At 41.4% G+C, this 72,089-nt stretch overlaps 1 protein-coding gene across 7 annotated transcripts; it reads right to left on the bottom strand.

Moving 5' to 3' along the window:
• Window positions 1-25,993: 25,993 nt before the first annotated feature.
• On the bottom strand, window positions 25,994-64,060 carry LOC131369866 (uncharacterized). Of its 7 annotated transcripts, none has more exons than XR_009207346.1 (5): window positions 63,914-64,028; window positions 48,002-48,069; window positions 41,189-45,624; window positions 40,925-40,992; window positions 25,994-26,485 (listed from the first exon to the last, which is right to left on the bottom strand). XR_009207346.1 is itself a non-coding variant. In XM_058416755.1 (2 exons), the coding sequence occupies exon 2, from the start codon at window positions 55,853-55,855 to the stop codon at window positions 51,602-51,604; it is 4,254 nt and encodes a 1,417-aa protein (XP_058272738.1). In that variant the 5' UTR covers window positions 55,856-55,906; window positions 63,914-64,060; the 3' UTR covers window positions 50,935-51,601. The 7 variants fall into 7 exon arrangements, 2 of the variants coding, with proteins under 2 accessions (XP_058272738.1, XP_058272739.1); XR_009207347.1 differs by having other exon boundaries at window positions 40,925-41,356; window positions 41,921-45,624; XR_009207348.1 differs by having other exon boundaries at window positions 40,925-45,008; window positions 63,914-64,029.
• Window positions 64,061-72,089: the final 8,029 nt, after the last annotated feature.

The following is a 72,089-nucleotide window of genomic DNA, read 5'->3' as shown; positions in this document are numbered from 1 at the left end:
AGGGGAGACCGGTGAGATGTCCACTGTAATAACTGATAACAGGCACTACCCAGTCTTGAAGACGTTCCACCACAGTAAATGTATCTGTATGAAAGTAATATTCATGTAAATATAAATGTAAAAACAAAACCCAAACTGCAATTCACTGATTTGGTAAATCATGATTGTTTTGCAGTTGTGGGTGAATTAAGATAGTGTTATGTTAGGTTATGGATCGTGCTGAGGAATATGCACAAGACGTCAATACAACCTCCCAGTATGCACGGCATGTTCACCCTTGAAGCAGTACAGCAGAAGACAACACTGACTTGATAAACAGTTAAACAGTCATGTGGCTGAAATGGCTAATGATCAGATATGAGCTTGAACTTTAATGTGATTAATCAGAATAAACAGCAGTGTATTGGTTCTGCTTCGTGAGGATTTGGGTATATCAAAGCAACGCTGCCAACCCTATGTGGACTTCGAGGACGACAACAACCTGCTAATTAATACACACACTAACATTCTACAGATGCTGTATCTGCATCACACAACTGACTGTACATAACTGCAGAAAGGACATTGTTCATATCACACTCTCCGGTGTCACCCAAATGAGGATGAGGTTCCCTTTTGAGTTTGGTTCTTCTCAAGGTTTCTTCCTCTTACCATCTAAGGGAGTTTTTCCTTGCCACAGTCGCCTCAGGCTTGCTCACTAGGGATGATTTTGTCTAACATCCAGGACTTTTTGCACTATTTTTTTTGTTTCTTATGTTCTGTAAAGTTCCTTTGAGACAATGTTCATTGTTAAAAGCGCTATACAAATAAATTCAAATCAAATTGAACTGAATATTAATGCAAACCTGTCATATTGTTATAGGAAAATAATCACTGATGGGATGGTGTGTGTGTGTGTGTGTTGCTGCCCAACGTGGACCTAATTTATTGTTTCTATTACAAAAATATTGGATTATTTTCTAATAACATGCTAACATCGTTGATTATTTTCCTACAACATGCCGCGTGCTATATTCCTTAGATAACAGATATACATTCATTCACTGCTGTTTAATCTGATTAATCAAGTCTATAAGTTTAGAGCCTTCTTTCCCTATTCTGGTGAATGTTGCCACTTTCCCATGTATTTCTGTACATATTTATTGGTGCCGTGACCCGGCACTAATCAACGCTTTCGTGGCTGGCCTCGAGGTGAGAATCTAAAAAGGGTGGAGAAGGAGAAGGATTGCATGAGAATAAGCAATAGTTTAAGTCCCACCTGCAGTTTAGGGGAGCTTGTGTGTGAGTGTGATTGTGTGAAAGGAAGTCTGGTGGATCTTTGCAGGACGTTGGACTTGACCGGATGCTTGGAAAAAGTGATAGGAGTGCCATTTTGGTATTGTTGTTAAGAACCATTTTACTACAATAAAGCCAAGTTCTCATCAAAGCCTGAAGAAGTTCCTTTATGTTCCTTTTATCGATCTGGTTAGCTTTTGCAAATGTACAGTAATAATAGGTAACTGGAGAAAACCCTGGACCACCCTGTAGTGTGTTTACTCAGAGAGGGACTCTGAGTGTTGTCTTCTGCCGTACTGCTTCAAGGGTGAACATGCAGTGCATTCTGGGATGTCGTATTGACGTCTTGTGCATACTGCTCAACACGATCCATAACCAGGAGAGGTTTTCTGACTTACTGTAGACTTCCTGTCAGCATGAAGCAATCTGGCCAATCAGAACTGCTGCTCACTGGATGATTTACCACACAGTCTGATGTATAGTACCATGATTTTTCTGACTGTCCAGTGCCACAAAAAACATAATTTACACTGAACAGAATTTACATGAAAAGAAGCAGAAAAAAAAAATCAATTTTAGAACTCCCTTAACCAATTACACATAGAATATAAAGGATATATAATTTTCCACTGGACTGCATACAACGTTTATGTTGCTCCCACTATTTTTTTTGTTAATAATTCAGAGTACTGAATGTGCGATATCTCTCACTGTCACTTTATTCAAATGGGAGTTTTAACTTTTTAACAGCTTTATAGGAAAATAAGTTTCAAATGTATATTTACCCCTTTATAATGGTACACATGTGAGGATCTGTAGCACAAGAATTTTACAGTATATACAGAAGATGGTTAAAGCACTGTACTATATAATGTACACTGAACAGGCATAACATTATGACCACCTGCCTAATATTGTGTTGGTCCAAAACAGCCCTGACCCGTCCTGCACTGTGTATTCTGACCCCTTTCTATCAGAACCAGCATTAACTTCTTCAGCAATTTGAGTAACAGTAGCTCGTCTGTTGGATCGGATCACACGGGTCAGCCTTCACTCCCCACGTGCATCAATGAGCCTTGACCGTCCATGACCCTGTCACTGTTCACCACTGTTCCTTCCTTGGTCCACTTTTGATAGATACTGACCACTGCAGACTGGGAACACCCCACAAGAGCTGCAGTTTTGGAGATGCTCTGATCCAGTGGTCTAGCCATCACAATTTGGCCCTTCGTCAAACTTGCTCAAATCCTTACACTTGTCCATTTTTCCTGCTTCTAACACATCAACTTTGAGGACAACATGTTGACTTGCTGCCTCTAATATATCCCACCCACTAACAGGTGCCATGATGAGGAGATCATCAGTCTTATTCACTTCACCTCTTGTTTTCGTTCCAAGATCCTTTTTCTACCTGTAAAGTCATCTGCCTCTATCCTGCTTGTCAGTTTGCCCTAATATCCCTGCATGCATGTTGTCTTATAGTTTTGTTGTAATAGTTTCAGACAGATTTATATATTTAATATACTGTGCATGCTTCTGCTTCGCATGTCTCAGTGCATTGAAGAATGTTTTGAATGAACCCCCCCATCTCTTTCTTCTGCATATTTATATCACTTTAATAATTTGTTTTTAGAGTGACATTCTGTTCTGATAAAAAATAAGCCTTTTGTGTGTTTACAGAAATGTTTTATTCATGTGCGTGGTCCCTGTTAAATAAACAATAAGCAAATAAATGAATAAATAAAACACTATTTGTCACAGTACCAAGAAAACGACGGGAAAAAAGTCATCCATTCTGAACACTTTCACCAGTGGTTTCCTTACAGCTGGAATGACTGGTAGCTCCTAATTAATCAACATCTTCTGACTGATCAGAGTCAATAATTCAGCAGCACTCTGGTATATTATTGTTGATAACAATAAATAATGTAATATTTATTGTCAGTCATTTAAGATATTTGACCATAAAAGTTTTTTTTCCATTTTTTGGGTGGGACAGTCTTGACTGATTACTGCTTATACACAAACAGGAAGTGTAAAATCTTAATTTTTCATTTATTTCTAATTTAATTGTGTACAATGCATCAGCACTAGTAACCTTCCTAGATCAGCATTTGCCTCTGATGTTGCTTGATATTTTACGTAAACTCAGTGTGATCTAGAGAGTATGCACAAGAACACAGAAGAAACTTAATAAAAAGAGATGTGACTCAATAAATGCAAGGACACTATCTGAAAATAAATAAATAAATAAACATTAAAATGACCTTCATGAAACTGTTGTAACCTAACACATAGAATGTGTATTTGGCTCCATCTAGTGGACGGATGTGTGAAACAAGTCTTGCCACCTAAAATCACATCACTATAAGCTCTACTGCCTTTTAACAAAATCAGGAACAATAAAGAAAATACGAAAGAAATACGGTTCCTGCCTCTATATGCCAAATAGCATATAGCAGCAAATAGCAAATAGCAACCAAATAGCGTCTCCTATTTAACATAAGGTCAAAGAAACGACTAAAAGTCTCCAAACTTTTAATTATATTATTGGTTGTGTGTGTGTGTGTGTGTGTGTGTGTCTGTGTGTTTCAAACCCTCATGCTGATGTTTTGAATGATCACTGGGTCATCTTCACCTCGCGGGCTCTAATCTGAGACCTTATCTACGTCCCCAGGTGGTTCACATGGCCCTGAACCTAACAGCTCTACTGGAACACCTGTGCCCTTCTCCTACTCCCCCAGACTTTTCCCCTCCTCCGTTCTACTCCATCCTACCATTCCACACTTCTACTCAGACTGAGATAGACTATGTCGGAACTCCGAGCCCCCTCCGAGGGGACATACACTATATTGCCAAAAGTATTCGCTCACCTGACTTGACTCGCATATGAACTTAAGTGACATCCCATTCCTAATCCATAGGGTTCAATATGAAGTCGGTCCACCCTTTGCAGCTATAACAGCTTCAACTTTTCTTGGAAGTCTGTCCACAAGGTTTAGGAGTGTGTTTATGGGAATTTTTGACCATTCTTCCAGAAGCGCATTTGTGAGGTCACACACTGATGTTGGACGAGAAGGCCTGGCTCTCAGTCTCCGCTCTAATTCATCCCAAAGGTGTTCTATCGGGTTGAGGTCAGAACTCTGTGCAGGCCAGTCAAGTTCATCCACACCAGACTCTGTGTGCACTGGTGCACAGTCATGTTGGAAGTGGAAGGGGCCAGCTCCAAACTGTTCCCACAAAGTTGGGAGCATGGAATTGTCCAAAATGTCTTGGTATGCTGAAGCATTCAGAGTTCCTTTCACTGGAACTAAGGGGCCAAGCCCAGCTCCTGAAAAACAACCCCACACCATAATCCCCCCTCCACCAAACTTTACACTTGGCACAATGCAGTCAGACAAGTACCGTTCTCCTGGCAACCACCAAACCCAGACTCGTCCATCAGATTGCCAGATGGAGAAGCGTGATTCGTCACTCCAGAGAACGCGTCTCCACTGCTCTAGAGTCCAGTGGCGGCGTGCTTTACACCACTGCATCCGACACTTTGCATTGCACTTGGTGATGTATGGCTTGGATGCAGCTGCTCGGCCATGGAAACCCATTCCATGAAGCTCTCTGCGCACTGTTCTTGAGCTAATCTGAAGGCCACATGAAGTTTGGAGGTCTGTAGCGATTGACTCTGCAGAAAGTTGGCGACCTCTTCGCACTATGCGCCTCAGCATCCGCTGACCCCGCTCCGTCAGTTTACATGGCCTACCACTTCGTGGCTGAGTTGCTGTCGTTCCCAAACACTTCCACGTTCTAATAATACAGCTGACAGTTGACTGTGGAATATTTAGCAGCGAGGAAATTTCACGACTGGATTTGTTGCACAGGTGGCATCCTATCACAGTTCCACACTGGAATTCACTGAGCTCCTGAGAGCGACCCATTCTTTCACAAATGTTTGTAAAAACAGTCTGCATGCCTAGGTGCTTGATTTTATACACCTGTGGCCATGGAAGTGATTGGAACACCTGATTCTGATTATTTGAATGGGTGAGCGAATACTTTTGGCAATATAGTGTATCACCTTGTGGAATTTGAGTCTATATCTATTCCTTATAGTTTTCCATAGCCATATCCAATAAACTTAACCAACTATCAAACTTAGCCAAAATAAAGGAGATCTCAGTCAGCAGATGAGAAGAAGCAGGTTTCTTTATTCAGCCATGCAGTCAATCATATACATTTCTGAAGAGAGCAGCTGGTCTGAAAATCCCCAGAAATTCCCCTCTATACCCCATGCGCCCTATGGCGCCTCCTTCTTCATATTTGAATATGTTGAGCAGTTTTCCCATTAATTTCATGTTTGAGCTAATCTGGCCCCTCCTTACTTAATTTACATACTTTTACCATTTCCCATTATTTTCTTGTTTGTCCCGATAACGCCCCTAAATTGAGATCACCCTCCCCTTGATGATGTCACTTTTCCCCTCTCAAATTCCCCTTATTTTTGGCCTAGTTTGGAAAATTTTAAGAAAAACAGCACTTACATATAAGCGCCCACTTCCTTTCTGACTTCATTCAACTGTGAACTCTCAAGCTGTCCACGCAGATTATTTTTACCTGCGTACGCTGTCTCCCACATTGATGTGTGAGTACCCTAACCTTTTCTCTATGTTATCTGATATTTTATTAATGACTAATCTAAATTAGATGCACTTTTACTCCTTTAATGTGAGTAAGCCTTGCCATTCTACTGTTAGACATCCACTGTGCTTTATTGCCACTGATTACTGATGCTTTAATGCTGCTGATTACCACAGACCAGGTTACCACTTCTCATCAGCCTACTGTTTTGATTATAACACACTAGGCCATCTAGCTTACTGCCCACACTGTCTTTTCCGACCTTGGTGCATATCCTAGGCTCTGAGCTTTTCGTTGCTATTCTTATTACCTGCTAAGCCTTATTATGATTACATAGTCACACGATATGCACCCACTCATCTTATTCTATTATTTTCCTCTAGCTCAGTCAGCCCGCCGTGCTATCTTCCAGAGGAGTCCCCGGGGTGCTCTGCGACGCTACTGCCAGTATCAACTGTCTTGCCTGGCCATTCAGCTTACTGGTTTCCTGGAACACCTATCTGAAACCTCTATTCCCGAGTTCTCCTGGCTTTGTGCCTTCCCCCAACTCCATACCTTCTTCTCATCCTGAGTATTCGTTTCCAGTTTCTCCCACTGATTATTCTCACACTTCCCCTCAGCAGCCCGAGGTTCCTTCTTCTACCACTGACCCTCCGGTCCCACTGATACGTACCTTCTGATGTTTCAATAAATTTCTCTTTTCCTTTTCCCAGTCTCAGCGTGATTATTACATGAATATTGATGGTTATGCATGGTTATTATTAATTTGCATTAATTAAAGCCAGCTATTGAACAATATCTAAGTAATTCGATAGATAAACATTGCTATTTGCTAATTTGAAGCAGTGCATACATTTTTATCCGATGCCTACACCCTTCTCACTCCTTCTGGCTCACTCGTCAACCCTATTGTTCTTAAGTTCAAATTTATATTTGTATTTGTATTTGTATGACTGTACACATTGCATAAAGTCTTTCTGTTATTTCATGTGTTAGACCTCAGCTCCTTTTTTGTACCACGTAAGAGGCACTTATCCCTTTTTGGACTGTATCTCTGAGGATCTGTAGCACAAGAATTTTACTGTATATACAGAAGATGCCTGAAGCACTGTTTACGCACATGACAATAAAAGTGAAACTTGATCTAAAAAATTTGATATAGATAGAAGAGATTTCAGAGAAATTGTGGACTAAAAATTCAGAGATTTCAGAGAAAGTCTGGACTACATGTGGAATAAAGTGTAAATACTTTCTGTGCAATACTATGTTGGGCAACCTCGGGGCTGAAGTATTGTTCCTCTCTTTCTTGAAGTTAATAAGATAGAAGATATAAGGCTGTTTTTGTGCCTTTTTCTACCTGTAAAGTCATCTGTCTCTACCTTGCTATTGTCAGTTTGCCCTCATGTCCCTGCATGCATGTTTTGTAGTTTTGCTGTTATTGTGTCAGTTCTGAAAGTTCAGTCTTGTCAACTGCACCAGATAACCAGACTTGTCAGAACTCAGAGCCCTCTCCGAGCGGGCATACTGTATCACCGGGTGGAATCCGAGGTGGTATCTATTCTAATAGTTTTCCATCACCATGCCCAAATATACTTAATCAATTATCAAAACTCAATCAAAATGAAGAAGATCACAGTCAGTAGATGAGAAGATAGTTCTTCAATGCTATCGCCAGTATCAGCTATCCTGTATAGCCACTGAACTTAGTGGTTTCCTGGAACACTTGTCTGAAGATTTTATTCCCGAATCTCCACTCCTGGCCCATCGTATCGTGAGAGATAGTATCTGTCATGACCAAGGTACCCAAACTGTTCCTGAAATTTGTGACCAAGCCACCCAAACTTTCTATTGCCATTGGACTCGCTCTGCTTCTCAAGGCATCCAAACTGATGATGATGATTCCTCTGACACCCCTTCACCTCCTAGCTCTCCTGACATTCCCCCTCTTTCTCCTTCTACCCCTCGCCTGGTTCTGCATCTTCTCCTCCCCCACAGTATTCACCTCCAGTTTCCCCTAGTGATTACTCTCCCACTTCTCCTCAGCTACCTGAAGTCCCTTCTTCAACCACTGTTTCGCCGGATCCCATGGAATCTGATTGTGCTGTAACTATGTTTTTGATGTTCATCAATGAACTTCTCTTCTCCTTTCCCTGTCTTAGCGTGGTTATTATATTAGCGCCATTAATCAATATATCGATCAAACATAAGCTATTAATCAGTATCTTAGTAATTCCATAAATGAGCATTAATCAATACATAATTTTAGCTATACTATTACTGATCTAAGGCAGAGCATAGATTTTCTCCAACATTACTCCCCCCCTTTGAGACTCTTGAGTCTCACACTCATTATGTATGTGTCTATATTTCTCTGAGGTCTTAGCCCTTGTAAGCATTAACATCATCTCTTGCACTGACAAAATACATACATCTTCATGTACAATGTCTTTTCGGATAAGGAACAGTTGTCTTCTGACCCAGGCACTTTATGTACCGTAGAGGGTCCATTGGAGCTCCTGGGAGAGGTTGCTAGCACGGTCTATAGTGTCACGTAGACACTACAAATGTCAAGACATTTTAAAATATGCACGACCGTGAAAAGTCTAAGTTCCCACATAATTAGATTCTTTTATGTTACTAACGTATCAAGTATGCTGTTATGGCATGGTCTGTTTTGGCATACAAAACTGTTATAACATCTCCCACCTATATAACACATCTTGCACCATACTACTTTCCTTATTGCTGTCATATTACTTCCCTTTAAAAAAAAAAAATCACAGTTCACATTTGACATTAAAGTTCACATTACAAGATTCACAGCACGTTACTGGAAAAATGCACATTACATTACTCTTAGATTCTTTCACATTACTCTTACATTACTCCCCCATTACATTATTCTTCTACCACATTTTTACTACATACTTCTTCTCAAGGTGAACCAGGAGTGGGAGAAAAAACCTCTAATGCCAATTAAGAGGGAAAATTCTCACTCTGCCTGCTATTACTGCGCGACAGCCTGTATGGCCAGGGCCACGATATATGTGAACAAAGCATCTATTTACAATGCCCAGATACCTGTGTGTAATATAATGCCCTTGCGCATACCTCGAGATGCTCCCGGCTCGGAATTCTTGCTTTTCCAGGTGTCGAAGAACATTGGCGGTGGTTTAAGTTTGTCTAGTTGCTCACGTTGTTTCTTGGAGTGAGAGGTCCACAGGTGATACCCACAGAACAGTTACCACCTGGACCGTAGCAGACTGGGCGACCTTGCGCGACACGAGAAAACCATGTGCGCCACATGAGGCAGAGTTTCCATAGACCTGGGCCACCGAAACCGACTGTCGAAGCAAATAGCTATCCACTGACAGAGATAGCCCATGAGAGAACTCACATTGTGTGGTGTACTTGTCAATCAGCCATGTTGCTTCCACATAATAGAAGTTCGCAGACATCAGGAGCTGAGCAACTGGGCGCGACGTTTCTATGTGAAACAACCAGTCGGGGTCGGTGCAGCAAGGATGGAACACCCTCCACCGGGCATATGGGTCTTCAGTTTCGTGGAGAGCCTCTAGAGGTGCCATCATACTACAACATGCAGCACACTGGAACCGCCACCAATGGAGGTAAGTGTACCCGTCAGAACCGAGTTGCAGCGTTCCACACAGTATGACTCTGCGATCATGATGGCACCGTGAAATGTCCTCATTTTGGCAGGCGGCATCCGAGTTGGGGGTGGCTGCCATAAGTCCTGCACACAACATGTAGAATAACACAGATGACAAAGGGACATACAGACAACAGAGACACACACAGCCAGACACACGACAGTAATTTCTGTAGGCCAGTCAATAGTCAGTTGTAGAACACTGCGTCCTCCAATAGGGGGTACACAGTATCCTGTTCTGCCTCCGCGGTTGCCACCTCCTCAATCGCCGCATAGACAGTTTTGTCCGGATCTGCCATGTCAGTCATCTGAATCTGCATATATTGCCCAAACAAAGAGGGTACAATTTTATCCAGCAAGGCACGTAGTCAAGGCAAAAGAGAACTGCACCAATAATGAGTAGCACAAGCAAAACAGTAGTTCCATAGTAGTTCCTATGTGCATAAGGCCAGCCGCCCAATCGGAAGAAAACAGCCATGCAACCCAGTCTGGGTCTGGAGTAGCATTATTGGACACCATTTCATCACGTTCAGCTTGCATACGAGAAGGCAGTGTGCTAAGTGGCCCTAATGGACCGGTGTGCAATGGGACAACGGTGCAGCAATCCGAACCTATAATTTCACAAACACCCTGATCTGGGCCACGCATCATGTCGATGATGAACCGGTTCTGTACAGTCATAAGGGTGGTGGCATGGAGTTGCTCAGACACAAGCTTCAAGGCCTCAATGGTGTGGTTGATGAAATGCTGCTGATGCACTTGTGCATGGGGGAGCAGAATAGACAATGCTGTGGAAGTTCCATAACGGTGGGCCAGGTGTTCATCAGGGATACCTACAGGTTCGCCTTTCCAATCAATATATATTTTCGTGTCTGGTCCCCAAATGGGAAGAACTGATGAGTTAGTGATGCATAAATGTTTCTTTTTATATGAGCCTCCTGTACCAGTTATGGAAAACATACTTTTGATAGAAGTACCTGAGAGGGTGCGCTTGGAGCGGTGTGGACTTTTAGGATCATACATGGCAGCCAAATGTGAGTCATTAAGAGCAACAACACTAAGGCACCCTTCTAACAGGACCGGAGTATAAAGTCCGTGCCATAGCCTGGGCAGAGTTTGCAACACTTCAGGTCCTCCACAATACCAAAAGATGTCTGCTACTGGCAGTGTACCTAAACGTAAGCTGGGAATGGTCAATTGAACAGACGAACCATTTTCGCACCCAAATTCTGTCGTGTTACAGGCAGGCATGACGTTGACTAGCGGATGTGCTGCTTCCATTATGCTGCCACAATACTACATACTGCGAGCCTCTGGAATGAATGCATAGTGGGAATAGTTGGGATGGGTAGGAACGCACTTGTATGATGTCTGTGGACTGTGTTGAGACTGGGTGGAATGTACAGGAAGAACCATTGGCGATATAAATTCTTGGGGGTGCCATAATCATCTGAACTATTGTATTGCATGAGTCTAGTTATATTAACATAGCCAGGTGCTCCAGAGCAATTATTTGGCAGGCTATGTTGGTTGTCGATAAGGTATGGATCGCGGACGGGTGTGTCGTATTAGGTTTTGAGGCGGGTATGTTACCGAAGATTGAGATCAACCAGATAGATCCCAAGTACAAACTCACAGCGATAACAGCTATAATGTAATGCTGGGGCCCTAGCATCTCTCCACGCTTGATTACCGTGAATCTCATTCTGACTCGTCCGAATTCATGGCATTTGGTAAAATGTTTTCGGATGTTATGTACTGCGCAAAGTTCACATGATCGCAAAAATTTGTCTACCATACTCGCTAAGTATGGAGACCACCAATTTTCTCGAATTGTCTCAATGATTTTCCTTCGATTGCAATGATCTATTCCATGTGCCTCTTTGATTAACACTGGGAGAAAGCCTAATGAGCCTTTACTGAGCCTCGAATTGAATATACAAGGGGTGACAGTGCAAGCCCCATTACTGTTCTCCCCAGAAACCCCAGCAAATCTACTTGGAAGAGATGTACTCTGCAAGCTAGGAGCTAAAATACATTGTGGAGAAAGAGGAGTATGGGTAGAACTCCCAGAGCATCTGATCCAACAATATGTCATGATGGAGACAAGACTGGAGCAATGTATAATGGACAAAGTGTATTTGTAAAAGTGTATCTGACTACAGCCCTGTGCCACTGATTACAGTCCTACCAGTCTTGTCACATCCTCTCACTCCAACCATCTGCCTCAGATTCTTTCAAATCAGCCCCATCCAGGTCAAGTCAAGAAGCTATTATTGTCACTTCAACCATATATAGCTGACTCAGTACACAGTGAGATGAAACAATGTTTCTCCAGAACCCTATGGTGCTAGGTGAAACAACACAAAGCTAAAGACATAGAGTAAGTAATGTCCTAGCCATATAAAGTGCATCGTGTGCAGCCCAGTGCAAGGCAAAAGGCAGTGCAAACAGACAATACAAAACACTACAGGACAGATACACAAAATAGCCCCGGCCAGTGTACATTCTGTACATTAAATAGTACATTGTGCAAAAATAAGAGGATTATAAACAAAGAGGGTTTTTGTAAACCTATATACACTTATCTAATAGCAGCAGGTGGTGGTAGTGCTGAAATGTGAACAGTGTTAATATGGGTGGTGCTGTAGACATCAATGTATGTTAAATGAGTGAGAGAGAGAGAGAGAGAGTTAGGTACAGTTCAGTTCTGTTCACACAGTTGAGTGTGTGTGTGTGTGTGTGTGAGTTCGGTACAGTTCAGTTCATTTCACACAGTTGAGTGTGTGTGTGTGTGTGTGAGTTCGGTACAGTTCAGTTCATTTCACACAGTTGAGTGTGTGTGTGTGTGTGTGAGTTCGGTACAGTTCAGTTCTGTTCACACAGTTGAGTGTGTGTGTGTGTGTGTGTGTGAGTTCGGTACAGTTCAGTTCTGTTCTGTTCACACAGTTGAGTGTGTGTGTGTGTGTGTGTGAGTTCGGTACAGTTCAGTTCTGTTCACACAGTTGAGTGTGTGTGTGTGTGTGTGTGTGAGTTCGGTACAGTTCAGTTCTGTTCACACAGTTGAGTGTGTGTGTGTGTGTGTGAGTTCGGTACAGTTCAGTTCATTTCACACAGTTGAGTGTGTGTGTGTGTGTGTGTGTGTGTGAGTTCGGTACAGTTCAGTTCATTTCACACAGTTGAGTGTGTGTGTGTGTGTGTGAGTTCGGTACAGTTCAGTTCATTTCACACAGTTGAGTGTGTGTGTGTGTGTGTGAGTTCGGTACAGTTCAGTTCTGTTCACACAGTTGAGTGTGTGTGTGTGTGTGTGAGTTCGGTACAGTTCAGTTCTGTTCTGTTCACACAGTTGAGTGTGTGTGTGTGTGTGTGTGAGTTCGGTACAGTTCAGTTCTGTTCACACAGTTGAGTGTGTGTGTGTGTGTGAGTTCGGTACAGTTCAGTTCTGTTCACACAGTTGAGTGTGTGTGTGTGTGTGTGTGAGTTCGGTACAGTTCAGTTCATTTCACACAGTTGAGTGTGTGTGTGTGTGTGTGTGAGTTCGGTACAGTTCAGTTCTGTTCACACAGTTGAGTGTGTGTGTGTGTGTGTGAGTTCGGTACAGTTCAGTTCTGTTCACACAGTTGAGTGTGTGTGTGTGTGTGTGAGTTCGGTACAGTTCAGTTCATTTCACACAGTTGAGTGTGTGTGTGTGTGTGTGTGTGAGTTCGGTACAGTTCAGTTCTGTTCACACAGTTGAGTGTGTGTGTGTGTGTGTGTGTGAGTTCGGTACAGTTCAGTTCTGTTCACACAGTTGAGTGTGTGTGTGTGTGAGTTCGGTACAGTTCAGTTCATTTCACACAGTTGAGTGTGTGTGTGTGTCTTTATTTTTCAAATTTTGTGTTTGTGTGTGTGTGTGTCTGTGTGTTTGGCTGTAAATCCAAATAAAGTAATGACTTTAGACCTCCATGACGTTTTAACCGGAAATCCGAATTATTATTTGATTATATGACCAATGTTCGGAAGTCATTACACACTCATTAGCCATTAACCTTTGACCTTTTTAATACTTACTTTTAATTACATATCATTAATCATATGGTGTCTCTGTATTGGGGGCTATTCAAGTTATAAATGTTGACCACTCTGTTGACCGCCATGTGGAAATCATTACACACTCATTAGTCATTTGATCTTTGACATTTTTGTAGCACTTTGTTGAACGCCATATGGAAGTCATTAAACACTCATTAAACATTTGACAGTTGACCTGACAGTTACCTTTGTTCACTACTCTGTTGACCGCCATGCGGAAGTCATTAAACACTCATTAAACATTTGACAGTTGACCTGACAGTTACCTTTGTTGACTACTCTGATGACCGCCATATGGAAGTCATTAAACACTCATTAAACATTTGACATTTGACAGTTGACCTGACAGTTACCTGACCTTTGACCTGAGCTGTCAAAACCAAAAGTTACAATATATGGAAGATAATTCTCTCTCTTGTTTGTGTGAAAGAGTTCAGTACAGTTAAGTTCAGTTCAGTTCACACAGTTGAGTGTGTGTGTGTGTGTGTGTGTGTGAGTTCGGTACAGTTCAGTTCATTTTACACAGTTGAGTGTGTGTGTGTGTGTGTGTGTGTGAGTTCGGTACAGTTCAGTTCATTTTACACAGTTTAGTGTATGTGTGTGTGTGTGTGTGTGTGAGTTCGATACAGTTGAGTTCAGTTCACACAGTTGAGTGTGTGTGTGTGTGTGTGTGAGTTCGGTACAGTTCAGTTCATTTTACACAGTTTAGTGTATGTGTGTGTGTGTGTGTGTGTGTGTGTGAGTTCGGTACAGTTCAGTTCATTTTACACAGTTTAGTGTATGTGTGTGTGTGTGTGTGTGTGAGTTCGGTACAGTTCAGTTCATTTTACACAGTTGAGTGTGTGTGTGTGTGTGTGTGTGAGTTCGGTACAGTTCAGTTCATTTTACACAGTTTAGTGTATGTGTGTGTGTGTGTGTGTGTGTGTGTGAGTTCGGTACAGTTCAGTTCATTTTACACAGTTTAGTGTATGTGTGTGTGTGTGTGTGTGTGAGTTCGGTACAGTTCAGTTCATTTTACACAGTTGAGTGTGTGTGTGTGTGTGTGTGTGTGTGTGTGAGTTCGGTACAGTTCAGTTCATTTTACACAGTTTAGTGTGTGTGTGTGTGTGTGTGAGTTCGGTACAGTTCAGTTCATTTTACACAGTTGAGTGTGTGTGTGTGTGTGTGTGTGTGAGTTCGGTACAGTTCAGTTCATTTTACACAGTTTAGTGTATGTGTGTGTGTGTGTGTGTGTGAGTTCGGTACAGTTCAGTTCATTTTACACAGTTTAGTGTATGTGTGTGTGTGTGTGTGTGAGTTCGGTACAGTTCAGTTCACACAGTTTAGTGTATGTGTGTGTGTGTGTGTGAGTTCGATACAGTTGAGTTCAGTTCACACAGTTGAGTGTGTGTGTGTGTGTGTGTGTGAGTTCGGTACAGTTCAGTTCATTTTACACAGTTTAGTGTGTGTGTGTGTGTGTGTGTGTGTGAGTTCGATACAGTTGAGTTCAGTTCACACAGTTGAGTGTGTGTGTGTGTGTGTGTGAGTTCGATACAGTTGAGTTCAGTTCACACAGTTTAGTGTATGTGTGTGTGTGTGTGTGTGAGTTCGATACAGTTGAGTTCAGTTCACACAGTTTAGTGTATGTGTGTGTGTGTGTGTGAGTTCGATACAGTTGAGTTCAGTTCACACAGTTTAGTGTATGTGTGTGTGTGTGTGTGTGAGTTCGATACAGTTGAGTTCAGTTCACACAGTTTAGTGTATGTGTGTGTGTGTGTGTGTGAGTTCGATACAGTTGAGTTCAGTTCACACAGTTTAGTGTATGTGTGTGTGTGTGTGTGAGTTCGATACAGTTGAGTTCAGTTCACACAGTTTAGTGTATGTGTGTGTGTGTGTGAGTTCGATACAGTTGAGTTCAGTTCACACAGTTTAGTGTATGTGTGTGTGTGTGTGAGTTCGATACAGTTGAGTTCAGTTCACACAGTTTAGTGTGTGTGTGTGTGTGTATGTGTGTGTGTGTTTTCAGAACCCAGAGCCCCTCTCTGGGTGTATACTTCAGGGTGGTCCTAGAGCCTTTTTCAGTTTTACTTTCAATTTTAATATTCAACCAATATTATCAAAAGTCTTATAGTTCAGATCAAAAATGCAGGAAAAAACCAAAGAAATAAAGAACTCCTCCAGGCTTGGATGAGAAAAAGCAACTGGCTTTATTGGAAAAACATCACCGGAAATGGCACTCAGATACATAGATTGTAGATGAATCGATGAATCGATACGGTCAAGTACACCCCCCTTCACCAATCCCCCAGTATATATACCTTCAAGCCCAGCTACCCAACCTTACTGGGCTCAATTTTTCTATGGATTGTTTTGATGTTAACTAATTTTTCCCCCTCAAAACAGCCCCACCTTCTGTGGCCTTCATACGGTCTGTGTGTCACAAGTTTTAATTTAACACGTGTCAGTTGTTGATCTGTCCGACCTTATTAGTTATAACTTCAGAACTTATTTAAACCAAAAAACACATTTATTTCATTACACATTTAGCTTATCACCTATATTCTAACCTACATAACCCACATCTACATGTTCCATATGTTTGTGTATTTGTTCGTTGTTCCTGTGTGGTTCATGGTGATTGCCTGGCAATTACTTAGAGTGAGTGTGTGTGTGTGTGTGTTAGGTACAGTTCAGTTCACACAGTTGAGTGTGTGTGAGTTAGGTACAGTTCAGTTCAGTTCAGACAGTTGAGTGTGTGTGTGTGTGTGTGTGTGTGTGTGTGTGTTTGTGAGTTAGGTACAGTTCAGTTCAGTTCACACAGTTGAGTGTGTGTGTGTGAGTTCGGTTCAGTTCAGTTCAGACAGTTGAGTGTGTCTGTGTGTGTGTGTTTGTGTGTGTGAGTTAGGTACAGTTCAGTTCACACAGTTGAGTGTGTGTGTGTGTGTGTGTTTGTGTGTGTGAGTTAGGTACAGTTCAGTTCACACAGTTGAGTGTGTGTGTGTGTGTTTGTGTGTGTGAGTTAGGTACAGTTCAGTTCAGTTCACACAGTTTACTGTGTGTGTGTGTGTGAGTTCGGTTCAGTTCAGTTCACACAGTTGAGTGTGTGTGTGTGAGTTCGGTTCAGTTCAGTTCAGACAGTTGAGTGTGTGTGTGTGTGTGTTTGTGTGTGTGAGTTAGGTACAGTTCAGTTCAGTTCACACAGTTGAGTGTGTGTGTGTGAGTTCAGTTCAGTTCAGACAGTTGAGTGTGTGTGTGTGTGTGTTTGTGTGTGTGAGTTAGGTACAGTTCAGTTCAGTTCACACAGTTGAGTGTGTGTGTGTGAGTTCGGTTCAGTTCAGTTCAGACAGTTGAGTGTGTGTGTGTGTGTGTGTGTGTGTTTGTGTGTGTGAGTTCGGTTCAGTTCAGTTCACACAGTTGAGTGTGTGTGTGTGAGTTCGGTTCAGTTCAGTTCACACAGCTGAGTGTGTGTGTGTGAGTTCGGTTCAGTTCAGTTCAGTTCACACAGTTGAGTGTGTGTGTGTGAGTTCGGTTCAGTTCAGTTCACACAGTTGAGTGTGTGTGTGTGAGTTCAGTTCAGTTCAGTTCAGTTCACACAGTTGAGTGTGTGTGTGTGAGTTCAGTTCAGTTCAGTTCACACAGTTGAGTGTGTGTGTGTGAGTTCGGTTCAGTCAGTTCAGTTCACACAGTTGAGTGTGTGTGTGTGTGAGTTCGGTTCAGTTCAGTTCACACAGTTGAGTGTGTGTGTGTGAGTTCAGTTCAGTTCACACAGTTGAGTGTGTGTGTGTGAGTTCGGTTCAGTCAGTTCAGTTCACACAGTTGAGTGTGTGTGTGTGAGTTCGGTTCAGTTCAGTTCACACAGTTGAGTGTGTGTGTGTGAGTTCAGTTCAGTTCAGTTCACACAGTTGAGTGTGTGTGTGTGAGTTCAGTTCAGTTCAGTTCACACAGTTGAGTGTGTGTGTGTGAGTTCGGTTCAGTTCAGTTCACACAGTTGAGTGTGTGTGTGTGAGTTCGGTTCAGTTCAGTTCACACAGTTGAGTGTGTGTGTGTGAGTTCGGTTCAGTTCAGTTCACACAGTTGAGTGTGTGTGTGTGAGTTCGGTTCAGTTCAGTTCACACAGTTGAGTGTGTGTGTGTGTGAGTTCAGTTCAGTTCAGTTCACACAGTTGAGTGTGTGTGTGTGAGTTCGGTTCAGTCAGTTCAGTTCACACAGTTGAGTGTGTGTGTGTGAGTTCGGTTCAGTTCAGTTCACACAGTTGAGTGTGTGTGTGTGAGTTCGGTTCAGTTCAGTTCACACAGTTGAGTGTGTGTGTGTGAGTTCGGTTCAGTCAGTTCAGTTCACACAGTTGAGTGTGTGTGTGTGAGTTCGGTTCAGTTCAGTTCACACAGTTGAGTGTGTGTGTGTGAGTTCAGTTCAGTTCAGTTCACACAGTTGAGTGTGTGTGTGTGTGAGTTCAGTTCAGTTCAGTTCACACAGTTGAGTGTGTGTGTGTGAGTTCAGTTCAGTTCAGTTCACACAGTTGAGTGTGTGTGTGTGAGTTCGGTTCAGTTCAGTTCACACAGTTGAGTGTGTGTGTGTGAGTTCGGTTCAGTTCAGTTCACACAGTTGAGTGTGTGTGTGTGAGTTCGGTTCAGTTCAGTTCACACAGTTGAGTGTGTGTGTGTGAGTTCGGTTCAGTTCAGTTCACACAGTTGAGTGTGTGTGTGTGTGAGTTCGGTTCAGTTCAGTTCACACAGTTGAGTGTGTGTGTGTGAGTTCGGTTCAGTTCAGTTCACACAGTTGAGTGTGTGTGTGTGAGTTCGGTTCAGTTCAGTTCACACAGTTGAGTGTGTGTGTGTGTGAGTTCAGTTCAGTTCAGTTCACACAGTTGAGTGTGTGTGTGTGAGTTCAGTTCAGTTCAGTTCACACAGTTGAGTGTGTGTGTGTGAGTTCAGTTCAGTTCAGTTCACACAGTTGAGTGTGTGTGTGTGTGAGTTCGGTTCAGTTCAGTTCACACAGTTGAGTGTGTGTGTGTGAGTTCAGTTCAGTCAGTTCAGTTCACACAGTTGAGTGTGTGTGTGTGAGTTCGGTTCAGTTCAGTTCAGACAGTTGAGTGTGTGTGTGTGTGTTTGTGTGTGTGAGTTCAGTTCAGTTCAGTTCACACAGTTGAGTGTGTGTGTGTGAGTTCGGTTCAGTTCAGTTCACACAGTTGAGTGTGTGTGTGTGTGAGTTCGGTTCAGTTCAGTTCACACAGTTGAGTGTGTGTGTGTGAGTTCGGTTCAGTTCAGTTCACACAGTTGAGTGTGTGTGTGTGTGAGTTCAGTTCAGTTCAGTTCACACAGTTGAGTGTGTGTGTGTGAGTTCAGTTCAGTTCAGTTCACACAGTTGAGTGTGTGTGTGTGAGTTCGGTTCAGTTCAGTTCACACAGTTGAGTGTGTGTGTGTGTGAGTTCAGTTCAGTTCAGTTCACACAGTTGAGTGTGTGTGTGTGAGTTCAGTTCAGTTCACACAGTTGAGTGTGTGTGTGTGAGTTCAGTTCAGTTCAGTTCACACAGTTGAGTGTGTGTGTGTGAGTTCGGTTCAGTTCAGTTCACACAGTTGAGTGTGTGTGTGTGAGTTCAGTTCAGTTCACACAGTTGAGTGTGTGTGTGTGAGTTCAGTTCAGTTCAGTTCACACAGTTGAGTGTGTGTGTGTGAGTTCGGTTCAGTTCAGTTCACACAGTTGAGTGTGTGTGTGTGAGTTCGGTTCAGTTCAGTTCACACAGTTGAGTGTGTGTGTGTGAGTTCGGTTCAGTCAGTTCAGTTCACACAGTTGAGTGTGTGTGTGTGAGTTCGGTTCAGTTCAGTTCACACAGTTGAGTGTGTGTGTGTGAGTGAGGGAAGAAACTGTTACACAGTCTGCTTGTGAGGGCCCGAATGCTCTGGTACCTTTTTCCAGAGGGCAGGAACGTGAAGAGTGTGTGTGAGGGGTGTGTGGGGTTGTCCACAATGCTGTTGGCTTTGTGGATGTAGTGTGTGGTATAAATGTCCATGATAGAGGGAAGAGAGACTCGGATGATCTTCTCCACTGTCCTCACTATCCTCTTTGGGGTCTTGCGATCGGAGACGGTGCAATTCCCAAACCAGGCAGTGATGCAGCTGCTCAGGATGCTCTCAGTGGTCCCTTTAGATTTTGAATTCTCATTCTAACTGGAGCAAGAACTCAGCTTATTAAAAAAAAATTAATGCTGATTACAACTTAAAATTTTATTTATATTTTCGAATACATTTTGTATAAATAGAATATTTATTTTATTTTTCATTTATATCGATTATTTCATTTATTTTTCATTCATATTTTATTCATATTTCTTTTTCTTGTAATCTAAAGCGGTTTCTGGCAAAAGAATTTTCTTTCTATCTTAAACACCTTACATGGTCCAATTTTGGCCTTCATAATCTCCCACACCACATACACACACACTCACACACACACACACACACACCCAACCTCCCACACCACACACACCCAACCTCCCACACCACATACACACACCCAACCTCCCACACCACATACACACACACTCACACACACACACACACACACACCCAACCTCCCACACCACATACACACACACCCAACTTCCCACACCATACACACACACCCAACTTCCCACACCATACACACACACACCCAACCTCCCACACCACATACACACACCCAACTTCCCACACCATACACACACACACACACACACACAACCTTCCCACCTTCCTACAACACACACACACCTTCCCACACCACATACACCAACAGAGTGGCCAACAAAATGAATCGGTACACAATTATAACTTGAGTAGCCCCATACAGAGACACACACACACACACCACCCTCCCACACCACATACATATACACACACACACACACACACACCCAACCTCCCACACCACATACATACACACACACACATTCCTACACCACATACACACAAGCCCACCTTCCTACACAAACACACACCCACACACACACATGACATACATACATACATACATACATACATACATACATACACACACACACACACAGAGACACACACACTCACAGACACGTGGACTCACGTGGAAGTAAAACACCCTCCCACTCATCTTTAAAAATGGCGGTCAACAGAGTGGCCGAGTGAATTTCTAAAGTCATTACTTTAATTGGATTTACAGCCAAACACACAGAGACACACACACAGACATGCGGACTCTGGAAGTAAGAGTTTTTTAAACATGTCGGCCAACAGAGTTGCCAACAAAGTGCTACAGAATCGGTAAACAATTATAACTTGAATAGCCCCATACAGACACACACACACACACACCAACTTCGGAAGTAAACCCCCCCCACTCATCTTTAAACATGGTGGTCAACAGAGTGGCCAAGTGGATTTCCGGTTAAAACGCTGTGCAGGGCTAAAGTCTTTACTTTAATTTCAATTAATTTTGACAGTCACACACACACACAGAGACACACACACAATTTTAAATATACAAAAAAATAAATACACATCCACCATTTTTCCCTTGAAACACTTTATGTCTCTACATGTCCTGATGCACAGAAAAAGCTGAAATTTACTTTGGGGAGATTTGCAAAAAATTTTAGAGCATACGAAAAATTAGAAAGGAATTTTTATTTTGCTGCGGCAAAAGGCGACTCAAACACAGTGCAATAAGATTACACAGCGGAGAGGCGAGGCCCCCTTATATAGGACTTTTAGGTGCATCCTAAACTAAATGTGTACGTGACCAACACACCGAACCTCTTGTAGAATGGTACATCTCACTTCCATAAAAGGAGCTATAGCATATAGAAAGACAAGACATACGATGTTCTTGCATTCTACGAGTAGATTACGCTCCTGGTACTGACAGCCACCTGATTAATATCTTCCTCTCCACACACACACACACACACACAGCAGAGTTCCTAAACGGTTACTTGTTCAACCATGCTACTTCTTAAAATTTCCACTACACCAGTGATACCCCCAAGCAATACTCCCAACCCATCCACCCACACCCAACACCCCCAATAAGATACCTTCAGTGAACAATGGTGAATTAACCAGTGATACCCCCAAGCAATACTCCTTTTATTTTAAAAATAAAGACACACCCACCATTTTTCCCTTGAAACACTTTATGTCTCTGCATGTGAAATTTTGGAGATTCTTTGAGCGCAATTATGGCCACTTGTCCTGATGGTCACATCCACTGGAGCAGCGCTACTGAGACCATAACATTTGATCAGTGTGACTGGGAAAAGTTTCATAAATGGTGTAAGGACTTTGACTACATTGTTAGAATGGATTTCTTTTCACCAGAGGCGTACAAACGGAAACGGAAAAACAGTACATTTCCGCAACAGACATACCGCATCAGAGCAACAAATTTAACAGTTAACAATTAACCAGTGATACCCCCAAGAATTACTCCCAACCCATCCACCCACCCCCAACACCCCCAATAAGATACCTTAAATGAACAATGGGGAGATTTCACATTTAAGAGAAAAAAAAAAAAGAACCCTGCATATCTCACAAACGTAACAAAGAAGTATTCATTTTTATACATTGCATTTTGTATTTTTTAATATCAATAGACTCAACTGCATTTATTTGTAAATTATGATGTAGGTTTTTTTTTTATTTCTGAAACATTCTCTATGGTTAATGTTTCTATTGATAAAACATAGAAGTTGTAAGTTTATCTCCTGAAGGTCTCACACAGTCACACCCCTGAATTCCTATGGAAGTTTTGTCCTTGAAGGGGGTTGTAAACCATCAGCAACCCCACAATCAACCCACCCACCCACACTTAACCATTTGTATATGGTTACACAAATGGTTAAAACATAAAAAAAAGTTTATCTCTTGAAGGGGTCATAAACCATCAGCAACCCCACAATCATGACACATACCCCCCCCCCCCCCCAAAAAAAAACAAACAAACAAAAAACATGACACAAATATATACACATTTTAGGAGTCTACTAATTGACTTCACATCTTTGGGAATCCATTAGAGTGTACAGAACTTTGTAGTGAATTTAGCTCAAAATTTAAATATTTAAGTGTAATTATAACTGGTTATAATTAATTATAAATATTTAAATGGGGGTTTTAGAACTAACGGTTAGAGAATCAATAACATAATTATTTGATTTGTTCGTCCACCGAACAGACAGTATAATTATGCATTAATTCCAGGGAAAGTTATCTTCCTGGCCAAGAAAGAATAACTACTTTATAAAGTACTAGCTGTAATTTAGCAAGTAGCAAGAGCAATGTTCAGGGACCCCCGAAATTGTGAGCAAAGCACAGAGACAATCACTCGTGAATAAAATGCATTTATTAAAACAGAAACACACAACACATACTAACTACGACACACATACATAAAAGACAGGATAAGGATTATAGAGAGGGGATAAGTAGGCGAAGAGAGATTGAGATTAAGGAAGGGAATACGGAGGAAATCAGAACGAGAGAGAGAGAAAGAGATAAGGAACTAGAGAAGAGATCAAATATGGCAAGTTTCAGATCGAGTTTTGATTACAACCGCGTGAGAATCGTCAAGGTAATTAGGATTCGCCTTAATAAAGGGGCTTCAGCGTAAAATTGCGGATCTAAAATAATTAGTAACTTTTACTTGCATTAGTTTGTTGATAAGAGTCCTGATGTAGTGGATCAAGGAGGTTCGGAGATTCGGAGTCCTCGGAGTAAGCAAGAGATCCTGCTGGAACGAAAAAGGTTTCGGTGGTGCAAACAAAGTTCTTCGATTGAAGCTGCCGGCAAAGTCTCAGAAGAAAGTGAAGGTCTTGTCCCGAAGAAAGATCGGAGTCGAGTCGGGCAACGATAGATGGGTGCTTAGGGTTTTTATTGATCCCTTGGTCGTGCCCAGTTGTTCAGAGTGACCAATCCAACACCTGAACTTTTGGAGGGAAAAAGTTTCTTTGTCTCCGCTCGGTCACTCATTTGCATACTTTATGGTGAAGTCGGGAATAGATAAAGTTTATATTAACGTATCATAGGCTCATATTATGCACTTGAATGACCACATGGCCTACACTATTGCTTCTAAAAGTAAAAGCGGATCATTTTGATAGTAGACACGAAAGAGACAGTATGAGAGGAGAGGAAACTGGGTATAGGCAATTAAAACATACATTCCTATCTTATAAAACATGTTCTGTTACATGCAAAACACAAAACAACAGGTCATGAGTGGTAATACAACCATAAAAATATAAAGGCAAAAGGGGACTACATATACAGGTGTGTTAGGTATGGGTCAGGTAGGGTTTTACTATTGTTTTATTGAAACTTGAATAAAGGAACTCTCCTTATGCGTGTGCGTGTGCGTGTCAGCATGAGCGTTTCCAGACGCTTTGGGTGCGTATGTGTATGTGTGGGTGTGTGTGTGTGGGTGTGTGTGTGTGTGTGTATGTGTGTGTGTGTCTTCAGTCGGAACTTTGGTCATCCCCCGGTCAAGGCATCGATTCGGTTTAGATTAGGGAATTCTTGTTGACTTTTAATGGCCGTAATACTGCTGGGTGCAGGGTGATTTGTATGTTAAGGTCACAAGTTGATGGTGAGTCCCAGGGGTGTGAGGCTGGGCTATCAGTACTGATGGTCTGCAGAACTCCAAAATTCATGGTGGTAGAATTCCTCCTTTGTCTCCAGTCTTGTTGGGGGGTCAGGCGTTATCCAGAGCCATCCGACATCCCGGATCCTGGCTCTCATGAGTTACAGCATGTCGGTTGAGGTATAATGAAACAACTATAAGCAGTGATAGCTCAGTTGTGAGCTGTGTAATAGTTAATTGAGTTTTGAGAAGGAGTTTTGAGAATATTATTCTATATGGATCGAAACAATCCTCCTAAGTAATTTCATTCTGTCTCTTAGAACAATGATTTCAGGTGAAAGGTATAACTCATGATACAAAAAGAATCAGTTTTTCCCTGTTTTGTTTTAGACAACGGCGTAGTGATTATTTCTGACAATGAGTTTCCTGAAACATTCTCACAAGGCCTAAGAACGACGAACGTTCGGATTATGTCCAAAGGCCAATTGCTTTAGTACAGCCGTGGCCTAGATCAAACCATCAAACTGAGGGTAAGTCATAACATAAAATATGGATACTGAAAATTCTACCAATTTACCCAACCCTTCAAGGGTTGTAAAAGCTCTCCCTTACATTTTCATTGTTTTCTGTTCTATTTTAGAAGTGAGTGATACTGATGAAGAACAAGGGGATGTAGACGACTTTAAAGGAGAAGGAAATAACAACGGTCAAGTGGCTAATGATCCAGAGGAGTTCATTAATGCATTGACTGGTTTCTTTCTACTAAGGGACAGAACATTGGAAAACTTTGAACATCTATATAATACACTTGGAAACACTTCAGGTACAGAATACCTACTAACTTTGTACGATACTCTCGAATGTTTGAATAGGTGTGTTATGGTGAATATAAAATTGTTAAGAAGATTTCACAACAGACATGGCGCAGAAGCAATTTAATCTCACGACAGCTTCAGCAGCTAAAAACATACAGCTTGAAAATAATCCATCACCTCATGATTCCGGGTTTGATGAAAACCCGACTTTTTCAAGTAGTCTGTTACAACACGACTCGTGCACAACTCTGAACCTGTATTTAACCGATGCTATCAACCGACTAAACAAGAGTTTAAGACCTTCACATCAGCTTGTTAGTCAGAGCCCTAATACGGAATATAGTGTAATCATTACACCGGAGACTCACCACAACATACTTTATGAGATAAATCAGAGTCTGTTAGCATTACAGAATAGTCTAAATGAACAAGGTCATTCTACGCAGTTAAACCCCGCATTAATAGATGCAGTGAATCAGCTGAATGATAGTTTGGCCTTATCTACTGAACAAAATGTCAATGAAGTCTCTACTTCATTCATTCTCTACCTTCAAGAGATAAACTTTTGTGTTTTTTCAATAGAAACATTAACCATATACAAATATTTAAGTATATGTGTATGTGTGTGTGTTATCTGTAAGGCTGTGTGTGTGTGATTGTGGGGTTGTTGATGGTTTAAGTAACCTTCAAGAGATAAACTTTTGTGTTTTTTCAATAGAAACATTAACCATATACAAATATTTAAGTATATGTGTATGTGTGTGTATTAGCTGTAAGGGTGTGTGTGTGTGTGTGTGTGATTGTAAATTGTTGATGGTTTACGTAACCTTCAAGAGATAAACGTTTGTGTTTTTTCAGTTGAAACATTAACCATATACATTATAATAGCAGCCTTATAGGCATTAAGGCAATATTAACCATATAAACCTCAAAAAGCCTTCAAGTAGTATGAAAGTAAATAACCATGATTGAAGAGAGTGTAGGAAAATAAGTAGTTTATTATGAAAAGTAAAACAGATATGAGTTATCAAATAATAAGGACTCAGTACTTTGCACAGAGAGAATATTCACATCAAGGACGATCAGATGAGGTTGAGAGAAGTACAGGAGAGGTTGGAGAGTGAGAATGGAGAATGGTAGGAGATGGGTGACTCAAGAAGGAGATCATTGGTGGGGCCAAGTGAACCATGGGGAGGAAGAAGAGTTTGAGTAGCTTGAGTAGACTGGGAGTTGGAAATAACAGGTATTGGCATGGTTTGAGTGGACGCATCGTAAATAAGAGCCCTATGCACAATAAGAGAGGGAACTAATGGATGCTAAGGAAGATCCAGGAAGTAGGAGAATTCAACTGCCATGGAAGAGAGTTGAAAATGATGACAACACCACAGAGCACGAGTGGAGTGCCTGCAGGAGGATTCAGGTCTCAGAGACCTCATGGTTCCAGGAGATTAGGCTGAGCACAAAATAGAGAGAAAGAAAGAAAAAATTATGAAGAAAATACATAATGTTCCTGTGATTATGTTCTTGTGAAAAGCTAGATTGCAGTGACCAGTCTGACTGAGGAAATGAGCAAGACATTGTGTTCCTAGAAAGAGCGCTAGCTACAGCAATAGGTGCGAAGGGCGCTAACCACAGCAGCCAGCAGATGCGAGAGAAGGACAAGAAGTTATGTTAAAAAATAACCACAGCAGCAGGGACAAAGCTAAGTTAAAAGGTCATGCAGGTGAAACACCATGCATGAACAAGCAATATACTGACACATCAAAGTAAAGCATGAGCTAAAGATAAAGAGTAGAAAGTTAGAGTATATATATATATATATATATATATATATATATATATATACACTGTAAAAAATGTATGTGAAAATTACAGTGAAATACTGTGAAATAGCAACGGTAAAAGACTGTAAAGTCAAAAGTAGTATATCACCGTAGTACATACATCAAATTACCGTAAATAAAGAAACAGTATGTACTTTCATTTTTACTGTCCTAATATGTAAAAAATACACACTGTTACTGTGAAAATAGAAAATTTTGGTAAAATTAACAGTAAAATGCTGTAACTTCATAAACAAGTAATTACCCTAAAATCAAAGGTATTACTCTGTCTAAATTACAGATTTTGCTGATATGTTTATTTAAAAAAAAACCTTTCACCATTCAGCAAAAACATACCTTCATTTCTACAGAAACAAGATATGGAATGTGTTTGTTAAATTAGGTTGATTTTAAATTAAAATATGTTTAAATATGGATTGAATCTGATAATTAATGTGCGATATCCAGTGAAAATGATTATAGGCTGCAATTGTTTGGGTGTTTGTGGTTGTTTTGTGTTTATTTGGGTCTGATTTTGCCCAGGTTTATTTTTGTTGCTGCAACTTGTACTTCATTGAAGGCTTCACAGAAATGAACCACATCGTTGATTTAAGTGTTTTGGAGATGGTTACAAACATATCTTGTAGATATCTATCGTTTAATGCCCATTAAAGCCTGAGTTCATTTAAGGAAGTGTTAGGTGAAATGCTCTCTTATCTTTTAAAGCGCTAGTTGAGGTTGTTTCCCACCCGGTGAATGGAGAAGAATCACAATCAGTGGCGGCTGTTAACAATCTGCTGAGTGCTAATGAGACTCGTTGAGAATGCTCCAATCACATGAGGCCAAATATATAAACGCAAACTTGATTCGCTAACAAAACTGGGAGGGTTCAAGGACAATTTAAAACAAGCCAATCGGAGCTCAGCCTCAAGTCACGTGCTTTTCAAAATTTTACGCGCGCGCGCACACACATGAAAGGAACATAGTTTTTTTTTTTTTTTTTTTTTTTTTTTAAATAAATTATTAAAATAAAAAGAATTTGAAGTATTTCACTTTTGCAACATTTCATGTATGCATTTAAACTCCTGAGCGGTTATAGAGTTGGAGGAAACAACGTGCTGCCCGCTGTGATGACCAGGAACATGGTGAGATTCTAAACTCTTTATCCAAGAAGCAAACCATTTTTTTTTTTTGTATTTTAAAGATTGTAATTTTTTAATTTTTTTTTTTTGGCATTTTTGCTTTTTTGGACAGTGGCAGTAAAACACAGTGGAGAGAGATGGGATGATTTGCAGCAAAGGGCCTGAGCTGGAACTGAAGCTTGACTCCCTGTATAACAGTACAGTATGTGCTACAAGTTCTACCAGGTGAGGCACTTGATTAGCCATTTATTTATTTAATATAGCCATTTGATTGTAGTTTACAACCTAAATCGAGATGCTTGAGATGATTTTACTTTCAATTAAGGCAATATATTTCTTACTGTCTTTGTTGCTGTCATCTGCCAGCAGTTGTTCTTGAAATGGACCTCATCAATCTCTTTCCTGTTCTACAAATCCCCCCTTTTGATCAGATGCTGGTCTTGTCCAGGATGCATATTGGTAAGTGGTTGTACATTTGACCTGGTTACTGGTCAGTGTTGTAGTAAATTTGATTATTGATTACTTCAGTGGAGGCAACTGTTTGGACTTCATGTCAACAGACATAAAATAAATGCTTATGATGACTTGTATGAAATGTTTCTGAAATGAGAACTTTCTCCTTGAGACCATCAGTTATAAAAAATAACCTGCAAAACTATATTTAATTAATTAATAAATATTGCCTTCATTAATGTATAATTCATTGGAGCAAAGTTGAACATATTTGAACCACTTATTGGACAACTAGGAGGCTGTTTATCTCTCTGTAGGCATCATGCTTAAACACTGCATCAATCCAACATGTGCTTTGTGTATGATTTCTGGCTGCAGAGAGGATCATATTGGCCCACAGTAGACAACCTGCAAGTCCTCAAGCTGAACTAGTGTCAAGTCTGGACTGGTGACTTATTCCTCTTGTTCAACCAGGCCAAGTAAGCCCTGATACATAATGTTTGTTTTTCACCATGGATTATCCAATCATATGGACATGTGCTGTTTTTTCAAGATTTCATTACTAATTTGTGAGTATTGGACAAGGTATTTGATCAATTCAAACTGTTTTTAACACTGAATATGTACGTTTTCTTGCTTTAGTCTGACAATATTATTGTGCCTTGATTTACAATGGACCTTATTCATTTAGTAATTAATCATAAGTTGTTCACAGTAAAATCTAGGCAAACCAACTGTAATGCATTGTGTTGTACTGTGTTTTTTACGGTAAAATTCTGGCAACCACAGCTGCCAGTAATTTACTGTAAATTTGAACTTTACAATAAAATACTGTAATGATTTATGGTTGTGTTGTGCTTTTTATTTGAGACTGTAAATAGGTTTACAGTATATTTGTTTTACAGTAGTTTACCATAAACAGGTTTATATTCTGTCTGTTTTTTTAAGTGATTTGTTGTAAACAAACAGTTCTCAACTGAAATTTATGGTTGCTAATAAAGCATACCGTAAAGTGGTGAACAGTGTCGCCGTGCAATTTATTTATATATATATATATATATATCCCCGAAGAGTATAAAAATTTCCGTAAAAAGTCATGCAAGTTGGAGGTTTCATTAGGATTTACATATTTATTTTTATAAATCACAGTTAAACAGTTTGTATGAAAACTATGGCCTTGTATCTGTTAATTTTTTGATAAATCAGAAATTATATATTTATTATTTGATTAAAGAAGGTTCTGAGTTCGAATCTCGGGTTCGAACAGGAAGGGGCCTTTCTGTGTGGAGTTTGCATGTTCTCCCCTGCATGGGTTTACTCCAGGTACTCCGGTTTTGTCCCTCAGTCCTAAAACATGTACATTAGGTTGATTGGTAATTCTAAATTGCCCATAGGAGTGAGTGTGTATTTGTCTATTTGTGTGGCCCTGTGATGGACTGGTGACCTGTCCAGGGTGTACCCCTGTCTTTGCCCCAGTGTGCACAGGAATAGGCTCCAGCAGATCCCTGTGACCCTTATTAGGAATAAAGTGAGATCGATGGATGATTATTTGATTAAGGTAATTTATGAATGTTAAACTTAGCTCTGGTGTACTTCATCATGATTAAATTACTGGAGCTTGAGAGATCGGCGGAAAAGGAGAGAGAGAGAGAGGGCTATAGCATCAATTATTCAAGGTCACTGTTTTTAAATGTTTTGTCAAAGAAAAGATCCAAATATTTTTTGAACAATTAAATATACAGGTATATACTTTTTTCCTTCCTAATTTTTACATGAGTTACAAGTAAAATTCTCACTATATAAAGTAAATAAACAGAGCATCACTTTAGACAAACAGTGAATGAGAGTGAACTCAGCACTAGGTCTGTGTGTCTGAGTTTTCTAAAAGCTTAAATTCAAATGTTTATCAATTAGCACAAAGAAAGTATGCAATTTTAAGAAGGTATGAAATTCTAAGAAAAAAAGGGAGGATTTTTTTTGTGGATTTTTCATGAGACTTTTGCACTCGACTGCCCCAAGCCTGATTCTTCGAGTCTTTTGGTTGTCTTACTGCTGAAGATATCTTCTGAAGAATTATCTGACCGCAATACACCAAGTTGTGCACCTTCTCATCTAAGCCTGAACAGTGTTTTTTTATTTATTAGGTTGTTTAATTTTTTGCCAGTAAATAGGACTGGAGAAGACCCTGGACCACCCTGTGATGTGTCCGTTCAGGCTCTGACACCTCCCACACCACATAGAGACACACACACGCCCACCCTCCCACACCACATAGAGACACACACACGCCCACCCTCCCACACCACATAGAGACACACACACGCCCACCCTCCCACACCACATAGAGACACACACACACACGCCCACCCTCCCACACCACATATATACACACACACACGCCCACCCTCCCACACCACATAGAGACACACACACACACACGCCCACCCTCCCACACCACATATACACACACACACGCCCACCCTCCCACACCACATATATACACACACACACACGCCCACCCTCCCACACCACATATATATACACACACACGCCCACCCTCCCACACCACATAGAGACACACACACGCCCTCCCTCCCACACCACATAGAGACACACACACGCCCACCCTCCCACACCACATAGAGACACACACACGCCCACCCTCCCACACCACATAGAGACACACACACACACGCCCACCCTCCCACACCACATAGAGACACACACACGCCCACCCTCCCACACCACATAGAGACACACACACACGCCCACCCTCCCACACCACATATATACACACACACCCCCACCCTCCCACACCACATAGAGACACACACACGCCCACCCTCCCACACCACATAGAGAGACACACACGCCCACCCTCCCACACCACATATATACACACACACGCCCACCCTCCCACACCACATATATATACACACACACGCCCACCCTCCCACACCACATAGAGACACACACACGCCCTCCCTCCCACACCACATAGAGACACACACACGCCCACCCTCCCACACCACATAGAGACACACACACGCCCACCCTCCCACACCACATAGAGACACACACACACACGCCCACCCTCCCACACCACATAGAGACACACACACGCCCACCCTCCCACACCACATAGAGACACACACACACGCCCACCCTCCCACACCACATATATACACACACACCCCCACCCTCCCACACCACATAGAGACACACACACGCCCACCCTCCCACACCACATAGAGACACACACACACACGCCCACCCTCCCACACCACATAGAGACACACACACACACGCCCACCCTCCCACCCCACACAGAGACACACACACCCCCACCCTCCCACACCACATAGAGACACACACACCCCCACCCTCCCACACCACATAGAGACACACACACGCCCACCCTCCCACACCACATAGAGACACACACACGCCCACCCTCCCACACCACATAGAGACACACACACGCCCACCCTCCCACACCACATAGAGACACACACACACACGCCCACCCTCCCACACCACATAGAGACACACACACGCCCACCCTCCCACACCACATAGAGACACACACACGCCCACCCTCCCACACCACATAGAGACACACACACGCCCACCCTCCCACACCACATATATACACACACACGCCCACCCTCCCACACCACATATACACACACACACGCCCACCCTCCCACACCACATATATACACACACACGCCCACCCTCCCACACCACATATATACACACACACACGCCCACCCTCCCACACCACATATACACACACACACGCCCACCCTCCCACACCACATATATACACACACACGCCCACCCTCCCACACCACATATATACACACACACGCCCACCCTCCCACACCACATATATACACACACACGCCCACCCTCCCACACCACATAGAGACACACACACGCCCACCCTCCCACACCACATAGAGACACACACACGCCCACCCTCCCACACCACATAGAGACACACACACGCCCACCCTCCCACACCACATAGAGACACACACACGCCCACCCTCCCACACCACATAGAGACACACACACACACGCCCACCCTCCCACACCACATAGAGACACACACACGCCCACCCTCCCACACCACATAGAGACACACACACACACGCCCACCCTCCCACACCACATAGAGACACACACACGCCCACCCTCCCACACCACATAGAGACACACACACACGCCCACCCTCCCACACCACATATATACACACACACCCCCACCCTCCCACACCACATAGAGACACACACACGCCCACCCTCCCACACCACATAGAGACACACACACACACGCCCACCCTCCCACACCACATAGAGACACACACACACACGCCCACCCTCCCACACCACATAGAGACACACACACGCCCACCCTCCCACACCACATAGAGACACACACACGCCCACCCTCCCACACCACATAGAGACACACACACGCCCACCCTCCCACACCACATAGAGACACACACACGCCCACCCTCCCACACCACATAGAGACACACACACGCCCACCCTCCCACACCACATATATACACACACACGCCCACCCTCCCACACCACATATATACACACACACGCCCACCCTCCCACACCACATATATACACACACACGCCCACCCTCCCACACCACATATATACACACACACGCCCACCCTCCCACACCACATATATACACACACACGCCCACCCTCCCACACCACATATATACACACACACCCCCACCCTCCCACACCACATAGAGACACACACACGCCCACCCTCCCACACCACATAGAGACACACACACGCCCAACCTCCCACACCACATAGAGACACACACACGCCCACCCTCCCACACCACATAGAGACACACACACACACGCCCACCCTCCCACACCACATAGAGACACACACACGCCCACCCTCCCACACCACATAGAGACACACACACACACGCCCACCCTCCCACACCACATAGAGACACACACACCCCCACCCTCCCACACCACATAGAGGCACACACACACGCCCACCCTCCCACACCACATATATACACACACACCCCCACCCTCCCCCACCACATAGAGACACACACCCGCCCACCCTCCCACACCACATAGAGACACACACACACACGCCCACCCTCCCACACCACATAGAGACACACACACACACGCCCACCCTCCCACACCACATAGAGACACACACACGCCCAACCTCCCACACCACATAGAGACACACACACGCCCACCCTCCCACACCACATAGAGACACACACACACACGCCCACCCTCCCACACCACATAGAGACACACACACGCCCACCCTCCCACACCACATAGAGACACACACACACACGCCCACCCTCCCACACCACATAGAGTCACACACACGCCCACCCTCCCACACCACATAGAGACACACACACACGCCCACCCTCCCACACCACATATATACACACACACCCCCACCCTCCCACACCACATAGAGACACACACACGCCCACCCTCCCACACCACATAGAGACACACACACACACGCCCACCCTCCCACACCACATAGAGACACACACACACACGCCCACCCTCCCACACCACATAGAGACACACACACGCCCACCCTCCCACACCACATAGAGACACACACACGCCCACCCTCCCACACCACATAGAGACACACACACGCCCACCCTCCCACACCACATAGAGACACACACACGCCCACCCTCCCACACCACATAGAGACACACACACGCCCACCCTCCCACACCACATAGAGACACACACACGCCCACCCTCCCACACCACATATATACACACACACGCCCACCCTCCCACACCACATATATACACACACACGCCCACCCTCCCACACCACATATATACACACACACCCCCACCCTCCCACACCACATAGAGACACACACACGCCCACCCTCCCACACCACATAGAGACACACACACGCCCAACCTCCCACACCACATAGAGACACACACACACACGCCCACCCTCCCACACCACATAGAGACACACACACGCCCACCCTCCCACACCACATATATACACACACACGCCCACCCTCCCACACCACATATATACACACACACGCCCACCCTCCCACACCACATATATACACACACACCCCCACCCTCCCACACCACATATATACACACACACCCCCACCCTCCCACACCACATAGAGACACACACACGCCCACCCTCCCACACCACATAGAGACACACACACGCCCACCCTCCCACTCCACATAGAGACACACACACACACGCCCTCCCTCCCACACCACATAGAGACACACACACCCCCACCCTCCCACACCACATAGTGACACACACACACGCCCACCCTCCCACACCACATATATACACACACACCCCCACCCTCCCACACCACATAGAGACACACACACGCCCACCCTCCCACACCACATAGAGACACACACACACACGCCCACCCTCCCACACCACATAGAGACACACACACACACGCCCACCCTCCCACACCACATAGAGACACACACACGCCCACCCTCCCACACCACATAGAGACACACACACGCCCACCCTCCCACACCACATAGAGACACACACACGCCCACCCTCCCACACCACATAGAGACACACACACGCCCACCCTCCCACACCACATAGAGACACACACACGCCCACCCTCCCACACCACATATATACACACACACGCCCACCCTCCCACACCACATATATACACACACACGCCCACCCTCCCACACCACATATATACACACACACGCCCACCCTCCCACACCACATATATACACACACACGCCCACCCTCCCACACCACATATATACACACACACGCCCACCCTCCCACACCACATATATACACACACACCCCCACCCTCCCACACCACATAGAGACACACACACGCCCACCCTCCCACACCACATAGAGACACACACACGCCCAACCTCCCACACCACATAGAGACACACACACGCCCACCCTCCCACACCACATAGAGACACACACACACACGCCCACCCTCCCACACCACATAGAGACACACACACGCCCACCCTCCCACACCACATAGAGACACACACACACACGCCCACCCTCCCACACCACATAGAGACACACACACGCCCACCCTCCCACACCACATAGAGACACACACACACGCCCACCCTCCCACACCACATATATACACACACACCCCCACCCTCCCACACCACATAGAGACACACACACGCCCACCCTCCCACACCACATAGAGACACACACACGCCCAACCTCCCACACCACATAGAGACACACACACGCCCACCCTCCCACACCACATAGAGACACACACACACACGCCCACCCTCCCACACCACATAGAGACACACACACGCCCACCCTCCCACACCACATAGAGACACACACACACACGCCCACCCTCCCACACCACATAGAGACACACACACGCCCACCCTCCCACACCACATAGAGACACACACACACGCCCACCCTCCCACACCACATATATACACACACACCCCCACCCTCCCACACCACATAGAGACACACACACGCCCACCCTCCCACACCACATAGAGACACACACACACACGCCCACCCTCCCACACCACATAGAGACACACACACACACGCCCACCCTCCCACACCACATAGAGACACACACACGCCCAACCTCCCACACCACATAGAGACACACACACGCCCACCCTCCCACACCACATAGAGACACACACACACACGCCCACCCTCCCACACCACATAGAGACACACACACGCCCACCCTCCCACACCACATAGAGACACACACACACACGCCCACCCTCCCACACCACATAGAGACACACACACGCCCACCCTCCCACACCACATAGAGACACACACACACGCCCACCCTCCCACACCACATATATACACACACACCCCCACCCTCCCACACCACATAGAGACACACACACGCCCACCCTCCCACACCACATAGAGACACACACACACACGCCCACCCTCCCACACCACATAGAGACACACACACACACGCCCACCCTCCCACACCACATATACACACACACACGCCCACCCTCCCACACCACATATATACACACACACGCCCCCCCTCCCACACCACATAGAGACACACACACGCCCCCCCTCCCTCACCACATAGAGTCCCACACACACACGCCCACCCTCCCACACCACATAGAGACACACACACGCCCACCCTCCCACACCACATATATACACACACACGCCCACCCTCCCACACCACATATATACACACACACGCCCACCCTCCCACACCACATATATACACACACACCCCCACCCTCCCACACCACATAGAGACACACACACGCCCACCCTCCCACCCCACATAGAGACACACACACGCCCACCCTCCCACACCACATATATACACACACACGCCCTCCCTCCCACACCACATATATACACACACACGCCCACCCTCCCACACCACATATATACACACACACCCCCACCCTCCCACACCACATATATACACACACACCCCCACCCTCCCACACCACATAGAGACACACACACGCCCACCCTCCCACACCACATAGAGACACACACACGCCCACCCTCCCACACCACATAGAGACACACACACACACGCCCACCCTCCCACACCACATAGAGACACACACACGCCCACCCTCCCACACCACATATATACACACACACCCCCACCCTCCCACACCACATATATACACACACACGCCCACCCTCCCACACCACATAGAGACACACACACCCTCCCACACCACATAGAGACACACACACGCCCACCCTCCCACACCACATAGAGACACACACACGCCCACCCTCCCACACCACATAGAGACACACACACACACACACACACACACCCTCCCACACCACATAGAGATACACACACACACACACCCACCCTCCCACACCACATAGAGACACACACACGCCCACCCTCCCACACCACATAGAGACACACACACACACACACACACCCTCCCACACCACATAGAGATACACACACATCCAGCCTCCCACACCACATAGAGACACATACACCAACCCTCCCACACCACATAGAGACACACACACACACCCATGCTCCCACTCATGTGTCGACGCCCAGTCGCTCCTCTAGATTTGATGATCTGTCTTGGTACTGAATTTGTGTTTTGTTTACTATGTTGCTCACTTATGACACCTGTGTTATTTTTAAATTCCTATATTTAAATCCCTTTTGAGGAATTAAGCTGCCATTCTATAAAGACCCATGAACATACAGTGTGGGTAGGGAGAACCTGGAATGCCATTTTTCATCCTGATGGACACAATAGTCCATGTCAGACTGCAGCTCAACGTACCTCCTATGTTATTTTTACAGATTGAACTAATGCTTAGAGCAGGGGTGTCCAATTTCATCCTGAAAAAGCCATTATGATGCAGGTTTTCGTTCCAACCATATAAAAGCCACACCTCATAGTATTTTGAAAACTAAGGTCAACTGATTAAACGTGTGGAATTAGGTGTGGCTCCTACACCCACACTGACTCTGTGGATACGATTGGACTCTCCTGGTTTAGAGGGTCTAGCTGTTTAAAGTGTGTCTCACTATAAATTTCCCTACAACTAAAAAGTACATGCTTGTTCTGATCCCATTTGACTTTGATTACTATATTAATAATTTGGCTCATCCTAAATAACAGTGAGAACTTTGTTGTTTTCGCCTGTTATATATACACATCTCAGTAACGGGACAAAGCTATCACCAAATGGTTGATACTCAATATTGTTTGTGTGTACATACATCATGTTAAAGCCTGCATGAATATCAGCAGAATTAAGTGCATCTGGTTCTCGATGTTTTAACAGACCACCGCCTTCATACAGAGCACATACACTATATTGACAAAGGTTTTGGGACGTCTGCCTTTACATGCACATGAATGTAATATGGAGTTGTCCCGCCCTTTGCAGCTATAACAGCTTCAACTCATCAGGGAAGGCTTTCCACAAAGTTTAGGAGTGTGTTTATGGGAATTTTTGACCATTCCTCTAGAAGCATGTTTGTGAGGTCAAGCACTGATGTTGGATGAGAAGGCCTGGCTCACAGTTTCCCCTCTAATTCATCCCAAGGGTGTTCTATAGGGTTGAGGTCAGGAGGTCAGGCCAGTCAACGTCCTCCACACCAAACTCTCTCATCCATGTCTTTACAGACCTTGTTTTGTGCACTGGTGTACAGTCACGTTGGAACAGGAAGGGGCCATCCCCAAATAGGGGAAATTTTCAGCAGTAGGCCACCAAAAGACATGATGCAGCACAGTGCAGTCAAGTGCAAAGGCTACTAGGCACCTCCTTCTTTTAATTTGCATAGACCTTGGCAATTTCCCATTATTTTTCAGTTGAGCCTGCAGGCTAATCTTACTCATCAGACTAATCTTGGCTCATGCTCTACTTAACTGTGCCAATATATTGCTTATGTTTAGTATGACATTTACCTGACCACTATTTCCCCTTTTCAACATGACCTCCTAACCCTTCATTTGTACATGCTGCTGTGGTTAGCCTTCTGCCTTGTTATGCACCCGTTTGTCTAGCCTGCACTTTCATCCAGGCTGGTGATAGCCTTGCAAAAATAAATATATATTTAATATATATAATGGTTCTCTCGCACTATATTTTGTGCTTAGCCTAATATACTGGAACTATGGGATCTCTGGGACACCTATGCTCCTGCAGGTACTCCACGCATGCTCTGAGGCACTATCGTCGTTTTCAACTCTCCTATATGGCAGTCTAACTCCCCTACTTCCTTGACGACCTCTGCAGCCCTGATCTTCCTGAGCATCCCTTTGTTCCTTCTCTCATCATGCGTCAGGTTCTTACACTCGACACCTCCACTCAAACCTTGCCAGTGCCTGCTATTTCCAAGTCCCAGGCCTCCCAAGCTAGTCAAACTCCCATTCTTCCCCATAGTCCCACCTGTGATTGTAGAATAATTTTATTAATCGGGATATGAAGAATCAAGTATACCCAGCATGTTTGCATTGGAATGTGACCATATATGGTAACGTAAGCTGGACCTAGGCAGAGTGGCCCCACCGTTTGTATACTCAAGGCGGCCCCAAATAAGAAACAGATGTGATGACGTGTGGGAATGTATAGTAGAAACTATTGGGAGTTGAAGCATATAAAATGGGGAAGATAGGTTAGAGAGGCAGTTGCTTTGCAATCAACTCAGGCTGTTATTGCTTGATAATAATCTGAGTGATCTCCCTATACTTGTATTAGAAAGTCTGCCGAACGGTATCTTGAACAGGCTCAAAATTCCACTCCTCTTACTCTATTTCTCATGTGCATGAGCAAAATGGGGTGGGATTTTGGTTAGTTTGTTAGTAAAGGTGCCATTTTCTCTTTCTACTACTCCTCCTCTATCTGGGTGATAGACACAATGTTGTTTTAAATCAAATCCCAAATATTTACTGACTAGTTGTATTGCGTAATTGACGAATGAGGTTCCATTGTCAATGCGAATTTTGTCCGGAATTCCCCACCTAGGGATGATTTCAGCTATCAGTGCTTTTGCTACTGCACTGACATCCAGTTTTGATGTTGGAAAGGCTTCTACTCATTTACAGAACATATCAACTATGACAAGGCAGTATCGTTTAACTTCACTTGGTCTCAATTCAATGAAATCCGTTTATAAATGTTGGAAAGGCCGTTCTGGTGGTGGGTGTGCACTCTATGGGGTTTTAACACTCCTGCCCACATAACACATTTATCACAAAAACAATTTTGGGGTAATTAGTAAAGCCCTTAGTGAAACAATACAAAGATTCTGTTATACATCCCTTCTTTTCACACATGGTCTAGACCATGAAACTTTGCCTAGTACGGGAACAGTTTTCTTGGAATAGTTTTCTTTTATCACACATCCTACTTTCTTTCAGGTGGCTCTTTCTTCTGGAGTGGATGTGGTCTTCAAGTTCGTCGAGATCAGCTGTTGGGGTAGAAGTCTTAGACGTGTCAAGAATTTCATTCATTGGTTGTTTCGCTGCTGGGGTCTGTGTGTTTGGTGTGTGCTTCACATTTACAAACAGCAATAGCTTTAGGTAAAGCGATAGCATCCAAGAGATGCCTGAAGAGGTTAGGAAACTACTGTGTTTCCACAGTGTGCCAAAATCATGCACTACTCCAAATGCAAAATCTGTGATGATGTTTACTGTTTTACCTTGTGCCAATTTGCATGCTTCAGTGAGAGCTATTAGCTCTGCCTCTTTAGCGGACAGATATGATGGGAGCTGTCATGGTTGTAGTATGTCATGTTGAGTTACTACTACATAACCCACACAGTTCTGGCCTGTGTTTGGAATAAACAGTTCCAGGTCTGGATTTTGCAATGGCTTACTTTCAGGTCTGGCTTAGGACCACAAATTTCGTTAACATCAACACAATTGTGAGGCTCACCATCCACATCTGCTGGGAGAAGAGAGGCAGGGTTAAGATGGGTGTACAACGTTTTACTGAGAGGTTAGGTATCTCTAATAAATCTGTGTTGTATCCCAGCCATCTAGCTACGATCATATATGCTGTTTTCTGTTCTAGCAACAGCTAACTTCATTGTCATATCCTTCTAACTCAGATAAGGAAGGATCGTCAGGTATTGGGTCACCTAGGGCAGTTTGCAGGCACATGTGTTGAGAGACAGGCGTAGGGGTTTGGACAATTGTTGTGAAGTGCTCGCTGTCTCACGTAATCTGGTTCGATGCTGTCTTCATAGCTCGGTGTTGGTGGAACCAGCAGGGCTGGGGAATGTCCATCCAGGTTGTTATCTAACAGACTTAGGACAATGGAAAGAAGTGTTATGTGCAAGTTTGGCATTATAATTTTTAGGTTTTGATTTTCGTGCTCTATTACGTTCTTCATTCACGCACATTTCATAGGTTGCCCAATCCACCAGTTTCTTCAACTTTCGTCCCTTTTCCTTTGTTTCTAACTTTTTCTTTTAATATTTCCAGCTGTCTTCTTTGGAAAGCCACACTCCCCCATTCACCCACAATTAAATACTGTTTCACAGATTTTGGTCCATAATTGAGTCCATTAATCATGCTGACCTCTGTTGCAAGTACCAGTGTTTTTCCTCTTATATTACTTCAAAATGTCTGAGAAATATATTTTATTCACCTTATAACTAGGGTTTAACTCCGGTGGTTCCTAATTTCAGTTCGTCAACTGCAATGGCAGATTTTATCCAAAAATCTAGCTAAAATATACAATCTGAATAGGAAATATTACTATTTCAATTCGACTGTATTTCAAATGGCCCCATAGCACTCGTGACAAAATCCAAGTTTAAATTTTGTTACACTGAATATAATTCACAGACATAAATTCAGTTACATACTTAAATAGATATATATGATCTCAGCATTGAACAACATAGTGAATCCAGGTCCTGTCATGCTAAATGCCAATTCTGTGCTTCAGATGAAGTAAAGCCTTCAAGGTGTTGCATGATGCACTTCCCTGGACTCTACCAACAGCTCAGTTGTGAGGTCCCATCTGGGGTGCCATAGAATTGTGGTGGAAACCCATCTAAGATTAGTAAATAAAATAATAGAGAAGTCAAGTACAAGCAAGAACAAAAACTTTATTCTCTGCAGAATGATGACTGTCACATGCACATTAAGAATGAGCATGGAGAGTGGACTTTCTCTTTCTCAGATGCTTTTTTTATAGCACACTCACACAGCTACCTGCACATTCTGTTCTTTTCCATACTATATAAGGAGGTTTTTTGTTTTGTTTTAGCTGTCTCTGGAAATTGTCTCTTTTGCCCTAACTGCAAGTAACAACACCTCTCACATGATCAGCACGTGTTTCACTCACACACAAGTTTCAAACACACACAAGATCAGAAATATGAGGTCACTTCATGATGCAGAAAAGCATGTTCATGCTCTAGGTTGACTTACTGTAATGCCTTACTGTCTAGATGTTCCAGTAGAAGAATAAACAAGTTCCAGTTAGACCAAAATGCAGCAATCCTAATTAGAACCAGAAGATATGATCACTCCTACCTTATGCACACTGCATTGGCTCCCAGTCAAATTTTCCATTGATTATAAATTACTATTACTGACCTAAAAAGTACTAAATGGTCTTGCACCATAGTACCTGAGCGATCTTTTGTTTTTTATGATCTGCCACACCTACTTCGATCAAAAGTTGCAGGCTATTAGGTAGTACCACAAGCAAAGGCTACAGCAGGGGGCAGAGCTTTTTCAGGCAGAAAACACATTTGTTTAGTCAAGCTTTTAATGTATATTTTCTCTTGGGTAAAGGAGCGGATCTGGAACGTTCATGGGCATAGAGTGTTTGGTGTACTGGGATGTTTGGATGCTGTCACCTTACCACCCTTGCAAGTCGCTCAGGTTTGCTGACTGTAAAGTGGTTGGACACTTTATGTCCTGGGAAGCCTTCATGACTGTCACCTTCTGGCTCTCCCTTTTAGTTATGTTGTCATAGCTAGTCTTGCTGGAGTCCCTGCCTGCACTTTGCACATAATCTACATTGTCTTGAAATATCCTATGATCACAAGCATACCTAATTTTTTTTTCTCTCTCTCTTTGCCTTTCTCTGTCGAAAGATTTGTCCCACTCCTGGGCTCCCAGTGTTCTGAGTTTCCAGTGTGATCACTTCTTTCTGGACCTGCCTGATTCATCCAGATGCTCTAACCCAGGTTGGAGTTTTGTCTCTTGGTGGTGCTCAATGCTGCTGGGGATAGATCTGCATGGACAGCCTGTGACCCAGGGGCCTGCTGTGGACAGAACCACTTGGAGACTTTCAAGCTGTCTATGAACTGCTGTTGCATCAATCTGCTTGTGGCAGGAAGAAATAAGTCTATAAGGAATTCAGAAACTACACGGACCTATTATTTGCTCAAAAGGTTGCTGTTGTAAAAATGTGGTCGCAAACAAATTGAAATATGCATCTAACCCCACATGAGATGTTGACAGGCCAGTCAACTATGCCAGTAGCCTTCACAAGGGCACCTTATAACAGCCCCTCCTTGAAACAGCTCAAGGTCAAGTTATGTAAAACATATGAACCCAAATCCAAAGAACTCTGTATTCACAGGTTTGCCAAGCAACTCATGGCACATGGGTGGAGGATCCACTTCTGGATGTAGAACCCAGAGACTACATCTATATCAACTCAATTCAATTTTATTTGTATAGTGCTTTTAACAATGGAAATTGTCTCAAAGCAACTTTATAGAACATAAGAAATATATATATCAGAGTAAACAAGTAAAAGCATTTGAAGGAACCACACCATGAAGGTGTCCCTTTAAGGTGGTGTTGGCCAGTGGTGTAATGTAACAAAGTAAAATTACTTCGTTACAGTACTTAAGTATTTTTTGAGAGGTTTTGTACTTTACTTGAGTTTTTATATTTCTGTCAACTTTTACTTCACTACTTTTTTTGAAACAAATTCTATACTTTTACTCCGATACATTTTCTGTTTGGCATTTTCGTTACTTACTACAAAAAAAAACCTGCTTCCAAATTTGCGGTAAAGGAAGTTTGTGGTTAGTGATGACTTTAGGCTATGTTCACATGTAGCTGGGTAAAACTTTATTACCGGTTCTGGTAGTTTAACAACAATGGTGCGTCGCATGAAAGCGATGTCCTTGACATGCAAAAATTTCATTGTAGAATGTAGAAGTCCAACCAGGTCTCATCCAAAACCTCCATCGCTGTTTGCGTTATCGGAGTTTTGTATGCAACAGCAGTGAGCTCCGTAATTACATTCCAGATCTTGTATGACCGTAATGTATGAGTAACCGCGCGTGTATGTGCACGCATGTAAAAAGTCCAGTAAACAACGTTAACACAGTCAGTAGTTCACATAAGTCTGCTATTGCACAAAATATCTTCATAAACAAAGCTGACCTCAAATCAAGGAGACCGGCACACAGACAATGATGTCAATTCATCAAAATCTCCGCTTCCCCTGTCCACACTACACCACTGAAAACGGTGAGTTTTGGAAAATCTTCACTTTGGCAGAAGTTTTCCAAAAGGTCTGTTTTCAAACTGTTCTCAAACTGCATTAGCATGTGGACGAAAGGTCAAAATGCAGAGAAAAATCTCCCTTCTTAAAAATCCCGGGCTACGTGTGGACATGGCCTTAGTTACAAGCGCACATGTATGGAAACACTGATACTGTACAGTTCATTACAATACAGTTCTAAAGGCCTCTTCTTTATTTCATGCAAGTCTTATTTTTTTGGTGCACTTATTGAGAAGTTTAAGAAAGAAAGCAATACAGAATAAAATTCATAATTCTCCAAATTATTACAGTCTTGGCCTCCTGATGGTCCAGCGGCAGGATCCCGCGTTCTCATTGCTGCGGCCCGGGTTCGATTCCTGGGCAGGGCGCCACCCCAGCTGCTGAAGAGTTGACTCTCAGTGCCAGTCCCAAGCCTGGATAAAAATGGGAGGGTTGCGACAGGAAGGGCATCCGGCGTAAAAGCTGTGCCAAATCACGCGGGTCGATTGATCCGCTACAAACAGCGGACCCTGCAAGTGTGCAGGACAAAGTCTTGCTTTTTTTTATTAATTTACTTCTACTTTCCATACTTGAATACATTCATGAAAATACTACTTTTGATACTTAAGTACAGTTTATTTCAGATACTTTAAGACTTTTACTCAAGTAGAATTATAATGGTTGACTAACTTTTACTTGAGTCATTTTCTAACAAAATACCTCTACTTTTACTCAAGTATGGCTTTTGGGTACTTTATACAACACTGGTGTTGGCAACCACAACTGCAGTAAGAGTAGAAGGTAAGGAGCACTGGTATCATCTCAATCACTGTTGTTGTATGGCAGGGAACAGCCTTTTGTTCGAAGCTTCTAAGCCCACAGAGGTGCAGTTGAATATAGATTCTGGCCCAAGTGATGAAGATCCATATGGGCCAGGGCCCTCATCAAGGAGCGGCCCAGTGCATCACACTCGGGCACAGACACGGAGGCCCTCACCCCAACACCGGAAACTCCAGTGGAGCCTCAGAGGGACAGTGGACCGCAGCCATCCTATGGCAAACAAGGCACACCATTAGCTAATGAACCCATACCTAACTTACCACCACCAAGTGTGCCAGAAGTATCATCAGGGAGCAGAAAGAACTTTGTACATTTCCGGCTTATGTCTCAACTTCGTTACCTCCCGCGGAAGTAGTGGAAGGTCTTTACAGGTTCAAATTCTCAAAATATAAAATTCTCAAAATATAAAGTAAGTAAATAGAACATCACTGGCATAATTTGAATTCATGCATGTATAAACTACTCCTGTGTCTACTAACATGGGTTTTTTCCTTCTATCTTCATATGTAGCATGGGTTCTTGTTCAGCATTAGTTGTTAAAATTGGTAACTTATCTCCTATAGGATTCTCTGGGCATCCATAATAACCATGTTTAGGGTTCACTGGGCCTTGAGCTGGACCCTGAAAAGGCTGCTGCCACCCTCCTCCCATCACACCCCCAGATGGCTGTGGCCATGGATTTGTGGGGCACATTGCTCTGTTGTGTCCAGTCTGTCCACATCCCCAGCACACTCCTGGTGGAAAGTTAACACGGATGTTTCTTTGGCCTTTTTGAGGCTGTTTTGCTCTCTACCCTTTCTGCTCTGGTTGTTGGGTATAAACTTTGAAGATGGGTGCAGGAATCTGGTGTGTAGTTGGAGTGAGTGCTGCAGGTGATGTCATTGCTGTAAGTGGAGCCGGTTGGATGGTTGGGGGGGTGTATTGACAGGGGCTCTGACATCTGCTCTGCTTCCTCTTTCCGTATTGTATCTCGGACTTTTTTCTTATGTTTATTTGTCAGTTCTTCAAGTTGAGTCAGTTTCTCCTGTAGCTCTTTTTCTTGGGTTCTTAGTTTCTGCTCATTCTTTCTTAAGCCGACCACATCTTCCAGCTTGCACTTAAAGGCTGTGGCATGGCATTTATCACAGCCGGTCTAAATAATGTAGCCAGTAATGGATCTCCCTCTGAATCCCCCTCTGTCTCGTTTCCATTTTTTCAGTTGCCACTGAACGTACAGTGTTGGGTTCTCTTAATGCCTTGGGATGAACTCTAGATGGATGCTTGGCACGCAGGGCCTGTCACAGGGCAGGGTGGTAAGCATCGAAGACAATTCTATCCATGCAATGTGTATCTACCGCCTCGGTCAAGTCAGAGGCTTGGAGGATTTCTTCCATCTTTCCTCCTGCCAAGATTTTTGCTACGTTAAGTCCCCCACAGATAAAAGTTTATCAGCAGTCTTTTATCCACTTCCCACTCCTTCATGGATGTTAGGAAGGTGAGTGACAACCCCATCAAGGTGCTGTGTACAGATTGTCCCTGTGTGCCTTGAATTCAAATTGGGAATTGTGGAGCTAAGGGCCTAAGTCTTCCTGCATTAAATGATAACTCCTCTTCACCTTCATTCTCTTTACTGTATAATAATCTACTTCTAGTTTTCAACACTTTATCTGTCACACTTCCTAGTTGTCCTGGTGTTTTAATGGTCCTATCTTTCTTCACGTATCTGTACTCATGCATCCTCTTCTATTCTTCCCTCCTTTTCTTATGTTTTTTCATCCTCTGTAAATCTGCCTTTACATCTTTGTAACAGTCTGAAGGTGTGATTTCCTCATTATCAGTTTTCCTATCCTGTCTCTTCTTTGGTTTCACATACAGCTCTCTATCACCTTCAGCTAAATCAACATGACCTTCCATCTGCATTTCTCCTTAAACTTCCACTGTTCCCTTGAATACTAGGATTGACCTTCCAGGGGCACACATGGGTGTGGTGTAGCCGACCCCTCCCTGCTGTTATTCTGTGCCTCGCTGTCTGACCTTATGTTTTTCCTCTCCTTTTCTCTTCTCCTTCTTTCTTGAATAGAGCTAACACCTCTCTTTCTTGCTGCCTTTTTACTTCTTTCTGCATACTCTTTGTTTCTCACTGTAGTCTTGTCATTTTTTTTTCAGAATTTCCATTTCCTTCCTTTGGCCATTTTGTCATCATACTTTCAGTTTTCTTTTGCCATTTGTTTGAGATCTTAGTTATAAGGTCTTTAAACAACGGATGTTTCAACACGAATGTTTCCACAGGAGAGGCTGCCATTATGTCATGTAGTCTCTGACACCACAACTTTAACCTTATTGCTTTTACTTTACGCTTAGGAAATGGTTTTTCCTAATTTAACAGGGACAACCAGGTAAACATACAATGATAAAAACACTGATAAAGTCATTGCATCACAATCAGTGTTCCTTGAGATCAATCTGACCCCAGGCTGTTTAAGCTGTATAAAACACAAAGAAATATTCATCTGATTTGGTTGTTTTGGATAATAATGAGGTCATTATAACAATTTTCTAATCTTCAACAACATCCCTTTGCTTTACGGCCCTAACCTAAAAAACATACCTGTGGTATTGCGAGAATCACTGAGAGGTCACACGGCATGCTGGAGGGGAAAACATTTCTCAGCGACCCTGAGGAAATGACATGTTACTATCCTTGATAACAGAAATTGTACTACTTTCCAAATGTTAATAAATAATTAACAAAAATATGTACTTAGAAATAAAATAAAACCATTAAAACAAAAGGTCAATCAGTGAGATTTTATGGTGATTTGTAAATATTTCTATAGTCATGCAATAGAAATTCTGGGTGTTTAGGAGAATGGGGTGGGTTGGGGCTATGCTTTAATTAAAAAAACTAATTAGGTAGTCAACAAAGAAATATAAGTTAGCTGACAAGTTGGGGTGAAATTGACCCCAAGGGCAAAACATGTTTATAATTTTGAGGATAACAGAAGGGTTAATTATTTTAACAATCAAATTGTTTGGAGGATCTGATTCACAACGATAACATGATAATATAATACCATATTAGTTGGTGTGTAGCTACAGTGAAAATCTGTATTGAAGTGACTACATGGATTAAGGACATGCCATACAAAAATTCATCCAACAATTGTTTCTAGTGACACCTAGTTATTCTGCCCTTCAGTGCTGAATGTTAAATCATATCTAAAAGAAAACTCTCTCTGAAAATAGCAAGATCTTTTTTTGTTTTCTCAGCAAGAAATCTATTTTTTTTTTGTTATTTGCTGACATTTATTTCTAGTGGAAATTTTAGCAATGGAAAATATCTCTATACCTAAAATGGCACACGTCCCAGACATTATCTCATGAGAAAAGCAAAAGAACAGGAAGTACAAAGTTTAAACTGTCTCCAACACACACTCTGCTGGTTTCACAATAGCACTTGGTTTTGCAGACAAAACACCCATCAACTGATTATAGAAGTAAATGCCCTTGCAAATCTTAACTAAGACTACTTTAAGATTGGATATTTCATTCCCGTATTAGTCCACTGCTCAACTAACAAGAGATAAAATAATGATATTTAAGATTTCCTTGTTGACGATTTGGCTGGTTTATTTCTGCTATAATTGACAGGTCAGTGTGATAGGAATATAAACATGTGACCACCTTATGTGTATACTTTACATCCAACAATGGATCTTATGTTGTTGTACTTTACCTCTACTTTACTGTACTGGACCTTAGTGTTACTCCAGCTAAGAATGATGAAGAAAATTTTAAGAGAACTCCAATCAATTCAGAAAATTCAGATGAATGCTCAATCTGGTAAACCAAATCCAGATGTGAAGATATACTCAGAAAGTAGCAGTGATCAACCTGAAGTTGAAGGATTAGTTAGTTAGTTCCTGGGATAAACCTTCACAATAAGAAATATATGATCCAGCACTCTTCTACAGCAGCATACTTCCAACATATATAATTAGTTTCTTAATTATTTGTGTTATGTTCACTCTCTGGACCCTTCGGTACTGTTCGGGTCAAATAGACCTGGGATATTATTGGGGTTTTAAAAGCACTACAGAAATAAAAACATTAACATTAAAGTTCTCTACATGTTCTGTCTTTATCCCCCATAATATTTGGGATTAATGTTTGCAATTGGAGTTGTTAGCACTGTTGCCTCACAGAAAGAAGGTCCTGGGTTCGAATAGACAGGGGCCTTTCTGTGTGGAGTTTGCAAGTTCTCCCCGTGCCTGTGTGGGTTTACTCCGACAGTCCAGTCCCTAATTAGGAAAAAAGCGGGTGTAGACGATGGATGGATGTTTGCAATTACTAGATCGCATTTACCAATGAAAGTGTCATCTGTTTTTGTGTTAAAGTAGATTTATAAATCTCTAATCTAAATTTTTTTTTTTTAACTGATATATCAAATACAGATGATAAACACCAACAGAATTCAAAACACTTTCAGATAGTAAATTTGACTCTCACAAGCATAATAATGTTATGTTGTGCTTGTGAGCATCAAATTTACCATCTGATTTACGCCACCAAGGTCTTATAGGTATTATGGAATATTTTGTTACACAAATTTTATCACAAAAACAGAGGACACTTTCGTTGTTAAATGCAATCTAGTAATTGCAAACATTAATGCTAAATATTATCTATATTGTTTGGGACAGAAAGTGTAGAGCAATTTCATGTTTTGTTTTTATTTCTGTAGTGCTTTTAAAACCCCAATAATATCCCGGGTCCATTTAACCTGAACAGTACCAAAGGGTCCAGAGTGAACATAACACAAGGGCTGAAAAAACTAATAAGTTGGAAGTATGCTGTGGAAGAAGAGTGATGGATCATATATTTCTTATTCCCAGGAACTTTGCAGCACAGATCAGCAGCTCTGAATACAGAAACTCACATTAACTTCTGGCCATTCTTCGCTGAAGTAACACTAAGGTCCAATACAGTAAAGTAGAGGTACAGATCAGCAACACATTTTATGGAAGGTTCAAGAGACAGAGGCTTACAGCTCATCTATTTCTGCTGACCCGTCTGAAATCAAGATGGCGGGGAAATGCTTTAAAAAAAAAAAAGAAAAAAAAAGAAGGAAGATTTCCTGCAGTCAGCAGCATGGGGATCAGAGGTCAGGAACAAAACATATAAAACACTTGTTCACGTAAAATGACCAATTGCTTGGTAGTAACAGTAACTCTATTTAGCGGTAGGTCACATCACACCACACCACATTATAATCCTAGACCAGCACTAGCCTAAGGTTATATTCTTTATGAACTAATCAATGACGTTTAAAATTCTGAATTGTTCAGTAACAAATCAATATATTCTCTAAATAAAAACCTAGAATAGACTAAACTACAGGTTTATTTGTTAAATCTTTATAAAATGCCTTCATTGATTTTCAAATCAGGTTTGCCATCACGTGTCCATATAAATGTAAACAGTCCTCCGTGTTCATCATTTCTTCAAAACAACTGCAAACAAATTCACCCAATAACAAACCACATTTTCATACAAGTTTTATTATAAAAAAAGTCTTTTAAAAAATATATGTAGCAAAAGCTCAATAATATAAAAAAGTACAAAACGTTTTCAAAACGTCCATCAGTATTACCAGTTAAACAAAACAACCATTTCAAGTAGGTTATAATACTTATATTGGGAAAGAGAACAAATAATGAAACCATCCTTTTCACTAGAAATTTCAAAGAGCAATAAGACCAGCTTTTACAATTTACAATAAAACAAAATACAATTTTACAAAATTACATTTTTTGCACACTAAAAATTGTACAGTATGTGGTGGCTGATTACCAGCAACAGTAAAAAGTCAATAAAGTTGTTGAAGGCAAGAAATGAGCCAATGTCATGCTTCATTAATTAAACTTCCATCATCTCATCTTGCTTTTACTGATTTGATAAAATACCACAAAAATAACATGGTGAGTATGAAATAGATCATAAATACAAGTTTATTTCCATACTACTTAAGAACCAGGTTAGTTTGTGTTCCCATGGTTATACGTTTTCAGCAAAGGCACATTTCGGCTTTTTGGCTTCGACAAAATCATCCGTCGACTGCTTCTCTTTGATAACATATCTGTCTTCAAGAAGTCTTTTGAGTGCTTGTGTCCTGGATTCCAGTTCTCTTTTCACACTATTTTTACGTTTATGTGAGGAGGTACTCTTTTTTTGTTTCCACAAATGTGCTACTCCACTTACTATAGACCTTTTGCTTAGCCGAAGGTGAATCTGTGTAGCTGTGGGATGTTTCATGCGCATTAAAAATTGTGATGTAAACAGGAGCAATGGACGACTTTGTCTTGCTGTAGAACTGCTGCTGAACCATTTTGCTATTCCGGTTGCTAATACTGAATCCATACAATTTCAACTTTTTCATTCCTTTCTTATGTCCGGTTTGTTTTGTCTTCTTAATTATTTTCTTGTCGGCTTTTGCCGTTGTCTTTTTCTCACGTGCATCGGTTTTAGTTTGTACAGATTGTTGCTTATGATGAACTTTCAACAGAAGCTTTCTTTCTACTCCTTTTTTGTTCCTCTCATCTTTGAAAGGATGCTGGACATCTTCAGAAGGAGTAACACTGTGGTTAATTAGATGTGGATTTGGAGTGCTCGTTTTTTTCACCACGATATCTGGGGTGAAAAGGTCTTCAGCAGGCATTGATGCAGTTCTAAACTTTACCTTCTTACATGGTGGATATCTTGGTGGAGAAACCTTTCTTCTTGCTGCTGTTGTCGGTGAAGAAATAATGGTCTGTCTCTTTTTAATAGTTTTTGTAGGAGATTGAGCCTCACACTCTTCTACAATAATGGGCATAGTGAGTTTAACACTATCCGAGTGCACTCGTTTATGCACTTCTTTATCTGCTGATTTATCAGATAATTCTGATTCTTTATCTGGTGAATTAGAGCTCTGATTTGAATCTCCTAGATCAGGGTCTGGATCTGCAAGACTCATATTAACTCCATTGGTTGAAGGATTTGAAGTGTCACTGCTACTTTCTGAGCATATGTTCATGTTTAGCTCTGGATTATCAGGTTGTGGAGGATTACTTTGAATTTTCTGCTTGACTGGAGAGTTTCTTTCTTCTCCTCTTTCTTTTGTTTCTTCTCTACAATTCTGGTCATCTTCAGCTGGAGTAACAGTAAGGTCACTTGGATGTGGTTTTTTGGAGCTAGCTTTTTCATTTACCAAATCAGCAATGAAAGGGTCATTTACAGTTTTTTTTTTACCTTTGCATAGTTTTGACTTTTTGAATAGTCGATTTTTTTGTGGAGAAACCTCATCTCTTGGAGTTTTGGTTCGCTCTGGAACAATTGGACTTTCAAGGTTTTGTGCACAGCTCTGTACCGTATCACCTGGATTAAGGTCTGGTACTGAAAGAGTGACTTCAGATACAGCATCCTTTGGAGTTGGTGAGCCAGCTATGCTGCTACTTTCTGATAATGCAGTACAATTTGAGTCTGGACTACCAGACTGTGGACTACAGCTTTGATCATGATGACCCTGGGTAGGAGGACTTCTCATTTTAGGACTACTACTCCTTCTTGGGCTGAAGAGAGGTTCTTCCAGGTCTAGAGCCAGTAAAGGCGTCTCTTCCCAGCACATGGGGCAGAAATGTTCACCATTCCAGTCGGTGTTGGCAACATGAGGGCAAGTGAACTTGATTAGCTTGCTTGAATTGCAGAAATCCTTTGATTTATTATCTGGGGTGACTGATTTTGTTTCATCTTGGCACAACTCAGAAGGCTCTTTTTGCAAATCGCAGCCAGACTGTTCCTTAAAAATTGTTCTAGTATCATCAGGAGAGAGAAGTGAGATTTCGATTAATTCAGAGTCACTGCTGGAGTTAGCATCATTAGAAAGATCTCTCTGCTCAAGGAATTCTGAGGAAGTTTTAGAAGTGACAGACTCCCTTGTTGCATCGTGTTCAGATTCTGTTCTTCTGATCTGGGACAGTGTGTCTGCTGTGTCATTTGAGGCTTCAGATTCTTTCTCAAGATTTCCATCTTCGTGCTTCTTTGATGGTTCTTGTGTGTTGGAGATTTTATCATTGGATTTACTTTCACATAATTGGGGCTTTGCGAGCTCTTTGTTAATCATCTTGTCATTCTGGCAATCGGTCGCTGCATGACCCACCTCTGTAGAAGGTTCAAACACTGAATAATCATCAAGAGTGTTAAAATTTGTCTGTAAAGCATAATCAGTAAGGTTCAAGTCCGAAATTGGTTCTGCAAGAATATTTCCTATATCAGCTGGCTGTTCATCAATGTTCAACCATGAGGACGTAAATTCCTCAGTTGGTAAGTTAGTGTTGTTTTTCAGAATGTGGTAACCATGTGCCAGCTTCGATAAGTCTTCCGGCTGAAGATATTGAAACACTGCTGTCTGCATTTCTTCTTCGGACACTTGTGAACAGACACTAGATAACTCTGAAGGGAACATATGTATTTGTTTTTCTAGATTTTGTATTTTTCCATCCCAGAAGAGATCCAAGAGACGCTTCACAACATGTGCTTCTTGTCCTTTTATGCTTCTTTCTGGTTGGTTTTCTAAAGACTTCACCCAGTTATTAAAATTCTCCATTGTAAAATTCAGCACTTCAACCTTGGACAAATCAACTATATTGCAATTTGATTCGTCACTTTTGACTTTATTGTGATCCTCTGGAGTTTCTGATGTCAGGACAGTAGAGCAAACAGGGCCTTGAGATGTGGTAGTGCCAACTTTAGACTGAGGAACGTCAGCACTCGGAGTGTCCGATTTTTGGCTGTTAACTGTTGATTCATTGTCATGTTTGTTACTTTCCTGTGTCTCAGGGTGTGATCCTGAAAACTGCAGTAATTCCTTGATGATCTCTTTGGGCAGATTCTGTGCATGTGAGTCTTCCTTCATGTTTTTGCCCTCGTTAACAAGAGTCCAGACAGCGTCGATCTTGAAGGGAAGGCTATCGTTAGATGTTGTAGTGCCCGGATTTTTATTTTCTGCACTGGGGACCTGCTGAGAAATGGGTGGAACGACAGCTACTGATTTGTGGGATTGTTGAAGCACTCTCTCCAGTGCTATAAACAGCTCCAGAGTTTCAGCTACGTCCTCACTGTTCTGCAATTCTCTATGTCTGTTATCGCTTTTATATCCATAATTTTTCTTAGTGATCGAGTCTGTCTGAAAACTTCTGCTTGGCATCCCTTTGAAACTTGGAACATGTGGTGCTGTCAATTGTTTACCAAGCACTTGTTCATTCTCTTTTAAGATGGCTGTTCTTTGGACAGGTGCCTGATAATTGATCACCTTTTGGATTTCATTACCGTGTTGAATTGGAGGAGCATTACAGATTTGGGCAGATTCTGGTTTCTCAGAACAGCTTGTCTTTGTGGGAATGTTGCTGTTTTTTTGCTGCTGTGTGGTATAACTGGCGTTGTAGCAAGACAGAGGACTATTGCCCTGAGGTAAACCCAATTCTGCACTTTGATTTATCCTCTGATTTTGGTTTTGGATGACAAAATGATGAACTGTGTATGATGGGGGAGAAGGTAGGTTTGACGTTAAACTTTGATGGTTATATCCACTGCAACTGGCATAATTGTTCTCCGTCCTGTGCGCTGAAAGCTGATGATGGGTCTGTAATGAATGTTGAACCTGATTCCCAATCTGGCTTGAATGGCTCTGACCAGTCTGATGACCGTGGTTTAAAACCTGGGATGGAGTGATGAGCCTTTGTGATGTAGCAGGGTAGTGGTTAAAAGTGCTATATAAAACACCATTTCCTTGTGCTACTTTAATCTGACCTTGATTGTTGTGATTGTTCTGCGGTGCCTTAGTAGACACAGCATGACCAGACCGATCTGTTTGTTGTAGCTGAGCTGCAGGTTGATGGATCTGTTCTCTTTGATAAGGTCCATTCACAGGCTGGTACTGAAGTAGAACTGACTGATGCCTCAGGTTTTGTTTAACTGCAGAATTTGCACTACTGTGATCAGACAGGTACCATAAAAGAGTACCATTGACTTTGTTCAATGGTGCCATATTATAGTTCTGCTGAGGAACAGTATTTCTGCTCGAGGCCTGGTGACCAAGATGATTGTGGAGGTTTTGAATAGGGGTCCCATGCTGAGCAGCTGGCAATGGTGCCAACTGTAGATTTGGTAAAGTAGCTCTCGTCGAAACTGACGGTCTGAGAATCATTTGAGGCATCGGTCTCGATTGCAAATCTGATGAACTTGAAACAGGCTGGGAGGAAGTCTGACCGTTCTGTAATCCATGAGACTGTTGATTTGCCAAAATTTGTTGTCTTCTGTAATATTCCACCTGGGCTGTAGGGCTAGGCATCCTGTGACAAGGAACCCATTGTGTTGCGGGCAGTGGACTTATAACAGGTGGTGTTTGATTGTACGCCTGCATCATGATGGATGATCCCAACCTCCCCTGGTTCTTCAGTGATGATGTAGATTCTGACTGTCCCAAAATACAAAAAAACACAAATCTTAAACATAGTGAAGCATAAATAAATGGTGTAACAAAAGTTTCTTTTCCCCCAGTTGAATGATCTAATAAAAAAAGTTATGGATTAATCATTCATAAAAAAAAAAAGAAAGAAAGAAAAAAAAAAAAAAAAGAGAGAGTAGCCCCAAAAGTCTTCAGGATGAAGTAGTTTCCACTTTCTGCTTTCTTTGGAACATGAAAAGCTGTGTAGTTTTGTCTTATTAAGATGAAGACCGAGAACAAGAGAGAGTAAAAGGACGAGTGAGTATAGCTTCTGTATTAGACCTGATAACAGGAACCAATTTTTTTCTAAGATCTTTCCTTAACACACACTTTCCTGGAACAACTTACAAAGTCTTTAACCAAGCTTCCTTATTTATTTTCATGTTCAAATTAAGGCTGTCAATAGATACATTTTTTTTGAACCGCGAATAATCGTACCCTTTTTGAGTGATTAACTGCGATTAATCGCACACTTATAGTGAGATTAAACATACACATGTTTAAAATGTCAGTTTGGTTTGCTAGTAAAAACAGTGTATGCACACACACATGCGTACTATCTGGGGTAGCGTTCAGTCGCTGCCGTGTTCACACGACACGATGGATCGGCGACAGGAGGTTTCACGATAGGAAGAATCGCAGACATCTCTGTCTGGTCCCCAAACTGCATTTCACAACCGAGCATCCTCGAGAAAAAATAAGGAAATAACGCAAGATCACACGTGAGATCAGAGTTCTGGCATGAGACTGGAAATGGAACCCCACGAGATTTTTCAGTCAGAGCTCCTTTCACACGGCAGGATATTAAGTCAAGCTTTTTGGTCATTCACACTGCACGATTGAAGCTCCGCTTTGCCTTGATTTTGCAAAACTAGTCGGCAACTGAAATGCCGTGCGTTGTGAACTCGGCATTAGGGTGATAAACTCCCGACCCCCAATATCATCTGTGATTAAACAATAAACATACACATGGTCAAAAAAGGGGATCTTTTTCTTACAGCCAATAAGAGATGAGACATTTAAAAAAAAAAGACCAATAGAGATATATACCAACAAAAAGCTACCACTACTGCTCACTACGATCTCTGGAAAGTGTGAAAGTGGGTCATAAAACAATTCACATTCCTGTAAACACCTCCCCCTCTCCAAGGAGACAATGGTGAAACTATCTTCCGGAACTAACCAAGAAGGCTTTAACCTAATTTACATTCTCTTACCCTTCAGGTTTTTAATCTCAAGGAATACTGAAAAAATATGATGATATACTTACTATATGATGTGATTGGTGTTTGATGTCATTCTAAAGGTCATGGTGCGATTGGTGAAAAAGATCTGATTTCCAATATCAGAGTGTACTAAAAGTTTACACAGTCTGTACTCCTGTTGGAGATATGTCCTTATGACCTTATTCAAGCCCCTCTTAGGTCACGAGATAACAATCTGAGCTCTTGTCCTACTATGTCCTTTACAACCTTATCTAGTGTTACCACTTGGTCCCAAAACTAAAAGCATAGATCACAAACAAACTCTGATCCAGATGTGTCTTTACGACCCATTCCAAACCAGGTCTTTTGTGGACTCGTAGATTTTACAACCTTCTGTCTCTCTTGGACTCTGCATTCAGAACTTCCCACACTATTATTGTGGGTCTCTATTGCCAGGTATGACTTTGACTCTGTAACTAGTGTTCTTCATACTATGCTGATCATTTTAATTGTTATTGTGTTTTGTATTTTTCTAATTGAATTGAGTGATTTAAGCGTAACCTGCCTGGCAAAATAAAATGGTTAATTTTGACTTATTCTGAGCCTATGGAAAATCATTATTGCACACCTCTTTAATCTTAGGTTGTGAACTTAAATCAGAATGGAGAATGCCTTGACTCACCTTTTCAAGTACATATATATACACACACACACACACACACACACACCAATAAGGAGCTACCACTACTGCTTACTCTGATCTCTTAGATCAAGCATATTAACACAATGGAGCACCAAAAAAACAAAACAAAACAAAACATACATACAGCCACACCTCTGGCTTCCTGTGGGAATTTATCTCCTGAAGAGGTCTGTAACCCATCAACAACCCCCAAACCCCCACCAGCACCGGCAACCACACCTGACACACCCCCAATTTTCCCTACAAATACTTTATCTATCTACATGTAGAATATCGTAGATTCTTTGAGCACAAAATTGTCCCATGCCACTTGTCCCAATGCACAGAAAAAGGTGAAATCTACTTTGGCTATATTTGCAAACATTTTAGAGCATGAAAATATTAAATACTGGTCATTATCAAATGGTTGTACAGCCAGCTTTTATTTCAATGTAGAATCAGCAGACATGGTGCTTTTTAGGTTATCTGGACAGGGTCACATCCTCTGGAGCAGTGCTACTGAGACTGTAACTTTTGATCGCTGTGGCTGGAGCAAGCTAGTCATGTATTATGCATCTAAACCTATGTATCTGATGTGTGTTCTAAAATTGCTTATAAAAGAGAATGTTAATATTGCTATAACTTTTGACTATCTCGTTGAATATTTAATACAGAAAAATGTAAAACTCATGTGATGGGTCTTTTAAAATAAAATCCTTAATCTATATCAGTGTTTGATCATTATTACCGACTTTTCTTCTTCTAGCTGAACCACCGCGTGGTGTTCGGACGATTTGGATTACTGATACAAATGTATTGTCCGTATAAAAAAAAAACAAAAAAAAAAAAACAACCTTTACTTAGAATGGAATTTTCGAGCATGGTCAGAAAAGACTGCAAATCGATGGACCCATTGACTGAATGCGCAATGACAAATTGAGCCTCTAATCACCTCTAATTTCAACGGTTACCAGATCCTTTGGCGAAATCATTTCCTTAACCACATCTATCAATCTGTTTAAAATCTCTAAAACAATTCCGCAAAGCTGTCTGCATTAGTGATCAAGGCAAAATTTATTCTTCTCCTAATGAGTGTTATTGTTCTAATTATTTAATTATTCTAATATTAGGATCTAGCCCTTTACTAGCTTGCACATTTTCAATGTTAGGAGGCGGTATGTTCTCCTTGGCGCTACCTATTTGATCGTTTTCTATGTTAGGAGGTGTTATATTCTCCGTTTGAACATTTACCATTTCAGGGATGCGCACATTTTCAGTTTCAGTGTTTTGTGGAACATTGGCATCGAAAAAGTTTACAAAACTGTCATTTAGCATAATATGGCTTTGATTAAGATCATGAAACAAATCTTGCGGAGATAACGGTCTATGATAATGATCGTTTTCTGGAGTAGAGACGACATTGGCCTTATCTTCTGAACAAAATGTCAAACTATCATTCAGCTGATTCACTGCATCTATTAATGCGGGGTTTAACTGCGTAGAATGACCTTGTTCATTTAGACTATTCTGTAACGCTAACAGACTCTGATGTATCTCAAAGTATGTTGTGGTGAGTCTCCGGTGTAATGATTACACTATATTCCGTATTAGGGCTCTGACTAACAAGCTGATGTGACGGTCCTAAACTCGTTTAGTCGGTTGATAGCATCGGTTAAATACAGGTTCAGAGTTGTGCACGAGTCGTGTTGTAACAGACTACTTGAAAAAGTCAGGTTTTCATCCAAGCCGGAATCATGAGGCGATGGATTATTTAAGACGCATTTTTTTAGCTCCTGAAGCTGTCGTGAGACTCAGTCGCTTCTGCGCCATGTCTATTGAGAAATCTTCTTAACAATTCTATATTCACCGTAACACTATTGTACAAAGTTAGTAGGTATTCTGTACCTGAAGTGTTTCCAAGTGTATTATATAGATGTTCATAGTTTTCCAGTGTTCTGTCCCTTAGTAGGAAGAATCCATTCAATTCATTGGCGAGTTCCTCTAGATCATTAGCCACTTGATCTTCTCCTTGAAAGTTGTTGACGTTGTCTTGTTCATCGATTTCACTCAAGTATTTGTAGGGAAAATTGGGGGAGGGGGTGTCAGGTGTGGGGTGTGGTTGCCGGTGCTTTTGGGGGTTGTTGCTGGGTTACTCCCCTTCAGGAGATAAACTCCCACTGGAAGCCAGGGGTGTGGCTGTGTTTTATCATTAGAAACATTATTCATATCCATATGGTTGGTTGTCTGTGTGTGTGTGTGTGTGTGTGTGTGTGTGTGTGTACACGCATGTTTTTGGGGGGTGTGGCCATGTGAGACCCTTTCAAGAGATAAACTTCCACAGGAAGCCAGGGGTGTGGCTATGTTTTATCATTAGAAACATTATCCATATGGTTATGTGTGTGTGTGTGTGTGTGTGTGTGTGTGTTAACGAACTTCAAGGGTCAGAACAAAACCATTACTTAGCAGAGCAAATCAAGCAAACATTCTTCAGAAACTTTTGCTCAACAGCAAACCAGACAGGAAATCACCCAAACTCAGACATACTGGCAAAAAAAGGAAAAAAAAAAGAAATATTAAATAGCTCTTTTTACACCACGGTCATGGCAAACTGTTGTATGGCATTTTCACAGCACAAAGGTTTTATTCATTATACATTGTATTATTTGAAATAAATGTTATACAACTTTGAGCATGGCACATTTGGCAGAGCAGCCAATCTTGAGATGAGCAAAAGTATTGGAACACACAGATCTGTTACAGTTCTGTTATCTTGCTGGCAATAAATGTGACTCTCAGACATCACCAAACTGTCATATTCTACATTTGTTTCTTTGTTTTTCTTCTCTCTTTAGTAATGCAGGAGTCTCAGGTATTATTTGCGCACATTTGCAAGGAAATTTGCTGGTCATTTTTTTTCTAAGCATACAAAATTTTGAAGTAAAAAAAAAAAAAAGTTTTATAAAAATTTTGTAATTATTATAATTTATTGTACTTTATTTTACTGTATAATTAATCTCCTACTTAAAACAGCCTGCACTCTCACATATGCTGAAATTTTGCAGAAGTGAAAGAACTTTAAATTAAAACAGGTGTTAGGGAGGCAGCCATAGCAGATTCCAGATACTAAATCCAAACGTATAATTTTCTGAGAAAATAAATAAATAAGAAGATAAAATAAGAAATTCATTAAAACAAGAAAAAAAGATTTAATAATTAATTTGTTAATTATTTTATTTAAATGTAATTCTTATTGAGAAGCAGCCGTTTTCCCAGACAACATAACCTTGACATGTCTGTACATTGGGTTTCCCTGAAAGTAAATGTTTATTCCATGTATAATATGTTTAGAAAGTTGGGCCTTGTTTCTGAATCTTTTAGTAGTAGAATGTGTAAAGGTTTTTTGGTCACGTCAATATGAAAAGGTGATTAATAGTAGTGTTCACTTAATTGTTTATTATTATCTAGTGTTCTCGCAGAGGAAGGATCACTAACCTATTCGGGAAAGGTCATAAACATTCTCTCTCGCAACCAAATGGGTCGCAAATCTTAGTTGGTAAACATAGTCTCTAACAGGGGTACGGTAAATGAGGGGTTTACATTAACATAGCCTGAAGGACAGCCTACCAAAATCTGTATAAATACCAGAGGTTTCTTATCTTGATGACCACAGAACTGCTGAGTGTGTTCTAATCTTCAGTAAAAGATTCCTGCAACATATTTCCAAGTCTCCTCACTCTTCTACTGGTCTTTGGTTAATATACAACAAGGACTAGGTAAGTTTATCAAGAATGATGTTCTGCTATTGCTAAACCTCATTTAAAAATAGCAGCCAAGGCTTATGTTAGTGATGTAGTGAGCAAAGTCATGACCAGGACACAACCACAGAATCAAGACGGATCAGGTCTTGCATTGATTGCATGTAAACAATCTAAAATACCCCTAGGGCAAAGTCACATGATTCTGAATCAAATATATTTTTTAACATCATGGCTTTCTTACCCAGCCTGTCCCAGAGGGTACAAAGTCAGAATTAAATATTCACACTACCATATACCCAAAGCAGCATTGGAAACGACACTTGTGTTGAAATTCCTCTGCTTTGTGCTCTGTCGAACAACGCCCCATTAGAATTCTACATACCAGGAACCTAATTTGGACGTCTGTACTGTAAAATATTCAATCCTCATGATTCCAACATACCTAATGATGCAAAGGTGGGAGTCATTAACTATCCTATAGCATAGTTTTTTTTTTTTAAAACCAAAACCTGGATAAGAATTAAGATATCATTCTTTATAAAAACCACATTTTTGTACTGTTCACACAATATGTATATAAATGCTTGCTCATTTCCATTTAGCACAAGAGACATTTCCACACATTAGCCAAGAAGTGCCATGAAGACGCTAAAGCAGGGACATGACGTGCGTTACTCCACTATCAGCTAATCCGCTAATCGAATGCGTAACACCAGACAAGACAGTGTGAATAAAAAGGACAAGAATGTACTATAATGCAGCCTTATATGCATACCTTCTGCTCTGTTCTCATGAAAGGTGCTACCTGCTTTTCACACCTGAGGAGCTTCCTAATTTAAATGACAACAGGGGAGACAGTGTCTAAAGCTTGTCCATCAGAAGTGCAAGTGGCTCATCAACAACAACAGTGTCACATTCCCGTTCAGATTACATTATCGCAAAGCAATCATTCGCCGTTTTGACCTGAAATTAAAACCAGTATAAATTATTTTTTTTACCTCAGAATGTAGATTTCTGGTGCAAAGCAAGTTTGTGAATGAAGAGCTAGGGGGCATGAAAGTCCAGACAGGACAGTGATTAACATTACAAAACATGACAAAAAAAATAAGGGTTGTAGCATGGATAACCTAGTTTTTAAAGTTTAAGAAATTACACAACCAGTCGATTTCCAGGAGAATTATTTCTTCTTCTTCCACAAACGTTTCTCTCTTCTCACTTCCCCATTCTTTCTCCGTGAATAATCTTTGTCCTGACTTTTTGGTACAGTGATCTTGATTGTTAGTCCAGTTTAATTTTAATTATAAATAATTTTTATAAGCCTTCTTGAAAGCCTTCTTCAACCTCATTTTCAGTGTATAATCAGTAAAACAACCTTTATTTAGGACTATGGCCTTGATAGAACAAATAACAGGACAAAATAACATGTACAGTCTCAACAATTTTTGTTTTTTTAAAAGACATGAGCATGTGACATTTGGAGGAAATAAACCAAATTCCTTTTAAACTGAGGTGGAAAAACACTTTTATTGCAATTTATCTTGCTGTATATACCGAGACGAAAAATCTGTGTCGGTTCAATCAGTGTGAATCGAGTGACTCTTTTGACTCTGATTCACTTTCAGCTTTCTACAAATTCCTCAACGTAGATAACAATAGTTATACTGAGCAAATGCCTAAACCTTTAAATATCATGCTGGGAAATGAGCAAACGATTATATAATGATGCAAAAAAAAAAAAAAAAACCAAAACACAAGATGTACAGTATCTTTTAAAGTTTCTCACTTTGTCCGAACTATTTAAGGCACGTGCGCATGATTAGCAAGTTACAAAAAGATATATATGCATAATTAATAAATAGCTATAAAGTAGCCTTTATTAAAATTTTAATAAAGGCTACTTTATGTGTGTGTATTAAAGTTAATGCTGTATACAATCAGAAATATGTGCGCGCATAAATTTATTTTATATATATATAAAATTTACACACACACATTTTATATATATATATATATATATATATATATATATATATATATATATATATATATATATATATATATATGCATAAAAAACTATTTTCCTATTAAAAACTATTAAATTTTCCCCGAAAATTAATTTCATGCGCGCGCACATATTTCTGATTGTATACAGCATTAACTTTAATACATAGACAAAAGTGCAGTAACTAAAACCCAGCATGCATGCATTCATTTGGACGATTATAAATAATAAATCACCTATAAGTTTTCTTTACTCCAAGTATATAAACATAGCGCCAAATATTCTATATAGCTCTCGTTATTATTATTTGATATAAAACCCGACACTTACAGCCCTCAAAGTCTCCAGCCTCCAGTCGTTTGAGCTTTAATCCGGTTTGTATGATCCATGCACGCGCACACACACCGTCCAGCTCGCTCTAGCTTACACACACCCTCTCTCCCTACTTTATAAACACACACTCATACACACACGTGCTTGTTGTCTTCTTCGATGTCTTATGCCAGCTTTAGGTGCACATCCCGCCACCTACTGGGCTGGAGTGTGAGGCGTCAACGTCAAGGGAAAATATATACAGTATATATATTTTTATAAACCTTTGTTGCTTTAAGAAACTTAAAATAACTTTCCAAACTTTATATGATCTGTTTATAACATTCTGTAATGTCAAACAACTTATGCCAACGGATCTTAATTCTTCTTTTAACTGGATTTTTTCCCCCTCTGGCATATGCCATACAATAAATAGAGCTGAAGATGTTGAGGTTCTCTTTGGGAGGTTGGACAGGATTAGGAACAAGTACATCAGAGGGACGGCTCATGTTGGACGTTTGGGGGACAAAGTTAGGGAGGACAGATTAAGATGGTTTGGACGTGTTCAGAGGAGGGAGAGTGAGTATATTGGTAGGAGAATGTTGGACAGGGAGCTGCCAGGAAGGAGGCAAAGAGGAAGGACAAAGAGGAGGTATATGGATGGAATAAATGAGGATATGAAGCTAGTGGGTGCAAGTGTTGAGGATGCAGAAGATAGGGATAGGTGGAGAGAGATGATTCGCTGTGGAGACCCCTGAAGGGAAAAGCCGAAAGAAGAAGAAGATACAGTAAATCAGCACATGCTATACGGTTTCTGGGAGTCTACATTTCATACACAGACCAGATTCTTTGACTTAATCTTAAGCATTATAATAGCAGCATAAATATATGAAATTACAAGTTATGGTATTGAAACAATATTAATCACATTAACCACAAGAAGTAGAAAATAAATAACGCTTGAGAACAGTAGAAGTTCTTTATTATGAAGAGTAAAACAGATCTGAGTTATTATTGAATAATAAGGGCTCAGTACTTTGCACAGAGAGAACACCCAGGGCTACCAAATCGAATACCACATCTATTTTTACAAAAAGCTAGGCTGCAGAAACCAGTCTGGCTGAGGATGTGGACTACACAAACAGTTAAGAGGAGCGCTAACCACATCAGCAGGTGCGAAGAGTGCTAACCAAAAACAGCAGAGGCAAATGTAAGTTAAAAGGTCATGCAGTATAAACAGAGTGCATGAACAATTAATATACTGACACAGCAAAGTAGAGGATGAGCTAAAGCTAGAGTAGAAAGTTAGAGTACATCAAATAAAACTTACCCATTTAGAAGAAGCAAGAATGATCTGTGAGACTTCTGGTGCAAAGTAGGCTCGGAGCTGAATGTGCAAAGATGGAGAAAATAAATAGTTTATATATGGGCATCGTTTTTTGTAACGAAGGCTGAAAATATTGGAAAATCAGAGAAGCAGAAATTTCCATTAAAGGTCATGAAGGTCGGAGGAGGTTTCAATGATTCTGAAAGTAAGGGCGATTTTAAGAAGGTGTGCAGATTAAAAGAAGAAGGCACCTGATAGTGCATAATGCTTTGTGGCTGAAGATATCTTCTGAAGACTTGTCTGAAACCAGGTTTTGCTCCTTCTCATCCAAGCCTGAAGAGTCTTTATTGTTTAGTTTTTGCAAGTAAATAATTACAGTTTTTCCTTATTTGCTAAGGAAACTGGGATCCACTTAATCTTCATCACCTTCTTAGCACAGCATAAGTCTTCATTTGCAAATGTCTTAACACTTTTTCATTTGTTTCACACATTTTTCACACCCTTTTCCCAAACATTTACCACACGTCTCATTGAAAGACTCCAAACTCTATTGGATTAGCTACATCTTTTCACACCTAAAAGAAAGAGCTTGCATAATTATGAATATCTAATGCACCTGAGTGAAACTCGTTTACACAACACTTCAATCAGCGATCAGTCCTCTTCCATCTATAAAAAGATGCCACCTCTGTGCTGCTATTTGCAAGCATGGATCAAAGAAGTGAAAGGCATGGAAGGAAAGTAAGAGGCCATGGAAGAAGAGCCAAAGGAAGAGGTGTTTGCATGTGTGGTTGAGATGCTGCAGCAAGTGGGCAAAATAGAGCTCAAGTTTCCAATGGAATTCAGGCAGAGGTGGGTAGAGTATCCCAATTCTGTACTCAAGTAAAAGTACAAGTACTTATAGAAATATTTACTTAAAAGTAACTGTAAAGTTACTGTAAAAGTAACAATCTTCTTAGTTACTTGAGTAAGAGTAAAAAAGTATCAGATGAGAACTACTCAAGTAGCTAGTTACTAGTTACTTCTGATCTGATTGAGCGAAAAACCGGAATTTCAAACTACTTGGGATGCTTTCACACACCTCTCCTTAAAAGTCTTTGTTCTGCTTTTATAAAATATAGGTTGAAGTAAAGTAGCCCATCTCTGTTCAGTTAACATTACATGACCTGTCATTTGCAATAAAATCTCACACCCAGGTGTTTTTCTAACAGTTAACTGTCTTTATTTTCACATTCATGAGACAAACTTGTCAGTATCTGCATTTAAACAAGCTAACAGAACAAAAGAGAAGGTGTGTGTGTATGAACTTGTTTGTGTGTTTGCCCTTCAGCATGTGAATGTTTGTTTGTTTTTGTCATGTTCTTTCTTGAACACTTTGTTTTACAGAATTTTACTGTGGACTGATCCTTGTTTTCTTGACTTGATCAGTTCTGCATAAACCTTAAGCTTGTTTGGTGAATCCTCTTATGAAATATATGCATTTTATAAGTACATGCATTCTTTAGGTAGGAATAAAATCAAATACAATCCTGTTTTTATTTTCTATGCATGCTCTACACTTTGAGGTGTCCGTATTTGTGTATAAATGCATGACAGTGTGCTGTAAAATTGATGTAGTTTTGTGGATAATGGGTGTGAAATTGTCCAGATGTTTAGAATGAACGTTTGTTCATGAACCTGTTTGTAGGGTTCACAAGATATGGCTTGCATGAGAGGGCATATAAGGGGAAAAACTAAAATAAGGTCAATGTACCCATAGTTACCAAATGACCATTAATAGAGTTCAAAAAGACATAACTGACACTTACTGCTCTGTTTTTTCAGGTTGGAGCTGGAATTCTTGTACACTGTCAGGTGGTTTTGGTGAACACAGCATGCATTGCATTATGAAACTTCTTTTTGACATCTTGGAGTGAAAACGGACTGAACTTCAGGCCATGGGTGATCTGCCTCCGTTAACTCGCACTCGTCTTCCTCTGCTTCAGCTTCATCATCTTCCTAACAGCCTCTTGCGAAGCAACATCTCGCGAGACTTGAAAACAAGCCATATAAACTAATTATTTTAAAATCTCTAACATTTGACAGTAACAGAGGAACGCTGCCACATGTAGCAAAGTAAAAGTAATTTTTTTTTTTTCACTGTAAAAGTACAAATCTTTAAATAAAGTACAATTACCCAAAAATTTACTCAAGTAAATGTAATTTGTTACTACCCACCTCTGAATTCGGGCAGCAATTATTGACCATGTCCTCAATCATGGCTTGTCCTTTAGAGAGGCTGGAGGAAGGGTCCAGCCCATTCCGAGTCTGAGCACCGTCTCCTCTATTGTCAGGCTTTTGACACTGGCCGTATGAGCAGATGTCTCATGGCAATATTTGCTTCTGTTACATATGTTTAAGTGTTGAAGCATTTTGCAAACAAAATGAGTCACTATGGCCAGTGAGCTTCAGTTTCAGCCTGTGTGTTAACTGTTTTGAAAATGCAGTGTTTAAGCATTTGAGAAACACTGTAATAGCAGGTAATTGGACAAGACCCTGGACCACCCTGTGATGTGTGAAGTCAATAAGGAAGTGGCGCCTATAAGTAAGCGCCAATTTTTTCTAAAAATTGTTGACTTAGCCTAAAAATAAGGGGAACTGGAGAGGAGGAAAACTGACGTCATCAAGGGGAGGATGGTATCAATTTAGGGGCGGTATTGGCACAAATGCAAAAATAATGGGAACTGGGAAACGTATGTAAACTAAGGAAGGAGGGACTAAAGTAGCCATACACTGAATATAATGGGAAATTGCTGGAAATATTTAAATTAGAGAAAAGGAGGCGCCCTGGGGCACCTGGGGTATAAGTAGAGGGGACTTTTTCGGGGTTTAGGAGACCAGCTGCTCTCTTCAGTTGGCTGAATAAAGAAACCCGCTTCTTCTCATCTGTTGACTGAGATCTCTTTTATTTCGGCTAAGTTTTATAGCTTGTGGAGGTCATTGGGAAAGCTAAGAGAAATAGATACAAACAAAAATTCCACCCTGTGATATGTCCACTCGGAGGGGGCTCTGAGTTCCGACACCCCCACCCAGAGTACATTGTTAACATTTATCTCACACAAACTGAGACACCCCCACACACACACACACTGCATGGTGTCTGTGGTGTGGAAGTTCATCTTTCTGTAATTGTGAGAAAGTTAGTGGAAACATTGTTCAAGGTTCTTTATTGTTAATACCACCATATGTGCAGACATACAGAGAAATTGGAATACCGTTTCTCTTCTCTCGTCAGTAACACTGTCATTTCAGTCAGTGGAACAAAGAACAGACTTTTGTGTGATAGTACCAGCCGTATACTTCTAATAAATAGTTATAAATAAACCAGTGAAATAAAGAAACATCTGAATGAATATATGAGTAAGTGTAGACAGTGAATTCTATTAAATATACAAATGTATTCTAAGGTGCAAAGAAACATTCAGAAGTTAGATGCAAGACAGCATGTATGATAGCAGCAGTAGGACAGTAGTGCAAAGAAGACTAAAGTGCAAACAGTGTCAGATTTAAATAGTTTGTGCCTGTGATGCTGAACAGGTAACGTTTACACAGGTGTTTGTAAACAGTTCCATTTGTATAGAATTCTGTCGAGTATAAAGTGTCTAATGTGCAATGAAGAAGTGGGGGTGAGCTGTAGTTTCAGAGTTCAGGAGGAGGTGGGGGAGGAAGGAGATCCCATCCCAGTTCAGCATCCAGACAGCCTGATGGATGAAGCTGTTTGAAAGTCTTGTGGAATGAGGCTGGAGGCACCGGTACCTTCTCCCTGAAGGCAGGAGGCTGAAGTAGAGGTTTGTATGTGGTTTGTTTGTATGTGGTCTGAAAAGTGTAGCTGTATTTAAAGAAGAAAATAACAAAGCCCTTTTCCTTAAAAATCCTGACCAACAGAAATGTTGGTTAAATGATCTGTAGAATATTTACATGTTCTGTAGAAACAGTTCAATGTTAACTGTTTCTACATTTAAAAAAAAAAAAACATTTTAGAGCATGAAAATATTCAATACTGGTCATTATCAAATGGCTGTACAGCCGGCTTTTATTTCAGTGTAGAATCAGCAGTCGTGGTGATTTTTAGGTTATCTGGACAGGGTCACATCCACTGGAGCAGCGCTACTGTAGGTTATAATTAAGCATAAGTTCAGAGTGGCGTCATGTGGAAGTCCTGAAGGGATCTGTAATCCATCAACACCACCCGAAAATCATCAGGAACACATCATATAAAGCTAGCACTCCCCAAAAGGTTGACATTTCAGGAGTCGACCAAGTGACTTTGCATCCTTGGAAATCCATCAGCGGTTATACAACTTCTACGCTCTCCATTGTTTTAAAAGCTCTCCCTTCCATTTTCAGTGTTTTCTGTTCTATTTTAGATGTGGGTGAACTCGATGAAGAACAAGATGATGACGACGACTTTCAAGGAGAAGAAAATAACAATGTCGATCAAGTGGCTAATGATCTACAGGAGCTAGTCAACTCATTGAATGGATTCTTCCTACTAGGGGACAGAACATTGGAAAACTTTGAACATCTATATAATACACTTGGAAACACTTCAGGTACAGAATACCTACTAACTTTGTACAATAGTCTCGAATGCTTGAATAGGTGTGTTATGGTGAATATAGAATTGTTAAGATTTCACAATAGACATGGCACAGAAGTGTCTGAATTTCCCGTCAGCTTCAGAAGCTAAAAAATATGTCTTGAAAATATGGATTATAGTGTAATCACTGCACCGGAGACTCACCACAACATACTTTATGAGATAAATCAGAGTCTGTTAGCGTTACAGAATAGTCTAAATGAACAAGGTCATTCTACTGTAGCCCTTCTTAAACGGGAAATTCTAACATCAACTTTAATAGCTTTGATTTAATTTCTTTAATTTTGGTGAAAATAGTAGGTAAAGAGTTTCAAATATGCTGAAAGAATTGGTTTCGTTCACATCCACAGGCTTCATTTTGATGCTGGAATGGTCATTGTGATTGTATGCGTGGACCAAATTCTGTACAACATCTGTATATAAGTTGTAAAATATCTCCACATCCTGGTCTTTCTGTTGAACCTTTCACACAAGTCAACAATGTTGTGTTTTTTCATTAAATTTTGAAAATTTTTTGTTAACTTCTCCTTTTCGCTCAGTTTGTAGTTTTTGGGCACTCTACTGTAATGGAAAAATGAATGTTTTAATTATTCTGTGTATGATTTGTATGCTCGTGTGTGTGTGTGTGTGTGTGTGTGCATGATTGTGTGAGTGGGTAATGCGGAAATGTTGTTACTTGCAGTTAGGCCAGACCAGAAGACAATGTCTGGTGAAAGTTGCGAAAAATGGGAACAAAGTCAACTTCAGTCAAGAAAAGAGAAAAAAATAATTCCTTATATGGCATGAATAATAATAATAAATCATAAAGAACAGAAAAGGAGAAGGCTAAAAGAGAGCATGCCAAAAAGGGGAAGTACCTCTCTCCGTGCTCTTTCTCTGAATGTGACAGACATTCTAAACCGAGAATAAAATTTTGCCCTTGCCTACACTACTTTCCTTTAGAACGGAATCCAAAGCTTTAGTCACCTCTGTTCTGGTCATGTTTCGTAACGCACGAACCCAAGCACGTTTTACGGTGACTGAGAAGTGCAAAACAATATAACCCATCAAAAAAACACAATAACAAATCAGAAAACTAAATAACATCCAAAAACACAAGAAAACTTCAAACAATGTGGAAAAGGAAGGTATAGTTTGTAAATGTAATTCTTACTGCTGATTGGACGAGACATCTGTCACTCAAGATATATACAAGCAGTAGGAAACTGTGTATCTAACTTTACTTTATTTCTTGTTCTGCCTTCACTTTAAACCATTTTTTTCCCCAATAGTGCAACTTATAATCTTATAAAGATTATATATATATATATATATATATATATATATATATATATGTATATATATATATATATATATATATATATATATATATATATATATATATATATATATATATATATATAAATATATAAACTGGAATTCTTTCAATGATACTTTAAGAGAGATAGAGATAGATCTCTCTTACCCACTTTCTCAATGATAGCTCTTTGCAAACTCTCGATTCTGCCAAATGACCGGAAAAGTGCTATGACTGCTGCTAATTCTGCATTGAAAACCATTTGACAATGACCAATACTGAATATTTTAATGCTCTACACTTTTTTGCAAATCTCCCCAACTTTTTTGGTGCATCAGGACAAGTGACCATAGTTACTCAAAGAATCACCAATATTTCACATTACAGAGAGAGAAAGTATTTGAAGTGAAAAATGGTGGGTGGGTCTTTTGTGTGTGAGTGTCCTTAAAATGTTGATTGCTATCAGAGGCTCTAATGGTTTGATGGAATTTGAGTGGGGGTTTAGAAGATAGGGATAGGTGGAGAGAGACGATTCACTGTGGCGACCCCTGAGGGGAAAAGATGAAAGAAGAAGAAGAAGCAGCTTAGGTCAAAGTCTAATGAGTCAGTATTATCATCCATATGGCGGGCAACGGAGTAGCCAACAAAGTGCTACAGAATTTGTTTTGACAGTTCAGGTTAAAGACCAAAAGATTAATAATGTGTATTTGTCATATCAAATAATAATTTGGATTTCCGGGTAAAACGTTGAGGAGGGCTAAAGTCATTACTTTAATTGGATTTACAGCCAAACACACAAAGACACACACACTCCTCAACGTTTTAGCTGGAAATACGAATTATTATTTGATTATATCACAAATATTCGAAAGTCAATACACGCTCATTAGTCATTAACCTTTGCCATTTTTTGATAATTACTTTTAATTAC

The sequence above is a fragment of the Hemibagrus wyckioides genome, linkage group LG19 (assembly GCF_019097595.1).
Source record: "Hemibagrus wyckioides isolate EC202008001 linkage group LG19, SWU_Hwy_1.0, whole genome shotgun sequence".
Lineage (NCBI taxonomy): Eukaryota > Metazoa > Chordata > Actinopteri > Siluriformes > Bagridae > Hemibagrus > Hemibagrus wyckioides.
This window is presented reverse-complemented; position numbering and strand designations above follow the sequence as displayed.

Bases quoted from the DNA above. Each gene is read 5' to 3' on its own strand.
- LOC131369866 (XM_058416755.1), bottom strand. From the start codon at position 55,855: ATGATGCAGGCGTACAATCAAACACCACCTGTTATAAGTCCACTGCCC.